The sequence below is a fragment of the Dermacentor andersoni genome, chromosome 8 (genome assembly GCF_023375885.2).
Source record: "Dermacentor andersoni chromosome 8, qqDerAnde1_hic_scaffold, whole genome shotgun sequence".
Taxonomy (NCBI): domain Eukaryota; kingdom Metazoa; phylum Arthropoda; class Arachnida; order Ixodida; family Ixodidae; genus Dermacentor; species Dermacentor andersoni.
In genome coordinates, this window is record NC_092821.1 from 126,723,044 (window position 1) to 126,795,132 (window position 72,089).

General features: G+C 45.2%; 3 protein-coding genes and 1 long non-coding RNA gene across 4 annotated transcripts in view; 2 read left to right on the forward strand and 2 right to left on the reverse strand.

Moving 5' to 3' along the window:
- The first annotated feature begins 459 nt into the window (after nt 1-459).
- Hpd (4-hydroxyphenylpyruvate dioxygenase) lies at nt 460-27,877 on the forward strand. Its single transcript, XM_050173499.3, has 13 exons — nt 460-684; nt 4,760-4,786; nt 13,635-13,697; nt 15,205-15,352; nt 16,495-16,577; nt 17,457-17,546; nt 18,903-19,006; nt 19,711-19,788; nt 21,406-21,568; nt 22,495-22,566; nt 24,717-24,833; nt 26,471-26,593; nt 27,602-27,877. The coding sequence occupies exons 1-13, from the start codon at nt 682-684 to the stop codon at nt 27,677-27,679; spliced, it is 1,149 nt and encodes a 382-aa protein (XP_050029456.2). The 5' UTR covers nt 460-681; the 3' UTR covers nt 27,680-27,877.
- Nucleotides 27,878-36,799: 8,922 nt separating this feature from the next.
- LOC126526066 (uncharacterized) lies at nt 36,800-40,639 on the reverse strand. Its single transcript, XR_008611197.1, has 2 exons — nt 38,849-40,639; nt 36,800-37,103 (listed from the first exon to the last, which is right to left on the reverse strand). It is a non-coding gene; the product is annotated as an uncharacterized lncRNA (long non-coding RNA).
- A 9,693-nt stretch (nt 40,640-50,332) lies between these two features.
- Nucleotides 50,333-61,247, forward strand: LOC126525573 (uncharacterized). The gene is made up of 6 exons (XM_050173500.2): nt 50,333-50,476; nt 51,249-51,332; nt 52,446-52,565; nt 55,014-55,147; nt 57,105-58,600; nt 59,536-61,247. The coding sequence occupies exons 1-6, from the start codon at nt 50,333-50,335 to the stop codon at nt 59,856-59,858; spliced, it is 2,301 nt and encodes a 766-aa protein (XP_050029457.1). The 3' UTR covers nt 59,859-61,247.
- Nucleotides 61,248-62,329: 1,082 nt separating this feature from the next.
- Nucleotides 62,330-72,089, reverse strand: part of pths (probable ATP-dependent RNA helicase DDX47) — a 16,438-nt gene continuing 6,678 nt past the window's right edge. Inside the window, exons 7-11 of the mRNA XM_050173501.2 lie at nt 71,800-71,946; nt 71,478-71,554; nt 70,128-70,259; nt 64,487-64,616; nt 62,330-62,519 (exon numbers count right to left, since the gene is read on the reverse strand). Coding sequence (XP_050029458.1) covers nt 62,361-62,519; nt 64,487-64,616; nt 70,128-70,259; nt 71,478-71,554; nt 71,800-71,946 — 645 coding nt within the window. The 3' untranslated portion in view covers nt 62,330-62,360. The remainder of the gene's footprint in view (nt 62,520-64,486; nt 64,617-70,127; nt 70,260-71,477; nt 71,555-71,799; nt 71,947-72,089) is intronic.

The following is a 72,089-nucleotide window of genomic DNA, read 5'->3' on the forward strand; positions in this document are numbered from 1 at the left end:
CAAACCCCGACAGATCAGCTAACCAGCGACAACCAAACAGGCATGTGCACCCTCCTCCCCTCTGCCGACAAACAGGGGACATGGCGTGAGAAGGGAAACTTGGTATGTTCTAGAAAAGTTTATGTGTACAAGGGATAAAAAAAGATAAAGAAGAACACGCTCCTCCCAAAGGCGTCGCGATGAGCCTCAGGCTACAGAGGGTGCCGAACGAGGGAGCTGATAACGCTGTCTGCGAGACTTTGGCAGCAGCAGACGACAGCGACGCCAAGAAGCCGACGACGGCAAAGGCCCCTACCGTCTCTCCCCTCCCCTCATCTCCCCTTTAGGCGGTCGGATGACACTTGTTTTTCCGTGACGTCGCTTCGAAACCGACCTCGACTCACCAGACTAGTGGACCCTCTCCCGAGTGGTGAACAGTGACGTCTGCTATAACTCTCTACTCGCTCGAGAAAGCCCCGGAATTCCGGTCAGGCTAGCCTCCTCGCACTCAACTGCTGTAATCGGCGCCCCGTACGCGCCGCGATTCTGGCCTGACCTTCGGAGGCTACCAGTGCGAGTTTCTGCTCTGTCGGGTTCGAAAGAAACTTTGTCGAATCGTATCTTCACGGCTCGGATCTTCGCAGACAGCTGGACATACCCGTTCAGAATAGACTTCTGACAGCGACTTCTTCAGTGCAAGAAATGGTGAGCAGTGGAGTGCCCTTACCCCTTCCTTTAGCTTACGCCATGTGACTATAGCAAATACCTGACCCTCTACTTATTTAATGCATTGCATAGTAATAACGATGACCACTGTCACCCGTCAAGGCATTTAAAAAAATTATGTCCTTGTCCTATGATGCACCTGACACAAAGGCTGGAACCAAGTATCTGTGATTGCACGTGTTCAAAGAGAAGAAAAGACTCGTTTAGCGCACGTTTGTTATAAGTCTTATGAGTGTTTAGCGACCGAGCTGTCAAGTAAGCTTTGCGCAGCTGACATAAGACATGAGTTTAATGCAAACGTTTTAACATCTGAATCTATGCGGCTATGCATGTGGCTTGTTCGGCTCATGGTCATCATAAGTCCTTTAGGAAAAATATCCTAATGATATCAGTCTGGTTACACAGGCTGGTGTTCCTAAGCATCGCGTTACTATCTAATCCGTTAACGAGTGCTGTGAAGACGTTTTCGATCATTGAACTAATCTGTCCCATCCGCTCTGCTTTACACTGCCATGGTGTTTTGAACTAGCATCTTTCATGACCCCAGTGTACTTAAGTATTATCTTGTCGTCCGCATAAAAAACGTTCCTCCGAAACCGACTGTCTAGGAGATCTTTATCTACGCTCGCATTATAATACCGCCTCCAAATAATAAAAAAAAAATCATCATGCTGCAGGAGGTATTAATGATTGTATCAATCGTTACGTATTTATAGAGCAAGTGGCATAAGCAAAGGCAAAAGTCGCGGATTAAACTCTATATTTGAGGACATCTTTCAGGGCAGTTTTCGTCTCCAACATATATTTAATCATGTTTGTTAGTCTATGCTTGTCTTTGAACGGTAGTGCTTGGTATATTCAACTGTATAACTTGTTCAGTTTCGTTCACTATGTTCACTTTATCACCCCTCCTGCTTTGTCTTCGGACTGCAGTATGTACTAAATAAAAAAAAAATAATAAACACATCTCATTTGTCTTTCACAAGGGGCATGGGCGCTGCATATACTTGAGGTGTTGTGTTCACGCCCTGTGACGGGCGTGACCAACTGATACAGGCGGCAAAACCAAAATGCCTCTTCATTCAAAGCAATCCACGTTATATGCAAGACCAAGGACACAATTAAGGTTGGCAACTGTATACCAGGAATAAGCCAAAGACGATACGAGACATAACGAGAAGCGTGCAATGGCAGATCCACTCTGAGAACTCTGGCGAACACACGTGTGCGCGCATTTGCCACTGCCTAAATATTGACGAGACTTTCACAGAAATTACTCTGAATAGCCTTGGTCGAATGGCCAGCTGGAAGGCTGGCCATTCCTCATTTGTAAGTCGCTTCTAGTGCCTACGCGACACTTGACCGGAGACACGTGGTAATCGCCGACAAGTAGGCAATTCGGTAATTTGCGCACTCTGAAGATGAGCCGACAGAGCCCCATAGAGTCCACAGCCACGGGTGAATAATAAGAGAGCATCCCTACGCCGACAACCTCAAGAGGCAGAGAGCAGCGGGAGAGCAAAAAGTCGTCGGTCCAGGGCCTGAGATGCGACAAAAGACTGCACGAAAACAGGAGCGTTAGTCGGCAGAATAGGTCAATGCTCACTCCCCAACATTTTGGCAAGCTTTGTATGCACTCACACTCGTCGGTACTCACGCGCATTCTTTAATCGCGCCCGGTCACACTCACCGACACTCACTTGCATCACTTCCATGCACACTTACCGGCACCCAGACTATCGCCTCCAGAACCTGTGAGACGCGCAGACAGTGCGAAATGTGTTTGCGCGATAACTTTTTGTGTGGATAAGATTACTCTTGCGCGTATTGTGTGTACAGTGCGCATTGGCATATTGGACAACGTTATGCAGTAGCTCATTGTACCATATAACATAATTACCTGTCACCTACATTTCCCTGTATTTCCCACTTTCCCTTTCCACAGTGAGGAGTAACAGGCTAGAGACACGCTCTCCAGGCCGACCTCTCCTCCTTTCTCTTCATTAAAATCTACTCCTCCTCCTCCTACTTGCACCCATTCACTTTCGTCCACTTTCACTCACTGGAACTCACTAGCATACACTCTAAAACTGGAGATAAAGAGTGTCTCGGGAGTGAACGGGCAGATTTACTTTCCATGGCATGTTGTTTCACTCTCGAGAAATGTCGGATGGAACTAAATGCGTTCCCTCTTTAAGAAGCGGGAGAGTGAAATGTTTTTTATATTCTGTCCTTCTGACAGGGAGCAGAATGCCCGTTTATAGTTTTGTGGCAATAGAGAGCAAGACCAGAGTCCTTCCATGTTGACCCTGGCAAGACGTATCGAATACTCCTTGTTCAGCTGCGTGAGGCGGGTCCAAATCACGGCGATCTCACACTCGCCGGCAGTCGCCCACGTTCGTGCTCACGTTCACTAAAAATCAGCATCACCGACTTTCGTTCGTACTCACGTTAACCGGCTCTTACTCCTTTTCAGAAGGACGTTTACTCATAATCACTGGCACTCTCACCCGTTCACAAAGGAGTCCACTGACACCCTTGGTCATTCACTAACGCTCTATCTCCCGCCTGTTAGAGATACAGTTAGAGATACCGGTCACGTGCCTTTGATAAAGTGCGCCTGTTACGACCATATTCTAATACAGCTTAAGGTCATGCTCATTGTAAGAGTGTGAACGTGTCTGAGTGATACATTCAAAATGGGACAGAAAAGATAGTCGGACCGTATGCAGAACACAGTGAAGCTTCAATGCACTCCAAAGTTTAGGGTTAGCTCAATGTTCTCGGTTGTTAGAGGAAATTACGGCGTTTGCAACCGTATTCTGCACCAAGCTGTAATATTGTTTGAAGATGATCTCGAGGTGAAATTGTTTGATTGGCTAATGCTCGAAAGCGCGAGTACCTATGATTCCTCTGACACGAAAGTAGCCGAATCAGTTGTTTTCCTTAGCAGCTGACATTCGTACAACGTCAAGCGAGACAGGTCCTTGAACTCTATGGCAATCGGTCCGAGATGCGACGTTCCATGGTCTCGCGGCACAAGCAAACAAAACAACGCCTGTGACTCAGCCAGCCGTCCTTGAAAAAGGAGAGCGGGAAAAGTTGAGATGAACGAATATCGCGTATAGGGGCACGAGATATGGCTTCTTTCCTGCCTGCTTTAAGGGTATGCCAAGGAATCAGGTTTTGCTTTCTAAAGAAACGTCGAGGAAACAAACTTTATTTCTGTAGTTTCTGAGCAAAGTCAAGAGTAAAATATGATGTACAAGGATCAATGGCTGACAGGCGATACTAAAATGACTAAATAAGCCTCACAAACACCATGTTTTTGTTTAGCTTTGTAGGGCTGTTCAAATCAATTTAACGTCTTTTTACAATTATGAGTCCTCAGAGGCGAGGTTTTGAAGTCCCAACCAATCAGTAAAATATCGTTATCCATTATGAACAGCCTCCCAGTTCTTTTTTTTTTTTTTTTACATGCGCGTCAACGCCTTACGACGGGGCACGCGTAGTCGCATTAAAGCGCATGCATACCACAGCGTCGTCTGCTAGGCTGTTTAATTCACCGCGACCAGGTCGACAAGGCCACAAGGCGCTGACGCAATAATGTTATTAATGCCGCTGATATTTTAAAATTTGCGCGGTTGTGTGTACAATTGTGAATACAGGCGTTGTACAGTAACACCAATTACAAAATAAGATCCTGATTACAGCGCTGTCACCACATATCTATGTCGTAGGGAAGGTCGAAGGCCTGCGGTGATCTTGAATTGGCTTATGACAGCTGTGCAGTTCTCTGGAATAGCCATATCGCATATATACGTGTAATATGTTATGGCAGTGATCCTACCTTACATGTATACACAGTGTGCTAAGTTGCCTCATAATTTAACGTGGCGGTAATACTTTCGTCTAGTTCACGCTTTTCTATATACTAGATACACTTCCACGTATACGAAATACAACTGCAGAATAGTCAGTGGAAATTTCGATTCGGCAGTCGAGCTGCTGAAGAGTATATGACAACTGATCTTTTTTTGTACTGCCTTTTCAGACAACTTACACAGACAAGGGACCCAAGGTGAGCGCTGCTTTTCTTAAATTCTCTCAACAACATTAGCACTTTGTGTTCGTGAATAAACCTTTATTCACTAAAAGAAACAGGAAAATGCAGACTCCCGAATAACCCGCACTGGAGTCACAAAGACGTCCGATCCAATTCCATTTAGCTAAATTTTGTGAGCCTGCGACTCATTGCAGAGCTTGACATTTCGCTGAAAATTTGAAATATTTCTCGCAATTGGAAAGTCGATTATGGCATTTGTCAGATTTGTTTGCTAAGAAAAAAAAAGGATGACGCGGGTTACACGTATGTATAAAAGGACGCATATAGTTTGCTACAAAATTCACGAGAAGCAGCTCCGGCACTGAGATCGCTCAACTAGCGCAGGATCTTATTGGTAGTAAATGTATTTGTGTAATCTTGTTACTTGTGGCTACAGACGTTGTTGTGGCTTTACTTATTATGCTTCGTTCTTCTGCATTTCTAAGCACTCATAATTTTTCCTAAGCACTAAATTTAAGGCAACAACTATCTGCAGACATTCGCAATCGTTGCAAGTTGTCGCAATTATAGCACGACACTTGGTTGAAAGTTATCATCCGGTCATGTCGCAACGTCATCTGGAGCCAGAAGGACAAAGCTGAGGCAAATACACGTACCACCCATGATTCTAATGCTGGAAAAACAGGCGTACACTTGCAACTCCCGTAGACACCAGAAACTGATTTCCTGCTTTCTGTAGGAAGCTGCATGCCCCTACCGGACGTCGCTATGTTTAAAAAAAAGAAAACATAAACGAAAAATACGTGAATATATGTAGGAGTAATGCAAAAGGGACAATATGTGTGATTCGGAGCATAATAAAATGTGAAGCTGTTTCTCTTTTGCACATATTTCTCTAGGCAGACTCTTGCGTGATAGCGAATCAAGGGTATCTTCATTTATATACTATGCTGTCTTGGGGTCTCCTCGTTCTCGCATGGGTCGCCCGTTGGTTGAAAAAAAAAAAGACACATGCATATCGCAGCTTCTGCTCGGAGTGCTCACTGACACGGGACACCGTAGGTCGAGCAGACGACGCTGCGTCGATAAGGGATGCAGACGACGGCACGTTCTCACTCTCCCGAATCCGGTCTGTTGCCGGGGTCCCGCCCCTGTCGCGCGATGGGTTCGGCGCAGCAGTTTCGTAAGGAGCGAAATTAAAGAAGCCACGCGCCTTACTCGCTGTAGCGTGTCAAGCGAATGCTCGCCTGCATAGAGCTCCTTATATAGTTTACTTGTAGAGGTAACTCCCGTGCTAGCATCTACGAGCCTAAATTTCGTCTGCAAACGGCCTGGTGTCTTCGCAAACTCATCATTCTCAATGAAATTTTTTGTTATGAATGTAGAAATAGAATGTCCAAATCAAAACACCGACGAAAGCTCCCTTGGCGTAACAGAAGCGAACCTCGAAGATAATGACTTAATGTGGATGTGGATTCACAATACTTTGCTCACCACGTGCTCTTCAGGCATCACGTTTTCCTTTTTTTTTCTTCTTTAACGAAGCACTACTGTTATATCACTTCAATTCGAAGGTTATGTCCTATATAGAGGCATGTGTGAATTTTGAAGTATAAAATAAATGAAGTTTTATTCATTCATTCAATATAATGCAACAGCCTCGGTTACTTTCGGGTGGAAAAGTAAGGTAAGCGATTTAAAAGTTAAATTAAATTTTGAGATTTTTTACCAGCCGATATCACGGTCTTACTATGAGGCGCGCCAGAGCGGGGGACTCCAAAATAATTTTGAGCACCTGGGGTTCATTAACGTGACAATAAACCTAAGTGCCCCCACGAACGTTTCTGCATTTCGCCCCTATCGAAAAACAGTCGCCGCGGTTGAGATCGAACCCGCGACCTCGAGCTTAGCAGCGCAACACCAAAGCCACCACACGGCGGTAAAGATAAGCGATGCAGTGCCAACAGTTTATCTCTGCCACGGCCGCTAGCGGTCGTGTCTCGGTAACCAGAAACGCGCCATCCTGCATGCACATTTGCGAAAAGTGTATGGATGTGGAGGTGTTTACATTCGAGCGTTGTTCGTGTTTATGCGCAGTTACGGAGGGCGGCTTGGCACACATCCATGTTTAATATCCGTGATATGTCCTTCGCCTTGCTCTCCACCCGATTTATGCAGAAAGCATCTTGTGATTGTGTCCGGCGTCAAAGACCATTATCGGCAGTTGCGCTACGCCAGGAATACACCTGGATCGCTGAAGAGAATATATATATCTGGTGTTTCAGCGAACACTTTCAAAATTTTTTAAAGGTTGCCTGTAGCAGATAGCACAATCATCAGCTAGTCCGCTCGAAGAGGCGGGCACTACTTGCACAATAAGTTGAAGTGCATAATCTGCTAATTACCTTATGGCCCATATTGCAATTTACAAATTCTAACCACGGAGTTCGCAAGGCAGATCTACTTGGAACAAATTCTCAGGATGACAGCAGTTCTGAGATAATAATTTCCGAGCTTTGCGGAGAAATGGATTGGGATTCCAGTTACTTCCTTAACAAAACGTCGTTTATGTATTCTAGCACAAAAGCAGCTAGAACGCCAATGTATTTCTCCTCAAATTTCAGGAATTAATATCTCGAAACTGGTGTCATCCTGAGAATTCGTTCCAAGTGGATCCGCCTTGCGAACTCCGTGGTTAGAATTTGTAAATTGCAATATGGGCCATAAGGTAATTAGTTAAAACTCCAGTAGTGAACTTTCGTTAATAAGTAGGTTATGTATTTCAATTTCTTCTACAACTAATAAGCGCCTCTTCAAGTACACCAGCTCACGCAATAGACTTGTGCCATCTGCCACAGGCAACGTTTCAAAATTTGTTTATGTGTTTGCTGAAACACCCTGTATATATATATATATATAGGGTATTAAAAGGAGGGCTTGCTCATCCTTAGCCCCGAATAGCGCAACTTGAGGCGAGGACGGAGAGAGGGCTCTCGCTCCTGCCCTTAATTGCCTCAAGCTGCACTGTTCAATGCTAAACATGTTAGCATTGTGTTAGAAGAATAGTTTTGTTTGTCCTCAAACGAAACAAACGGTCAATATTCAGTCATCTGTTTCAGCTTTCGTGTGATATGATTGTCTTCGAATTATTTCTTGTACAACTAAATAAATACTGAGATGACATTTTAGAGTTATCATTGTATTGCGTTAAACGAAGACCTAAGCTAGCCTTCTAAACAATGGAAAACACGCAGGCAAGCGCTGTAGCGACCTCATGAACTTACTATATAATACTACTTTGACAACCGGTCGCTTTCAGAGCACAGTCCTGGAACGCCGGCCTACACGGTCGTCACATCATACGTCGGTCAAGGCATTCTTGAAGTTCTTGCGTTCGAGTTGCCTATTAGAGAGACTACTATTCACTGTTGCTCCCCACCTGCCTTATTAAATTTTTTTCGTGCATTTGCTTTATCTTTCCGCTATTCTTTTAGTCTTTCACTTGTCCTTCCCATTACCCCAGTAAAAAGTATCAAACCAGAGGTTCTTCCGGTTAACCTCCCTGTCTTTTTCACCCCGTTTAGCTCTCTCTCTCTCTCTCTCTCTCTATATATATATATATATATATATATATATATATATATATATATTTATCACTCTCTTTTGTTTCTGCGAAGCAGGGGCCAAATTCACAAAGCTTCTCCTTCGTAAGTGGTGTTTTCTACTGGCCGGTCGCGACAGTATATGTAGGCATGCGATTATTCTGTTCTCCCAGCCGCTTTTTCAATCTCCGTCGTCAATCGTCCATCTCATTCATAATGGTTCTGGCTTCTTTTGCTTTCGTCTTTTCTAGCGCGACTTTCTTTCCGAATTACTCAGATTACAGTTACAAATACTTTTATGCAAGGTAAGAACATCCAAAATTACTTTCGCTCTGTTTGCTACCCTGGCTAAGATTTGCAGACTCCCTTAAAGAACATTAAAAAACGGGAATCTAGCACAAAACATCTCTTTATATTCGAAAGTACTCGCACTGAACAAACTCGGACGTGGCAGGTGAATCGTCCGGAATTTTATGGCAGTCTGTAAAACAGTCGGTACTGCAGAGACGGTGACTTCACTTCATGCACTTGAATTGATGGGGCCGCACGAGTTTCTTGGAGTGTTCACCCTCGTTGGGCGGCCGACCTCTCTGCCTTTAAGTCTCTCTCTCTCTCTTTCTATATATATGTATGTGCGTGTGTGTGTGTGTGTGTGTGTGTGTGTGTGTGTGTGTGTGTGTGTGTGTGTGTGTGTGTGTGTGTGTGTGTGTGTGTGTGTGTGTGTGTGTGTGTGTGTGTGTGTGTGTGTGTGTGCGTGTGCGTGTGCGTGTGCGTGTGTGTGTGGGGGGGGCTATCTATCCCTATCTCTATCCCACCCTCGTCGGAAGGACCGCGCCCAAAGCGTTGTTTTCTGAGACAGAGAAGGCGACACGCTGACGCGTCTTTTGCTGAATGACCACATTTAACGTCAAAATCGGGATTACTCTCGCTTAAGCGTCCTGTTCGGATTTGTGAGCTCACATTTGGACTGTCGCGAAATCGCGACAAGCTTGAAGAAGTTAAGAGGATGTTTTAGGTCTGGAGCATCTAAGTCTATGTGAACGGATTGTTTTTCTCGGCAACCACTGCACCGAATTTGTTATGGTTTGTCGCATTTAAAAGGAAAAGGTAATATCTATAGTGACTGCAAGAAGCGAATTTTAGATTTTGGCCGGCAAATTCTCTACACAAATTGTTCAAAATTGCAAAATGAAAAATAAATTTATAATTGTGTATCGAGATTACAGCTCTCTTATTTAGCAATAAAAGCTGTATCGAAATTCTGTAAGCTGAACCAGTTAATGCATCTCAAGCGGAACCACCGCGAAATATGCCACTAACTTGTAAGTACGACTTTTGCAAAGTCCTCTTAAACATTCGAACAAATTCATCTGAGACGTAAATTTATATATCTGATTCATTCGCTTGATATTCTCTAACAGGTACAATTTACGATACAGCGCAATACCTGTTTTAGTGTCGAAATACAGATTTGCGAACTTCATGCTTCAATTTTTTTAACCTTACCACTTTTAGATAATTTTGTGACCAATTCCAGATACTAGATCAAAATCCTTTCTACGATCCTTAGAATTCAACTTTCTCGCTCTAATGCAACAAATTTTGTTAGAGTCGGTTCAACGGTTGTTTAACAATAAAATTCCCGTGTCTTCATACATATTTGAATAACGACATCAGAGTTGCCCCCGAGCTAAAGCTCCTCGTTAAGAACAACCTAAATAAGAGGACATTTTTGTGAATATGGTCCTATAGTTTCGGTTTCGGCACACAGGAGTTCGGTGTGTCATTACGCCATGATACACTGTGCGCGCTTCGTTCCAGCGATCCCTGAGGCTGCCACACACGATCACATCGAGATTAAAACGCGCAGCACTACTCTCTCTCTCTCTCTCTCTCTCTCTCTCTCTCTCTCTCTCTCTCTCTCTCTCTCTCTCATAAGCAACATCATACGTAGCCTTATCGCTACACGACGTCAGCAAAATTTGCACTGTGTCATGACATCAGGATGATGTCGATGACGATGTACATTGTCAATTTGAAAGTGTCACCGAGACCAACTTAGTATGAAACAAAATATAAACATTTCCCATGATGAGCCATCAACTGAAAGAAGAGTGTGCCATATGAACAATCTGACAAAGTTGACTGAATCTGCGTTGGGATTCCACTTATATGAGATACCTGCCGCGGTAGCCCAATGGCTATGGCGTTAACTCGAGGTCGAGGTGGTGGGTTCAACCCCAGCTGCTGCATTTCTATGGGGGCGAAATACAAGAACGCTCGTGTACTTAGATTTAGGAGCAGATTAAAGCACCCCAGACGTTAAAAGTTAATCCGGAGACTCACGCTACGGCGTTCTGGCGCATCAGACCATGGAATTTAGTTCCAATTTTTGTCGCTAAGGCTGTGACAAGTATATCTGTAAGACAAAGAAATGCTTCAACGATGGAGAGCGCCAACTTATGGTAAGTATTAAGAATGATTAGAGCAGGCAGCCCCCTGGCTTTACATTGCAAAGGATGTGGTTGCTATCTGTTGCTTCGTCAAACTCGTTTCATTGTAATATCTAAGGACAAGATGTAGAGTGAGATGTCATCGAAGCATATCAAGTTAGTGCATTGGCGTGCCTTCGTTGTTCCTGCTTGAGAAGCAGTTGTGTTTCGGATGAATATTTATATTTATATTCATCGCATCATTCCTGTTTGCGCGACAGTCATCCTAAACACAATTCTTCTTTTTTATCGTTCTTTTCGTTTATTATAGTTAAAAACTTTATTACTGACGTCTTTTCGTACTTATTCAATTATGCATATCAATTTCTACTGCAAGTACCGTCCACCTTTTCGGGTAATCCGGCTCAAGTGCTAGAATTGTGTTATCTGCCACAGGCGATGAAAATAAAATTACGTGTGGTCAACAAAGAACACCCGAAATATTACTGTCGTAATAGTTATTCGGACAGGCTAAATAAGCCCTTCGCATACGTACGCTCGTGTGCTGGCATCCCTGGGCACTGGCACGTTCGAAAAAAGTCGATTCTGCTCGGACGCAATGCGGCCTTGGGCAGGCGCCTTGCTTTCTTGCCCCGGGGGCTCTGTCTAACCTTCCTCGTCAGCATTCCTACGAAGATGCGCGCTCCTGAGCGAAATACAAAATAAAATGCGCATAGTAAAGAACCTCAGGTTGGGAAAGATAATTGGGGGGAAGGGGGAGGGAAGAGAGCGACACTCTCCTCCTCATCCGCTTTCGCGGTTCTTCGTCCTGGCCCGAGGCTGGCATTGCGCGAACAAATTTTAATACCTGTGCCCGTCGGCAAACATCCCTTTTATTCCCACTAACGGGCAGTGTCGACGGAAGTGGAGTTCGCACGTGGAATCTTGTTGCGAAGTCTACGCTCGCCTCACGCAACTTGTTGCCGAGGCTTATAAAAAAGCCCTGACGGAAAATACAAAGAAAAAGAGCAGTGTACCACAAGCAGCCGACGTAAAATGTGAAGGATATAGCAGAATGCCACGAAAATACGGCAAAAATATACCTGCGCGGCTACCACAGACGACAAGAGATGCGAAGCAAAAAAAGAAAACATAGAATACCACTGAAGGACGATGAAAAACGTGATGAATATAGCAGCAGACTAACACAAATAGCGAACAAGAAATCCGAAGCAATAGAACAGAATACCGGAAACAGACGACAGATAACTTAAAGCAGACTACCGCAAACAGATGCAACAAAGGCGAAGCAATAGAACAAAATATCCTAAACACGACAAAAATTATGAACAATAAAGCAGAATGCTAAAACCAAACGACGAAAAATATAGCGAACTACCACCAACGCTTGACAACATGTGCAGATTAACAGAACAGAGTGCCACAAACAGACGACGAGAAATATGAAGGGTTAATTTAAACCGCCTGAGAGTTCCGTAACATGCACCTAACTCCTAACGCCATCCCCCCCCCCCCCCTCCTACCCCGGCAACGCTGCTACAAGCAATCAACCCAGCGACCGCGTACTCAGTATCAGAACGTCATGCACAATTACAGAGTCACCGAGGCGGGTGATACCGCCGGATAATGGTCGGCCAATGACAAGCAGTTCTTACGAACGAAAATGTTTCTGAATTCGGGTCCCAGATTTTCCTTTTCTTTTTTCGCATGCGCATGTTACGCAAGCTACGCAGTTCACGGGTATCAAGGCCTATAAACCTGCTCTGAATTACCAAGTAGAGGCTTTCCAAAAAGAAGATCTTCCGGAATGCCATTAGAGGGTTCTCCTCCGTCGTTCGTCGTAAAACACTCAGAGGAGCTGGTCTATGCTGCCGAGAGGCGAGACGTAATAAAGCGCCGGAGGTAAAAAAAAAATGAAGAAAACGTCATTTTCTATGCCTGCACCGAAAGCAGCTTTCTATGCGGAAGATAAGCGCCACGATCGCCTTGAGTACAACAGATACATAGAAGCCAGAAGCCATCGAATTATCGTGCCTTTTACTCGGCGTCGGTAGCTCTCCCTTCTTTTAACTGCATACGTGTTTCAGTTCGCTATCATATGTCAGTTTATCAAGTTTCATGAAATAATCCAGTGAGTCAATTGCGTAAGCTAGACCTTTATTGCGACCGTGCTACTCGCTGTCGTTTTTAATGCGGTTAGCCTTTTTAGCCTACTTCGCCGCTTTGCTGTTTGTATCTTGTTTCTAGCCTGGCTGCTCCGGCGGTCACGCTATTAATAATAAACAAAGACTTGACGGCAACAACGGCACTGCTTGTTATCGAACATAGGCCTCCGAGCACAGCAGCCCGAAACTGTATCCGCTTGGCCACGATCAAGCACGCACCGATGCGTCACCTGTGCAATCTCGGAGGCCACGCATATGGGAGGGGACTCCGCGCGCGCACCGCTAGGTGGCGCAGCATGTCCAGACGGAAGCGCAAGAGAGAAGTCCGGCTGCAATACACTTGTGAATATATACCACATGACTCTTACACCTCTCGCCATTCTTACAATACACACGAGTTTCATAAACACTTGGCATTAAACGAATATTTACTAATGCTCCCATAATGATCCTATATCCCACCACCAAATTGCATGTGCAGCGTCACTTGAATGCTAATTGCATCAACGACGACTAACATTTCTAAATGCTTGGTTCCACCTGAATTTATTTGCTATCTTTCACATTATTTTGCAGATGAATATACAGTGCAAAAATGGCTGGAGCTCTAGACACTCTTTCTTTTTTTTCCTTTTCCTCACAGCCCGATGGCGGTCGCTTCCTGGCCTTCGATCATGTCACCTTCTGGGTTGGAAACGCGAAGCAGGTAAGTGAAGCGCGTTTTCAATAAGGGCAAATTCGTGAAACGAATGTCTAGAAATAGAAATCCCATCTCAGAGGCGGACGGTAGGTAAAAAACATATGCGCGTGCTCGTATCACACTGCGTGCTACGCGTCCGCCTCACCGCCAGCAGAAACTCCGGCAGTGTCGAGTTAAATCGCTTCAGTACGGCTCACACAATCCTTTCCAGCGTAGAATGTACGCCGTCACACTAAGAAGACCGACGCCAGCCCGAAAACAACCGCCAGCAACTGCCGCCAAGCATTTCCCCCAAGCAAGCATGGCAGCGAAACCAGCCTGGTCCGAAACTAGCCTGCTCTGAAACCAGCCTGCATAATTAAACCATTGCGTACGCAGTGTGGCAGCAAGATGTAAAAAACAGTCTATACAATTGAGTCAGATATTTCACGCAAAGGACATTAACACAAACACAAAATATCATAAATTATTTTGCTTCGCATCGCTAATAGCCGCTCGCCAATAAAGTCGTCACGATATATTATCTCTAGTGTACATTCGTCTCGGAAGATTAGTTTCGGAAGACTTATTGGTGGTTATAATTAATTAGTGCGTGTAATCAGTGCTGAAATGCCGGAGAGAGAAATATAGGGGCAAGGAAGATGCGCATGCAACCTCTCCAAACACGTGGTTACAGTTGACGCGCAATTTCAGGAAATTTGACACGATTAAGAAATTCCTTGCCTGGTCACCTTTCGCATTGTTTCTTTCTTTCTTCCTGTCTTTAACACCTTCCTTTATTTGTTTATTTCATAAATATTTTATGAAGCTAGAAGAGGCACATCGTGCAGAAGAGCCACACGACGGACTTGAAGGGGCCCGGCCAGTCCGGCTTGGCTTGGCTCGTGATCGTTTAAATTCCTACTTTACAAGTCATTAGTGCATGCTAAGTTAGAGTATGCTGCAGTTGTGCAGGACCCACACCATGGAAACCTTGTTTTTTTTTCCCTCGACCTTGTTCAGAATAATTCAGCCCGATTCATATTTTGTAATTATAACCATATCGATAGCATAAAATCAATGAAAGACAATATATCCTTTGCATCACTTGCGTCTCGTAGAACAATAGCATGCTTGACCCTGTTTCACAGATTTTATTACAATTCCTCCCTTCACGGTAACTTCATTTCTCAGCCTCATTACCTGACGAGCCGCATCGATCATCGCCATAAAGTCAGAATTCAAACAAGCAACACTAACACTTTCAGAGTCTTTTTTTTCCCCAGATCAATAGAGCAACGGAACCTTCTTGCCGGTGGCATTTCCCCCTTTGTCGATAATGACAAACTATTTCGTAAGGCATTAACTAACATTGTATAATCATGACTTATTATTACCTTATTTCGTTTATCTGCCGCACTATATATATATATATATATATATTATTGCATTGTAAAGCTTCCCGTTTTACCACTCCCCTCTGTAACCCCCTCGGGTCTTGAATGGTAACATAAATAAATCAAACAAAATGCAGGCGGCGTCCTACTACTGCACCAAGATGGGCTTCGAGTACTTCTGCTACCGAGGCCTGGAGACCGGATCCCGTAAGGTGGTGTCCCATGCGGTCCGCCAAAACAAGATCATCTTCGTCTTCTCCTCGGCGCTCAACCCGGACGACGAAGGTGCTAGTGCTGCGCGTTCTTAGGCTACTACTGTGCATAGCCTCCGAGATCTGGCACGCCCTCGCTGTCCGACCTCAAAAGCCTAATGTCCTGCGCGTAGTTTAGCAGATATATTACTAGAAGGAAATATCGTCAAAGGCCTTTGACGAAGATAGGTCCTCCTATCGAAACGTCAGCCAGCGTTTCTGAGGCACCTTATCCCTGTTCATAACCTATATACCACAGTGTGAGTGTCCCGTCTTCAATAGGACCAGCAACCAACTTTCAAGAGCGTTACACAGTCTTCACAAACTCCCTTTGTCGGAGGAAAGGGTCCTGGGACACTGGCCGTGACCGTCCCCAGAACATAAGGCTTTGAAAGCGTTGTTGCGCTTCTTGCGGAGAACTGGCCTTAGAGACAGACGTTAAGTAGTGCCGTATTGTCCTTTCCTTCTTTACTTTTCTTTTTTGCACTTCTTTCCTTTTTTTTTGTAACATCTCTTTTCTATTACCTTTTATTCCCTTTACCCCCTTTCCTCAGCACAGGGTACCCAGCCGGTCTGAGAACTGGCTAACCTCCCTGTCTTTCCGTCTATTCCTGTTTCCTTTTTCTTCTTATACCGCAGTGTGCTACCCCATCTGTCAGCCCCCTTCTTGATTTTAGGAGGAAAAATGTCATTAATTTCAGACTCAGCCTCCATTATGGCGTATGAACATTTATGGTAATGACCGGTAGCAGCTAGCTCTATATATCTAAACAATGTTAACTGTGGTTTTGAACCACCTTACACTGTGTTTCCAATGTCCTCGTGGCTTTATATGTTAGCCTTCTTGAACCTACTTTTGTCACAGAAACTTCACGTAAAAGAAGTAGTTTTTATTTTCCCCCTGAGTGCTACCATCTGACTGCTCTCAGTACATCAGGGAAAACATGTATGTTTATAATGTTAAAGTAAGTTTCCTACAACGCACAACGTTTTCCCAAACGCAAAGGTGCTGGCGAGAACGTTGATGTCGGTCAGCCAGTGGCCTGCCGTTTCTGGGTAATTAAATTTATCATCTGCCCAAAAGGGGACGTACAGCGCCACCTTTTTCCTTCACGAAACGACTGCGTTGTTAAATACATTGGCTCACAATCAAATTCGTCGTGCCTCTATCCTCAGTGATGGGACCGCACCTAGTCAAGCACGGAGACGGAGTTAAGGACATCGCCTTCAGCGTCGAGGACCTCGACACCATTGTGAAGGTACGCTACCAAGAGCATATATAGTGATTGAGTGTAGTGCAATGAGGCAATTGTGGTTAGGGTCACTCTACGTCACCGATGGCGAAACGAACAGCAGAACACAGTGACCTCTCGAGCGCTACATCTCAATACGTGGCACTCCTTGGGGTGCAAAGGCGTTAGAGTACATGTCCTTTGAATAGCGTAAAATTTGTCTCTAGCTCTCTGCACAGGAATTTACACCCCCTGAGGGTCACATGTCATGTAACGTCACGGGCTTAACACCCTTTGAGCGTGTTTATTAGCTTTCTCAGGTGCTCTGTTACAGGCGGCCTCGGATGTTGAGCTTATTAGGCGCCCATGATGCTCGAAAAAGAAAACACTTTTTGACGCCTATGAAGCTTGACCCACAGCCTTCTGAGTTTAGAAGGCAGTGCCGCAGTCAGTCGAAGTCAACCCCGACCTGGCACCAGCAATTTTTTTTTTCATGTTTATGTTACTACTCGCAATGGGGACAGTACACCGTGTAATTTGACGGGTAAATGCAAAGGCTCACAGGCTCACTTCTTACTTCAATATCAGGTATCTTGCTTCGAAAAAAAGAGAAAAAGGCTTTAATTTTCACTGACTTCCCGGCAAATAGCAAAATTTGTAACCACTTTCAATACAGCGTGCCCGAGTGTTGACTTGGAGCCCTAAGCAATATTAAAAACACTGCAAAAAGATCATATACGCGTTCTTTTGCTGCGGCTTCTGGTTGCCAAGTTACTAAAGGAAAAGCAGTTACTGTGAGAAAAAAATTAACACTACCATTCTGTACTGACGCTTACTATAATGCAGAAGATTGCGATGGTTTTAGGCAATGCTTTCGTGTGAAATTAAGAGCGTATTTCGACACAGCGTGCCAAGGAGCGTGGTGCCACGATCGTCCGCGACATCTGGGAGGAGTCTGATGAGTGCGGAACCGTGCGCTTTGCAACGGTGCAGACGGTGAGTGTGGACACATTTCATTGCATTCACGGTATTTCTCACTCTGCAGCACAATTTAGTGGATGAGTAATTGTCATTCATTCATTCATTCATTCATTCATTCATTCATTCATTCATTCATTCATACCCCTTGTTGTGCATGCTCAAAATTGCATACAACATTATTTATTTATTTATTTATTTATTTATTTATTTATTTATTTATTTATTTATTTATTTATTTATTTATTACTGTATGCATCCATTTCGAGTTCAGTGAGGGCAAACTCTAGACGCAAAGTTCTTCTGAATTAGTTCTCGCAGCGTCTGTTTCTGTCAAATCCGCACTTCATTCCTTCATTTATTGCTGCACACTCGGATATTCGGCACTGCATTTCTACGGCGTTTGCCTCCTTTGCAGTTACGCGAGAAGAAATACTATACCCAAAATTTAACTAAACTCCTTCTTGTGCCACGTGTTGTTACTGAATTTTCAGTTCGATATCTCGTTTTCCGCTACCAAGCGTAAGCAACGCACATATTGTTCTGGCATTCTTTTGTTCAGGCTGGCAAATTAGTAATGTTTTTAATGTTCTGCATGCTATTATTGTTATTTTTCTTTCAAATGCTTTCAAACACGGTTTCACACTCGCCTGACACATGTAAAGGGAAAGAAACGAGATAAAGAAATATTCCCGCCAGAGAGTGATTTATTTAAATAAAGTGAGCTATGTTAGCAAGCTATCGTTCGCTATAACGGAAATTCGGGTTAGCTGCTCTTGCATAAATGTAGGTAAATCACAGCGAATTATAGACAATGGACCGGAGAAAGGAGACACACAGGGCGCTGTGTGTCGCGTCCTCGCAGTTCCTTCTCTACCGTGTGTCGCAGCTAACATTAGCCAAACTGTTCAACGAAAAAAGACTACTTCAAAAACGTGTTGCAAGACACCATTATAAGACCCGATTCATGGCCAATCCTCCACTGTCAGTATGCGCCACAGCCACTCAGGAGAACAACAACAACAACAACAACAACAACAACCTACGGGGTTAAGTCCTCAAAGTTCTGACAAGCGAACAGAGTAGGTATTAAAATCATATCTAGCACCGTCTTCTTTCTTCCTTTTCTTCTGAATAGCTCTGTTAACGTTAGCTGGGACACCCTATATAATGCTCTGCGATTTACCTACATTTGCGCAACCATTGCGTCGCGGGTGTCCTTCGCAGTGCAATAAATTGGTCGATGATAAAAAATGTGACAACGTGAGGTTACATCAACAACGCATTTGTTGCCAGTAAACGCAGTCCAGCCCTCACATCGCGCACGTGAGTGCTTCCTTTCACACCTGCGCCTCGTTTCCCTTCGAACCGCAGTGCGGCGACACGACGCACACGTTCGCCGAGCGGGGAACGTACAACGGCCTTTTCTTGCCGGGATTCAAGAAGCATCCGTCCCGGGACCGCAGTTACGAGAAGCTGTGAGTGATCTTCAACCACTGATATATACCTGCACATATGTGGGAAGTATACATATATATATATATATATATATATATATATATATGACTCTAAGCGTTAAGGTTGATAAACACACATGCGGTGCTTTTATTGGACAATGACGGCGGTATCAAAATGACAGACCAGGCGTCATCGACGTTATTACACATAGCTACAGTTGCTGACGTTGTGTAGCAATAAGCCTATAGGTATGATGACGTTGCTCATAAAAAGAAAAGGCCAACAAGAGCACGCGTCATGAGTTTCTTGCAGTTGCGCTCACGTGCGGCAGCAGCAGCGCGTGCATCGCCGCAACAAAGCGAGCCAGCGCACCGTGACGTCACGATGCATACGAGTAGACCTCCTGCGTAACGAAACAGGGGCTGGATCAATAAAAAATCAGCATTATAGTAAAATATGTATGGCGCGCTTGCACACCTGCAAATATGTTTTGGGGGTTCTACGGCATTCAGACCTCCATTTAATGGGGGCAAGGGGGGGGAGGGGGGGAGAAAATAGTTACAAGTAGGAAATGTCTCGGTATACTACCTAAGCCAGGGTCCTTTTAACGAGACCAGTAACAGATACCATCAAAAAATGACACCTTTCGGAATGGTGCTCATTAGGCTCGATTTTATTACGACCAAGCTGATCACTCGTGCACTGTTTCTTTCCTTGCCTGCAGGCCAGACGCCGGTCTCCAGTTTATTGACCACTGCGTCCTCAACCAGCCCGACCTGGAGATGGTGCCCACCGCCATGTGGTAAAAATGACAGCGATGCCCACGAATGACCACGTTGATGCGCGCATTAGGCACACTCGTGCAACAGCCATGCCGCCTAAAGGAAATAATTTCAGTGAACGTGCGCCTAAGCAATGCCTGCCTGTAGGAAGTACCGCTGAGTTTGGCGAGGTACAATTAAGCGTCGTGAGCTTTTCGAAGTCATACTTTTAGCGACAAAGTACACCGGTACACTTTGCCAAAACTGAAAATGCAGAACAAATACCGTGCACTTTTTATTGCAATCATTCATGTCTTGTTTGTTAGCTTTATCTTCCAAGAAAGAGAAAACTGCTCCTTCGAAAGGCAACTTCACATGGTAGTGATGCAGTGTTACTAACAAAAATAAACGGCTGAAAAACATTTGCGCAGGGTGCATACATGAGTATGCGAACAGCTCAGCACGTGAGCAATCGCTGAATAATTAGGTCGAAGAGGTTTAACGCGTAAGCGATCAAGATCTAATTTGTGGCTTGAGAAATATGTAGGTATATGCCAGTCGTCTGGGAGATGACGGTGGGGAAAAAACAAAGCATGCGGGCCCCTAGGAAGACTTAATTGGCGATTACTTTTGTTAACTCGAATTGAAAGCGAACGGGTGGGAAATTCCTTATCGGTGAATCAGAAAGAAGGTAACGTTCAGAACGAAACGCACGCGAACACAAAGTCGTCTGACACCCGCAGGAAAGTGTCTCTCAGGAAGCACTCATGAAGGATAGAAGAGCCCTCGTTGTGCGAAGCGCACAGGCAATGCTAGTCTGTAGGGTCAATAAGTGGTGTGCAAATCCACGCCACAGCGAGGGTTCCCTCCGATTAACAGACACAAATCCCTATGGTTAAGTTATTGCAAGTTATATGCGCCGGAATTGATTGCGGAGTCAGAAACACGTCGCGGCCGACATCATTTAGACATTCCCTATTGCGCGGCGTAGCTCAAGGCACGAGTATTTAACGCATATTCACTGCGGACATTATGGACATTCTTTCTGCTGTGCATAAGCCTGCAATAGCAGGTCAAATGGCTCACGTCTTCCGCGCTTAAAGGGACACTAAAGCGAAACAATAAATCAGTTTAGACTAATGAATCGTTGTTTGAGAACCCTGCAGGCAGTCATTTAAAAAAAAGATAGGTTGATTATTAGATGAGAAAATGAAGGTCCAAGTATCAGTATTTGAATTTCGCGCTGAAACCCCAGCGCCGGTGCGTCAGCGTGACGTCAGGGATTCTAAAGTATGTTTTCGCATTTGGGCGCGTTGGCTGAATAAAGGTTCCCGAAACTTGCCATGCTTAATATCTGGTTCCTTTAGAACACAATGTAGTCAATCTGTACCGCTATATATATTTAGTAGGCCCTAGAAGATGCCATCAACATCCAAGACGTCACAGCCACCAGGTGCGGGAACTTAAGTAGGCGTCGCCACCTAAATTTTGTTCTTGCGCTTTTTCTAGCTTACCAAACGTCTTATCATTGTAAGAGTGGTGTTTTTGGTGTTGTAGAACGGTAATTTACTGATGCAGAAGAAATCATTTTTCACTTTAGTGTCCCTTTAAGTGCATATCGCGTGCTTACCTGTCGCGGCTTCGCCCGCGGGCTCCAGGTACGAGAAGAACCTGATGTTCCACCGGTTCTGGTCGGTGGACGACAAGCAAATCCACACCAAGTACTCGGCGCTGCGCTCCATCGTGGTCACAAACTACGAAGAGACCATCAAGATGCCAATCAACGAACCCGCCAACGGGCTGCGACGATCGCAGATACAGGTATGCACGCACACTCGCCCACGCGACGGCCGTATACAGACAGCACCACTCTCTGAGCCTGTGTCACGCATACAAACACGCATAAATTACCGAACGCGCGTGTTACGGGATTTCGCCGCGGTTAGCGCGCCCGGCTCCCGACTGCGCACGGCCGCAGGGTCGTGGGTTCGATCCTCAGTGGCGGTGACGGGCAAAGTTTCGTTTTCCTTCATATGGAGAGAGGGATGTCGAGGGTGAGGCGGTGCCCTGACGCTGACGGCGTGACAGACGGTAGGGCAGGCAGACCAACATAGCGAATTCAGTTTCACGCTTACAACCATACTGTCACAGGAAAGTGCGAAACGAGAAACGGCTGTCACAACACAGAGCAACAGCGATGTACACTTACAGAAATACACGACGAGCTATCCCCCACTATGAGGCACGCCGTAGTGGGGGACTCCGAAAATAAGAAAACCCCAGGTGGTGCGAATTTGCGGAGTCCCCCACTTCGGCGTGCCTCATAATCAGATCGTGGTTTTGGCACGGAAAAGCCCGTTATAAAAATATTTACTCTTCAAAACGGCTGGCGTAGGACTTGATATTCGGCACAACAATAAATGTGATTTTCTTTAGGTATAACTGGTAGACGGCCAAGTCTGTAGACACAATATGACGAGTTCCTGTTCCTGAAGGCATGACTAGTCATTTTAAGGCAAGGTGCATTTATTGCGCGTGTTGTACATAAGGTCCCGGAAGTGGCGGGCTCGCGAGCTCTGGTGACGGGCGCGAACCAAACAATAAACCTCGCTGAAAGTGCCATTAGAGTCGTTTGTACTAAGTTGGTTTATTTCAGACGTGATATACGTCGACCTCGCTTTAACTAAGCGCTGCTTACTGACTTGTGTGGCATTAACATTTGCGCCTTGGTATCCTTCACCTCGCAGGAGTACGTGGACTACTACGGAGGCGCCGGCGTCCAGCACATCGCCTTGAACACGAGCGATATCATCGCATCGGTGAGCCCGAAAAAAAATTACACACACACACACACACATATATATATATATATATATATATATATATATATATATATATATACTGCAGCCCGATTTGGCTATCGCAGGAGTGGGTTTGTACATTGCATTAAACAAAACATTCTTCTGCACAAATCAACTTCGACACCGTAGGAAGCATGATAACTTCAAAATAAAAGATACAATGAGTAGTAATAAATAGAGCATGAATCAAGTTAACTTATACGAAAATTCCTCTGAAAGCAGTGACCTAATTTCACCTGGTAGTAAGTTCCAATTTTGTATTGTACGAGGAAAGAAGCTAAACTTAAATAGGTTAGTACGCGGTTGAAATAGTGCAAGGTTAACTTTGTGGCTATTCCTAGTAGGTTTCAATTTATCAGGAGACAGCTAGTTGTTCTTTAATGAGTAGCGTGGGGTGTTAATGAGATTATGCAACAATTTAGGGCATTCACGATCGCGCCGCTCGGACAGAGTTTGTAGACCTATTGCAACAAGGTGAGATGAGGGTGAGAAGTCCCAGTCATAATGGCGGTATATGAAACCGACTGCTTTGTTTTGAACTGATTCGAGGGTCAGATACTTTATAAGGGTTCCAGATGGGGCAAACATACCCGAGAGTGGGTCGGATGAGCGACTTATGTGATAGCAATTTTGCTTCACGCGGAGCTATTCGCAATGTACGAATTAGATAGCCTATTTTCATTAGTGCTTTATTGCATGTGTATTCAGTATGTCTAGGCCATGACATGTTAGGTGTGAAGATGACACCAAGGTACATGTATTCAGACACCCGTTCAAGGGAAGAGTCATTAAACGAATAGTTAAACAAAGAAACAGAAGTACGCTGACTAAAATAAAGTGACTGTTTTTACAAAGTTTATATTCATTTGCCATTTGTCGCACCACCTGCAAAATTGTGTAAAAGAATCGTCAAGTAAAAGGTGGTCAACACTAGTGTTAATAACGTTATACAGAACACAGTCGTCAGCATAAAGACGGATTTTTGCGGACATATGATTCGGCAAATCATTGATATACAATAAGAACAAAAGTGGTCCCAGTACTGAACCCTGGAGAACTCCGGACGTCACATTTACTACAGACGAGTTTGAGGAATTAAACGAAACATACTGAGAAGGGTTACGTAAAAAGCTAGCGATTCAGTCAACTAAGGAAGAGTTAAGTATAGCGCGAAGCTTATGGAGAAGTCTTGAGTGTGTAACAGTGTCGAATGCCTTTAGTATCGATATATATATATAGTCATATCATAAGAAGCCAACAAACACTGACACCAAGGACAACATAGGGGAAATTACTTGTGCTTAATAAATGAAATAAAGAAACTATAAATTGATGGAAATTAAAGTGGATGAAAAAACAACTTGCCGCAGGTGGGAACCGAAGCCACAACCTTCGCATTTCGCATTATATATATATATATATATATATATATATATATATATATATATATATATATATTATATATATATATTATATATATATATATATATATATATATATATATATATATATATATATATATATATATATATATATATATATATATATATATATATATATATTATGTACCATTATTCGTTTTTTCGACAAGTATCCTGCCTTTGAAATTTCTAGTGCCAGCAAACGTATTTCGCATATCCAAACACGGTGGACACAGACATGCTAGGTATCAGTGCCGTTGGCGCCATCGTGTGACGCTGATCTCAATTACATTAATTGCGACAACTGTATTGTACCCGTCTGCAGATGTAAGAGCGTAGGCAGCTACAATTATTAGTGCATAGTGGATTTCTCCCATCTTTTTCTCCTTCTGCGAGAACAATGACACAGCACAAGAACACTTTTCTAACACGTAGTGGTTGAAGAAAGTGTCACAAGATGTCGATACCAGAGCTATTACAGCCATCGACGTCATCGGTGTTTCGGCACCGTACAGATTTAAACTCTCTATTATCTCAATAATTCATGTGCGCAGTAAGAGACGTCAGTCTTTCCTTCCACAGTTGGCAGTCACTGTAGAATTCTTCCCATTTACGCATACGTACCATACGCATACAGACGCATTTGGCGAGACGAACGCTGACACGATCACATGACTTGTGACGCAGATCACGGCATTGCGCGAGCGCGGCATGGAGTTCCTGGATACGCCGGACACATACTACACGCAGCTGCGGGAGAAGCTCAAGACAGCCAAGATCACCGTCTCCGAGGACCTCAACACGGTGAGCATAGACAACACCCTGGTTTTTGAGTAGGCTATACATTAAGTCGTCGAGGCAGTAGTCTTCTTTTCCTACAAGGCCTTCACTGGCTCTAGAGACCCTCGGTATAGTGAACCTGACGGCAGCGCCACCACATCCTCGTCACGTCACACTCTGCGCCCTGTCTATACATGGCCTCCGAGATTGTGTGCACATGTGCTCTGCTTAATATCCCGGGTCATGACCTGTATAAGAGAGCACGTTCGTAAACAAAGCGGAATGCTGCGATGCAAAGTATATGGGCAATATGTGTAGACGATTGAAATGGTTCTTGGTTTTTTGTTCGCTGCCCGCCTCTTTTGTCTGGCGCTGCGTGATAAGGGATTTTCGGAAATTGATACCCGGGATATAAATCGATTTTATCACTGATCTCGGGGGGCGCCCGCCTCATAACTGGTGCAACGGTCACAGTATTGCTATAAGCTCATGCTAAATGGACACGCGTTGAACATTGGCCGGCTTCACTTTCAACATTGCACAACGTGCGCAGATTTTATTAACTAAAGAAAAGTTCTTGTTGTCATTGTAATCATTGCCATTGTAGCATTTCAATCAAAGCGCTTATTGCCAGTTATCGCATACTTCCCAACGCCTACTGTGGCGACGTGAGACCAAAATAATTTGGAATCGGTACATGTGCAACTGTGATCCATGTAACAACGGCCTGCTTGAACTTTATACGAATAAGTTCTAGACCATGTGCGCTATGCGCTCATTACAGAGCCAGAACTAACGTTATTTCCAAATAACTAGTTCGATTTCTTCAAACATCTATATGTTCTATGCACTTGCACGTTAAAGGGCACATGTTGCAGTCGATCGCGCTTGCTAAGCGTTATCAAAATCTTAAAGCTGTATCACTGAATGATTTACCATTCAATCACTGAAACAACAAAATATTCTGTCCAATACTTCTCGGCCTTAAAGGAGTACTAACATATTCTCCAAGTCACAAAGCCCTACCACACGCTTTCCATACGTTAAAGGATGACACTTAGCAAATGTAAATCTTGGGAAACATAACATACTTTAATTTCATACTATAGTTGGTCTCGAAGTACCAGTTCTGGCATCATCGACAATATCGCGATGACATCACGCAGGACAGGATTAGCTGACGTCGTGTAACAATAATGCTACATATGATGACGCTGCCCATAAATAAATAAACAAGAATATACTGCGCACGTTTCTTCAGACCTTAGCCCGCGCATGTTAGCCGCAGCGATTGCGGAAACGGAGCTAGCCGGTGTGTCGTGATGTCATGATGCATCCAGTAACATCCAGCTCCTGGGTATCAAAACCGAAACTATAGCTCGTAGAAACAAGTGATAGTAATTTTTGTAGAGCACTCTGATGATTGCCAGCATTTTTTCTAGGGCTGGGAGGCTTCTTACCTTCATTTTGTGAAAAAAAAAAGAAATTGACAAGATGAAAATGTGATGTCAGTACCTTTATAGCGAAGGCTATAGTGCTTTGTAATTGTTTTGTTGTTCCTATTTATTTATTCTTCTTATTGTTTCTTTGTATTACACATCTATATACATTTTGCATCGCATATCCGATGTTCATTTGATTCCCTCCTTGGCCGCCAACAGCTGCAGAAGCTGAAGATCCTGATCGACTACGACGACAACGGCTACCTGCTGCAGATATTCACCAAGAACATGCAGGACCGCCCGACGCTTTTCCTCGAGGTCATCCAGAGGCACAACCACCATGTGAGTCCTCCCCTTGTCCCGCAACTATAATGTTTCACGTTGGCCCTGTTGGTGTGTAACATTAATTCTATTGGCATAGCGCACATAAGACGGGACGAAGAGGCACAAAAACATACACATTGTGCATGTGCGTGTCTCGGTGCCTCTTCGTCCCATCTTATGTGCACTACGCCAATGATATTTAATATTCTACTACAAACCGCCTTTGGAGTGACTCCGACTTCAGGACGCATGGAAATTGCTCCTGGGATACTCGATATGGGGTGCGTGTTGGTATCATGTGAACGCTAACGGACTGAGTATGCAGAACTAGAATGCAGTATGGAACATCATTATAGTAGTTTAGTCTAATATAGCTCCATTATAAAGATAATAATAATCGTTAAGTAAAAGCCAAATGAGAAAATCGACGGCGTCGCGATCCGTCTGCGACAGCCGGCACTCTGATTCCTGTTGCATTTCCACGACGTGTCGCTTGTATGAAATGAAACAGGTTCCGGTTCTGCGAAGGTTAATGGCCTCTTTCGAGAGGAAAAGATTTCTGTGTACACGCGGGCAGCTTTATGGGGCAACGATGGCAAAGCTGAGTGAGCGTTGCTTATTTCGTATTTCGGCAGGGCTTAGTAGCGCTTTCTCAAATACTGAATCAGCATAGTTTGCTAATTGCGATCGTTTCGCCTTTACCAAAACACAGAAGCTTAAAGCACACACACAAAAAAAAATGTAACACTGAATGGCTTGTTTTACGTGTAATATAAATGCGAGTGATGTAGTAAACAAGGTATTTACGTTTTCTATTCTCCCGCCCAGACCATGAAACTTTTCGATTATCTTCTGGAGCGGTGCCACGTGTGCCCGGTTTGCTTCGGTAGTTTTTCCCTGCATTACCACAAAAAAATTGTGCGCGGCTACAGCGAATGAACCTTTCTTGGCGCGAAATATTTTTGTTTTCTTGGCCCATTGTCTAATTCGTTCGTGCTTCTTTTTCTCTCTACGTCATTCTCGCAGGGATTCGGCGCCGGCAATTTCAAGTCCCTGTTCGAAGCCATCGAGGCCGAACAGGAGGCCAGGGGAAACCTCTACTGAAATTCGAACGACCACAAAAGGCGCGTCCGTCTCCGAGACTCTCAATTCACGGAATCTCTGCGACTCACTCCGAGACCATTACGTGACCGGAGAAACGAAGAATCTGACCCCCGAGCCTTTTGCTTTTCGTTCGTCACTGACTCGCACCGCTTTGTCTGTTTACCTCTCGAGCGTCTGAATAAAAACACTTTGACTTCATATTGTCATTATTAACGCTTTGTTTACTTTTTGTTATTGTGTTTGAAAAGTAGTGCGACCCTCTTTTTATTATTTACAAAAGAATAGTTAAACGGCTCAGATGGTAATGTCTCTTTATGCTAACGGCAGCGCAATACAAATAAGTAGGTGTGCGCGAATATTCGAATAACGAATCCAAATAGTCACTGTTTGTAAACACGAGTATTCTTTTTTACAGTTAGCGAATATTTTACAGCTCTGAACTGTGCTCAACGAAAAATGAAATCGGAGCAAAAGTAGGACAAATTTCGTATCCGCCGCCATAGCATGCCCAAAGTGAGGCCACGTCGCTCGGAAAGCAAGGCTTTACCAAGCTCAAAAGCGATCATTCGCGCTCTTTAAAGAGTTCTGGGATTGGGAACAAACTACAACTTTGTTCCTAATGCTTCATTTGTGCTCTTAATAGGCCAGCCTTCATTACGTGCAATGTAGTGAAAGGAACTTGCTGACGCTATTGTTACTAGAATGTGAACACTCTTTTGTAATAATGGTGGAAACAGATGTTCATTATTCGAAAACTATTTGAAACGCACACTCGCGTTGATTCGATTCTGGCATTATTCGATTGACATGCCATTCGGCCTCGAAATTCACGCTTCGCACACATACAAACAAGGACAATACAGGAAACGGAACAATCGAGCGCCTAATCTCAAGTGTGCTCTGCTACACATGCACGTATACGCACGTGTACACATGTTTACACATCTTTACGCATGTTAGAGGACCGATCTACAGCATAGCAGATCTAAAAGCTTATTTTATTTATTTATCATATACATGCGACGCCTATCGGCACTACAGTTAGGAGGCGGGTTACAGACATAGGAAAATAAAGCAAGTAAGCATGACATGACACGGCGATTTGCATATAGCCATTTAGAGCACACTCACTCAGCGACGCACACAGAGCGTACGCACAGATGTCAACCTATAAGAATAGAAAAGCAAACAAGCTTTACATGTTCAGAATCATCTGCGTAAAAACAACGTGAGCACAAGTAAACACAGTGTAAACAAAGTGTAAAGAGAGGTGTACGGTTTCACGGTTAAAGCTTCTGACGTAAAATGAAACTCGTCTGCTATCACGAGATAAGAAGAAAAAAAGCAGAACAAACGAAAATTAAATTATGGGGTTTTACGTGCCAAAACCACTTTCTGATTATGAGGCACGCCGTAGTGGAGGGCTCCGGGAATTTCGACCACCTGGGGTTCTTTAACGTGCACCTAAATCTAAGTACACGAGTGTTTTCGCATTTCGCCCCCATCGAAATGCGGCCGCCGTGACCGGGATTCGATCCCGCTACCTCGGGCTTAGCAGGGCAACACCAAAGGGCCATCACCATGTCTGAAAGTCACTTATTTCACAGCTGTTGTTCGCAGAAAAAAACGAGTTGGCAAAGGTGGCCGCCCTACATTTGAATTAGTGTTCATCCCGTTTCTTTCACTGTCCTTGCATCTGTTGCACTATCTTTATTACAATAAATGATTTTCTCATAGTTTTGTCTTTCTTTATCTATAAATTGTTCCTTGACCTCTTCCTCAATATTTTAAAGCTATACCTTCAAGTTATCTCCCACTGTTGCGAGCCAACTGTCGCGATGTGGAAAGTGAGAACGACCCCCGATTTTCTAAAACTGTATCACATCTCAAGACTGTGCTTTGCCTAGAACAGCCGCTTTTATGTACCCAGTGTTAGGATCGGCCTGCAGGGGTACTGCTCTGCAAAGCTATTTCAGCCCGCTGCAGGTGCGTCGATCGATCCGCGGTGGTGGCGCCCTTCAGAGAACCAGCGAGAACGACAGCGCTAACCAACCATGAACTACCTTTGGAGAACTTGACTACAGCGGCGTTAATCCACCATGCGCCTCGTTCGGGGAGTCGGCGACTACAGGAGAAAGGCAGCTCTGGAATTTAGAGGCGCCGGACAAGGGACAACCGGCGGCCACGCGGCTGGGGTCGGGCGTGACCACCTGGCTACGGGGACGCAAGACAACGGACACCACGACGGCCGCGTTGCGAAGGTCAGCTCCGAGTGCTGCGAGGGTCGTCTGCCCTCGGAGGGGGGCAGTGGAAGTGCGTACGTGTGTGTGTGAGCCCTCCTCGTCCAAAAAGGCGGGTAGTCTACGATGACGTCGAACGATCACGTCGAACGGAGTGTTTATAAGCAGCTGTTTGTCGCTGCTACAGTGTGCTCGTCGCCATGCTCTGTGCTCGTCATCGTACTCGAGAGCTGTGTGCTCGTGAGCTCTGTGCTCGTCAATGTCCTCGTAAGCTGTGTGCTGTATGCTCGTTTTGCGGGCTCCATTTGGGAGTCACGCTAGACTGTGTATATGTATCACTTGTTTAAAATGTAAATACAGTAAATAAATCCTGCACGCCTAAGTCCCGACGAAGAGTCAAGGTGCTCCTTAGAACTACGACCGCCAAATCTTACACCAGATGGCACGCTAATAGGCTCGTGACTGTGTCTTTAAGTGGCGACAACTGGAAGCGCATAGATGCCTATTGAGCTAAACTGGGGACGAGGCATTCAACTAAGTCCAGTTAAGTACCCCGAGAAGCTTTACCAGGTAAATTTACTGGCTATTCACGTCACTAAGACGTCACTAAGACTCCAAAAAGGCAAAAGTGACACAATGCCCTCTATTTTACTGTGAATTTATTAAGATTGACCTCAGACGAATAATGATCTTTCTTTTCACAAACTTTCTTCACCTTGCAGCTCTAAATGAGCTGCTTTTTTACGGCTATAGCTGTTATAGTTTCACTGTCCTAGTTATATTTATGTCCCCCGCCACCGCCGGCCTGTGTCCGTCGCGAAGTGCTGCAGTGGAAGGTCATAATACCCTATGATGATAGAAATTGTGGAGCTACAGATTGCTATATATAGAACAAGAAAATGGTGGTAGCCGTGGCTGGTGGTGGGTATCATGATATAAACGAAGTGGCACATACCCACCCTGGGGGATGCACCATATTGCGTAAGCTCACTTATGCAATGAGCTGACTTATACATTCACTTATGTTCATCATCATCATCAGCAGCAGCAGCCTGGTTACGCCCACTTCAGGGCAAAGGCCTCTCCCATACTTCTCCAACCACCCCGGTCATGTACTAATTGCGGCCATGCTGTCCCTGCAAACTTCTTAATCTCATCCGCCCACCTAACTTTCTGCCGCCCCCTGCTACGCTTCCATTCCCTTGGGATCCAGTCCGTAACCCTTAATGACCATCGGTTATCATCCCTCCTCATTACATGTCCTGCCCATGCCCATTTCTTTTTCTTGATTTCAACTAAGATGTCATTAACTCGCGTTTGTTCCCTCACCCAATCTGCTCTTTTCTTATCCCTTAACGTTACACCTATCATTCTTCTTTCCATAGCTCGTTGCGTCGTCCTCAATTTGAGTAGAACCCTTTTCGTAAGCCTCCAGGTTTCTGCCCCGTAGGTGAGTACTGGTAAGACACAGCTATTATACACTTTTCTCTTGAGGGATAATGGCAACCTGCTGTTCATGATCTGAGAATGCCTGCCAAACGCCCCCCAGCCCATTCTTATTCTTCTGATTATTTCCGTCTCATGATCCGGATCCGCCGTCACTACCTGCCCTAAGTAGATGTATTCCCTTACGACTTCCAGTGCCTCGCTGCCTATTGTAAATTGCTGTTCTCTTCCGAGACTGTGAAACATTACTTTAGTTTTCTGCAGATTAATTTTTAGACCCACTCTTCTGCTTTGCCTCTCCAGGTCAGTGAGCATGCATTGCAATTGGTCCCCTGAGTTACTAAGCAAGGCAATATCATCAGCGAATCACAAGTTACTAAGGTATTTTCCATTAATTTTTATCCCCAATTCTTCCCAATCCAGGTCTCTGAATACCTCCTGTAAATACGCTGTGAATAGCATTGGAGAGATCGTATCTCCCTGCCTGACGCCTTTCTTTATTGGGATTTTGTTGCTTTCTTTATGGAGGACTACGGTGGCTGTGGAGCCGCTATAGATATCTTTCAGTATTTTTACATACGGCTCGTCTACACCCTGATTCCGTAATGCCTCCATGACTGCTGAGGTTTCGACAGAATCAAACGCTTTCTCGTAATCAATGAAAGCTATATATAAGGGTTGGTTATATTCCGCACATTTCTCTATCACCTGATTGATAGTGTGAATATGATCTATTGTTGAGTAGCCTTTACGGAATCCTGCCTGGTCCTTTGCTTGACAGAAGTCTAAGGTGTTCCTGATTCTATTTGCGATTACCTTAGTAAATATTTTGTAGGCAACGGACAGTAAGCTGATCAGTCTATAATTTTTCAAGTCTTTGGCGTCCCCTTTCTTATGGATTAGGATTATGTTAGCGTTCTTCCAAGATTCCGGTACGCTCGACGTCATGAGGCATTGCGTATACAGGGTGGCCAGTTTCTCTAGAACAATCTGCCCACCATACTTCAACAAATCTGCTGTTACCTGATCCTCCCCAGCTGCCTTCCCCCTTTGCATATCTCCCAAGGCTTTCTTTACTTCTTCCGGCGTTACCTTTGGGACTTCGAATTCCTCTAGACTATTTTCTCTTCCATTATCGTCGTGGGTGCCACTGGTACTGTATAAATCTCTATAGAACTCCTCAGCCACTTGAACTATCTCATCCATATTAGTAATGATATTGCCGGCTTTGTCTCTTAACGCATACATCTGATTCTTGCCAATTCCTAGTTTCTTCTTCACTGTTTTTAGGCTTCCGCCGTTCCTGAGAGCATGTTCAATTCTATCCATATTATACTTCCTTATGTCAGCTGTCTTACGCTTGTTGATTAACTTCGAAAGTTCTGCCAGTTCTATTCTAGCTGTAGGGTTAGAGGCTTTCATACATTCGCGTTTCTTGATCAGATCTTTCGTCTCCTGCGATAGTTTACTGGTATCCTGCCTAACCGAGTTACCACAGACTTCCATTGCACACTTCTTAATGATGCCCACAAGATTGTCGTTCATTGCTTCAACACTAAGGTCCTCTTCCTGAGTTAAAGCCGAATACCTGTTCTGTAGTTTGATGTGGAATTCCTCTATTTTCCCTCTTACCGCTAACTCATTGATCGGCTTCTTATGTTCATAAGTGAGCTCAAGCTCATATTGCATAACTGAGCTCGAGGTATCACTTTAAAATAATGTTTAAAGAGGTCATGACACGGTGGTCCTACTATTCTCAGCTTACCCCTCGTAACTCAAAGTATAATGCTCATTATGAGTAAGCACAGACAGACACAAAAAGCTGGGCTCTGGCACAGGTCCTCACTCGAAATTTCAATTTATTATCGCTGCCCCTAAGTCCCTCCAACCGACGGCGACCACCATTTTGGCATGTCCTGTGTGAGGTAAGGAACATCCGGGAACACCGCTGTGTCTTTTTCTCCGAAACAATTCTAGACCAACAGAACATTCTGCTACGTACGCTCTCGCACCCAGCGGTGCAGCAAGGGAGTCACCGTTGAAGTTCAACTCGCGAAGCTTCATTCTTTCACTCGACATAAGCAGCAGCAGGCAGTCGAGACGCCATTGCAAGGAAACGCTTGGCGGCCGTGACGTATTTCCGGCCCCTGCATTCGCTTGTGGTGCTTGCAGTGCACACAGGCGTAGACTGCGCGATCGGCTTGTGTTACTCAGAGGGTGCCGCTACCGCGGGGTTTTATTTCATTTTGCCACCGCTTAGCGTTGCCAGACTTCTGTACAGTTCAGCTGCGATATAAAAATATTCAAGTACGAATTTTATACCGCAACGAATGCACTCAAATTTTGGCAGCTTGCTGTGGGGCGCGTGTACGGTTTAATATGCAACACACAATTCAGACTCGTAAGTTTCGTGTCATGGCCTCTTTAAAAAATGAACGTATAAGCAGAATATAAGTACCTTTTAAAGGATCAGTTACCCTGCATTCCGCCTCTTAGCCACTGCGATTTTTTTCTTTTATTTATTTATTTATTTATTTATTTATTTATTTGGTTAGTTGGTTAGTTTTTATTTGGAATACCCACTGCGGACTCGAATGCTAAGCAGGAAGGGCACAAAATGACCACAAGTTTAAACGAAACTATGTACTATAATGAATAGAATCCCCAAAATAAACAAAAAAGGCGAAGTTCTCGCGTTAATTTGTAGATGTGACGAGTCATTTATTACAATAAGTAAAAATGGTGTGTGAAAACGAATTATGTACAGCACTTCGAGCAACATACGGTCATATCCCACGACATTCCGGAAAGCGAGCAGTGCATACATTCAACCATTCTACCAGTCAATGCCCCCCCCCCCCCCCGCCCCATGCCACCATAAACTAGAGAGAAGATAAGTGGCTACCACTCAGGCTGACAATAATCTTAGTCATAATGTCTTTGACACATAATCATCTCACTGAAATGTACTTCTGCATTTCGGTTTTGCATACGAGTTCTTGACAAGCTATGCACGTGTGCTGACGTAGCCCTTGACGGGTTTTTACTGATACGGCGATCTCAGCTACTTCAATTATGAAGGCATTTCGGTGTAGGGCAAATATTACATGGACCCATGTGTGTGCTGTCTTTCCTGTGCGTCCATGTACTATAGTTGCGTTACACCGAAAAGTTTACATGATGACGTGCTCACAAGCCCAAATCTTAACACTGATCAACTTAAATGATGATACAGCAAAGAATACTGCGCCACGCACATTATAGTGTGCCTGGCCTCTTCGGCGGATTGGCTTGGCCACGCTCTACAGTTCATCCAAAGACCAGCAGCGCCGAATTGAATTTCGAACGAAGCCGACGAGTAAAGAGCGAAAGGCAGGATAGGAAAGAGAAGGATGAATAAACCGTGCACGGAATTAACTCATTGAATCTATTTGATTACTATACTAAAGAGTGATCGTTTCCCCCCAACCGCCGTGTTCCCTTTTTTCCCCTTTATTCATCGTTTTGCGTTGTGTTCTTACTTTACGTTTTTCGGCGGTCTAGGATTTTCATTTGGATATTTCAACTTCCAGACTCTTAATTCCCTTCATCCTTATGCATGGCCAATCAGCGGCCAACCCTACTTCCCCCCCTCCTGTGGGTATGCTCCCACGAGCGTTCAAACCGACTTCTTCCCCAACTAGGGGAGCGCCATTTATACACACAAAGACAACTTGAACGCTGTTGTCGCAAGTTTACTTTTAGAAAGAAAACAGTTCGCGCGCATCTGCGAATGTTTAGTCCAACCGCACGAAATAATTCAATACTTCTTGCACTTGCAGCATTCCTACAAGACACATGCCTCAATGAGACTTTCGTAAACAACTTCTGTGGTAGCGCCTTTTTCGCGCGTGTATATGCATTAATATGCATTCATTTCTTTAATTCCTTTTTCATGGTCTCTCACCCCTTTCTTTGATCCCTCATTAAGTATATAAGCAAGCCAAGCCTGTCGCTGTAGGTTGACCTCTCCAGATACCACTAAACTTTTTTTTTTTTCAATGGACATAATGTGCACTGCATCGAAAAGTGCGTTTTTGACGTGAAACGTCTTTCAGTTCGGTCAGAATTGGCCGTCGCTAGCTAAAACTGCATGTAACGAAAACATGTAATAGTATTATCGCTTATACCCTTGTAAACGTACCATGACTGTACTGTAGCCACGCTCACTACTTTGGCATCGTTGTGTACAGAAACGAAGCCATTACCCGACCCTGTATGGACATACAGGGCGCACAGGTGTTGCCGTTGTCGCGCAACGGATGACGCAATCGGAGTTAAATTTAGCTTCTCGATCGGCGTTCATAGGCGAGCTCAGCAGTACCCTTATCGATGCGAGCGGGAGTGGTAACGTACGTTTGAGAGAGTTCACTCAGGGGCCACAGTAGGTATAATCCCATTAAAGTGCAAACCTGTGCTAATCAGGACTGATAAGGCTATACAAGTGCGCAACTTGTCGCAGAAATTTCACGCTTGCTCGGCTATGGCGCCCCCGCGTCCGACACGTAGGATCCACAAATAGCGTAGACAAACTCTGGCATCGAGACAGAGGGATGGCAATTTGCGCCCGTCACCTTTGAGTGCACGACGGACTAACAAAGAATAGAGAATGATAAAGATTGCAAGATTAGACGCACCACGCACCCCAACTACAGCTGTTATCACAAAGATGTAAGCCTTGTAATAAGTGAATAAATGCCACTTGCGTATTTCGTTGCGTGATTTCTGTACCCATAGTGCCCATACATCATGACCAGCAAGCACGAGATGCTTCACGCATACCTAACTGCGGCTACGTCCCCAATACAACCTACCCAACATTTATTCTTTAATAAAGAGATTTAGTTTAGGGGACGCAAGCGGCTTGCGTATGCAAGGCGCTTGCGTGCCCTAAACTAAAACTCTCTAATGAGGCCTGAAGTGAGGCGAGAAAGGAACATAGAGTGCATGGCGTATTGCAAAGAATGCTTTGCATTAATTAACACAGGTAGCGCTGTTAATTCCATACAGTTCCGAAAACTCATCGCGGTAGCTTTAGTGTCTATGGCGGTGCGCAGCTGAGCTCGCGGTCGTGCGTTCGATGTCCAGCCTCGGCGGTCGTGCTTAGATGGGAGCGAAATGCACAAAAAAAAAAACGGTAGGTTCCTTAGATTTAGATACACGTTAAAGAACACCGGGTGCTCAAAATTAATCCGGAGTACGACCGCTACGGCGTGCCTTATCACACCGCGGTTCCGACACCTAAAACCCCAGAATTTAGTTACACTTGCGGGACCTAGCTCACCCATCTACACCAATTCTCATTCCAAGCACGCGGCAAGAGCGTGTGGTTCAAAACGGTAAAATACCACGAATTCGCACGAGCGCTGCTCGTGGCGGTAAAAAACATTGGGCATCACGCATTCAATGCATTTATTACCGTACCGGTAGTAACTTCATTTAGAAGTGCCAATAAAAATACGTCCGCGATAACGGCACATTCGTACGAAAGCGTTTTCGGCCGAATGCGACTCGTCTCCCAGCCGGTACTCCACCGCGGCAGTCGGCTTTGTCTCGGCGTTCGGTCGAAGCCGGTCGAACGCCTTGAAAGGCGCACCCTCATCCAGGCTTCCACGTCGGCGTCTAGTCTTCAACACAAGTGAAGCCCTGCGACGTGGTTGCGCCGAGACTGCGCCCGCGTCATTTCCTCCACACCGCACCTGCATTAAAGGACGGGCTGCATTGAGTGAAGAGGGAGTAATACTGATCAAATAAAGAACACGAGCATATACAGGGTGTTTCTTTCTGTGCGGAACAATTAAAAAGCGCTTTTATTAGGCCCCAGCCGTTCGTGCTCAAATGCTACGTGGCTTGGCAAACATCAGAAGCAAGAAAATGTAAAAAAATAATTTCTGTAACTTTTTAATTACTGACTCTAGGACGCATATTGTCGGCGAGTATAGTGAACGCATGTCTTGCTAGCAGAAATCCTAATGCTTGCAAAACTTTTCCGAGTATTCCGTCCCTAAAATCTGCCAAAAGGATGCCTCGGCGTTCCAGTCAAGACCGTCCCAAAGTGTCAGGTGCACGCCCTCAAGAAACTGTTAAGTGTTGATTGATTGATTGATTGATTGATTGATTGATTGATTGATTGATTGATTGATTGATTGATTGATTGATTGATTGATTGATTGATTGATTGATTGATTGATTGATATTAATGAGGCAAGGGCCAGTTTTCGCCAAAGAGCGCCAAATTTTTTAGTCTTAACTGGAAAACCATGTGTATGCATCTTAAGTAGCGCATTTTAAGGTTGCATATCCGGAAGGTTGTGCCCTAGAATTCGTACTAAGCAAACACGACTTCACTACACTTCAGCTTCAATTTCGCAATTACATGTGCCCTAACGTTAAGCAATTAAAATTAGTTTGCATATTTTAGTTAATTAGTGAAATTACAGTTGCAATTCTTTTTTGGCTGCTAATGTTCGTCTATCCACGTAGATAATTAGCGAGAACGGCGGTGGCCTAGATATATTTTTTTTTAGATGTCCCGCATAAAAAACATACACTTAGCATATTAGCACTCCACTGAAATTAAAGCGAGTGCACTACGCACCAATACTGCGAGGAGTGCATATTGTTGGTGACCTCGCTTACAAGTATGTGCAAAAGATAAACGAAAACGCAGCGTATGTGACTTACATTCTTGTAGCTGTAGAATTGCGCTATACGTTTTGTCATTTGCGCCGGTCAGAGGGTGCATCATCCCCAGTGTTTCTAGAAAAAATTCCTAGAGGTAACTCTGGCGCTAGTGGGCGTGTTCAATTTGTCGTCCCGGACTGCCCGAGTAGATGTATTCGTCAACCCTCATTGGCTCAAGGCGGCGCCACAGGCAGTCCTGGACAGTCCGGGGCGACAAATCGACATGTCGGGGCACTCAGCATGTGGAATGATAATCTGTGACGTTGTGATGCATGGACTTGCCCAAACTTCGTCCTTCTGGCTTCAAACGACTGTGCGATATTGCAAATTGATCATTTTCTGCGATATCGTGAGTTAAACTGCGAACATTCGCAGTGATTACATGTGCGCGCAAAGTCTAATTCTTTTGCAACGTCTAAAAAACTCGGTGCTTGGAATTTTTCAAACATAAAGCGTAATAAATAACGTAACAATACTATCCGAAGTCACAAGCACGACGATTAGGCAAATCCATGCAACCGTCAGGCATGTGGTGGCTGAATGATTTATCATGCGCCAGATTTAATTCCCTCCAGTGATTTTCGTAGGAAACGCTACTAGGTAACCGACCTCTCCAGAGGAAATCGGAGAAGGCACAGTTCGATGCATGCCTGGCGCACATTAAACTCTGCGTGACGGTCCAAATTCGTATCCTCGCTACGGCTCACGCCTCATAGCCCAATTGCCTCTTTGATAAGTGTAACAATTAAGTTTATCGTACCTGCTCGACATGCTCGCCCTTGGGAGTCGTGCCACTTCCGGAGCTGCGGCGTCGTCTTGCGTTGTATCCAGGCGCCGCCGACACCCAGTTTGGAGCGTGCCCGTCCGCTTCGTCGCCTTCGGTCCCGACATCGGTCTCCCAGGGGCCCAGAGAGTCCGAGTCGAGGCTCGGTTTCCGCGACCGAAACTTGCAGCCTGACGGGAGCGAGGATGCACCTGGTTAGACTTGCCACCCCACCGGAACGTAGCTGCCGAAGAAGTTTTCAGCGCTGTCCTCCTCGCGAGTTTGCCCTGTAGGTGGTGGGTCCGGCTGCTCGGGAAGTCGCTAGAGCCGTCCATGGACATAGCGAGTCCTCCAAACTCTGTCGCAGCAATTGACGTCGGAGCGCAGCTTTTGAAGAACATGACACGTCAGCACGGCCGCTCACCAGCTGGTTCGAACCTTTGATGCCGATGCTGATGCGGCCGCTGCGTCTCATAAGGAGAGCACGTGCTGCAACGTCTTTTTTCTTCTTCGCACTGGTGGAACGCCTGGTTCGCTACTTCTACGCGCTCTTACCCGTAATATCAGATGAGTTAATCACCAGGAAAACGAAGGTCTTTCCATCACATACAGCGTGCTTAAAACCAACATGCACATTTGCATATTGCTGCAGCGACTTAGCTGCATTTGTGTAATGTGTTTATTTATTTTTTTTTTATTTTTTTGACACCGCAAGAGTATCCCTGAGACACCGCTAAACACCAGCTGACACCGCCCGCCACCCGAAATATGCCTCGGGTTACGACGTCCTTAAAACATTAAAGTATGCGCTGGGACACGCCTTAAATAAGGTTCGCGAAACTGCCATAACAGTCAACTCCCTTTAATAAGATCTTGGTGAGTACTAGTTTCTTATCTTCAGAACTATACTCAAATAGCGCGGCTGATACAAGGACACACCGAAACATAAATACTTGTTATATGATATTTATTTCCATGTGTGTCCTGGTATCAGTCGCGCTGTTTGTGCAACTCTGGAGTCAACTCCCGCTAAACTGACCTCGGTTAATTCGACTTTTCGCTTAATACGAACGTCGTGATGAAACACTGCGCTATGAAGCAATACTTTCTACACCGACGTAAAGAACAGACTTCAGACGTACACAAAGCGCATTGGAAGGTGTCGGCGAGAATCTATACATCGCTATGGAAGAAAAACATGTTTAGTTCGAACACGAAAGCACGCCACTTCGATTAATTCTATCCCCACCGGCGCTCCCTCATGCACACAGGGGTTACTAAACGCTCGAAAACACAATTAATTCAGGAGACGGCGCTACTGCTTCCCAAGGCGACGACAGCAACTTGTACTGTCGTGATGATGACGACTTGCGCTGTTCCATGGGCGATACCTGTTTTGAGGATTTTATCAGCGCCCATGACATGGTTGAGGTATGCCATGGCATATAGTTATTCTAATACCGCATTGAAGCAGCCCGTCGAAAATAAAATACTACTTCCCGACCATTATTGGTTAATTCGACTTTTGGATAATTCGACGAAATCTAGCGGTTCCACAAGGGTCGAATTAATGGGAGTCAACTGTATATGCATGGTTATAACACATCCTTTTCAAGCATCGATCGGTAGAGGTGCATACTAAAGGAGATCCTAAATACACCTGTATTGAGCCTGCTCGACGTTGCCTATAGTTATTTCTTGCTTAAAAAAAACATAGCTGAGAAGTGTTGGTAATTTAGCGAGAAAGTAACTAAATTTAAATATTTTAGTCACCTTAACGACATGGGAGGCCCCACAAACCTCAACGAGCTGGCCCACTCCAAGGCGCGAGGTCTCGCTTTCCGCGACCATGGAGAACTCCAACGCCGGCCCGCAGTGGTGGAGAACAGAGATCAACCGACCACATACAACGAAATTGCGCAGCACTTCTATCTCGGCAGGAGAGACTTTCCCCTTCCACACAAGAAGTTAAATAGAGCGCAGGCATTGACCCTCAGATTATTGCAAACAGGCTCATATCCCAACCCGGCTTTATTCCACAAAATTTATCCCGACACCTATGCCACTAGTTCTTGCAGGCACTGCAATGACATCGCTAGCCTAGACCATATGCTCTGGCGTTGCCCCTCGTTACGAGGCACAGAACAAAGCAATGAGGACAAGTGGTTCTCCGCTATCAAGAGCCCCGATGCCGGGGCGCAACTATGGGCTGTCCAGAGGGCCCACGATGCGGCGGTCGGGCAAGGCCTGACTGTCCCAACGTGGGAGCGGCCCGCAGCGCGCTGAGTCGCGTACCTCAGGACCTTATTAAAGTTTTGCATCCATCCATCCATCCAACCTTAACGACAACTTTGCACTTTGGAGTCTTAGCAAATTTTTAGTGACATAAATAACCAGTAAATATAAACTAATTACGGTAACAGCTCGTGAGACAGGACGAAATGGAAGTAGGACAAACGAAGCGTTCTTCTTTTCTTTCGTCTTGTATTGCTACTCTGCTTAGCTTCAACATGCACCAACATGCCTCAGTAAGCACCCTTTTCAAGTAAGTTGTCATCGTAATATTGCTCAAGATAGTTTGGCGAAGTTCAATTCATTTTATTCCAAGGGGTGTTCACATACCACTTGTCACTAGATTTAGAGGCATGTCGAAGAGCTTATTAAAAACCCCGATGTCTGCAAACAACACTTCATTCTTCCCTGAAGGCTATTCCAACCCACTGGAATAGCCTCTCTGAAAACATAGTTTCATGCACTGGCCGTAAATCATTCCGGTAAATGCTAAATAACCACCTTGCACAATTTCCGGATCATACTCATCCCCTACTCCAACCTTACCCTACCTACACAATGCAGCCCTTCTTGCAATTTTTTTTTTCCTGTCTCTTTCAATTCTTCGTGTTCATTTGCTCTGGCATTATCATATGAAATGAAGCCCCCGCCCCCCTCTTATATGATGCCTCCAGCCCTCTAAAACAAAAATAAATGAAATGAAATGAGCCATGTGGGTGCATCGAAGCTACTTTCCTATGAAAATCAAAATCTGCAGCAGAGTGCTAAAATGGGCTGGTTGGTACACCTTTAAGTTAAAAATGTGGCCATATGTTAAAGTGACTATCAATAGCCGGCGTTGATAGCCAATATTTGATAGTGAGCGCTTCGTCCGTTTCCTTCTGTTTGCATCCTGTCCCCCGCGTTGTTTGCACTTTTAACCTGAAATCTGGCACCATTTTAGGTTGACTTTTAGGTTGACGTTTAGGTTTAGGATGACTTTTCGCATTCCGACCGCCAAGCCGCCATGCGCAGACGGTAATAAAAGCTGCAGTTTAAAAAAATACTGCGACGTCTACGAACAATTAAAACAAAAGCACGCACGGCGGCAGCTCAGTGCTTATGGCACTGCGTTGCCAAGCGCTAGGTCGAGGCCTCGATTACCTACCGCGACGGCCGCATTCCGATAGGGGCGGTACAGAAAAAAAAAAAAACGCTCGTGTACCGTGCATTGAGTCTACGTTAAAGAACCTGATATGGTCAAAATTAATCTGTAGTATTTCAATATGGCTACTCCCGTAACCCAGTGTACAGTTTCGGGACGTTAAACTACACAGTTTTAAAACATACAATAAAAGAAGCTTTACGAAAAAGTAATCATCATCAACTAGCGACATTTTGGAAGTAAATGTGCCGTGACCTGGCTGCCGACATTGTGCCTACCTCGAAAAAAAGAAGGTAACGACAGAAAATGACCGTGCTGTTCTTTTCGGTCTGTACTGGATTCAATCTGTATTGTGTCATGCACAATCAAAAGTACCAGGGTGACAGCGATATTACCCGTAACCCACCTGACAAAAGGTCAAAAGCACCGTGTTACGTAGCTTATCGGCGTGTATACCATATTTGGCTCGGCTGCTTTGCAGACGACGCAGTGCGAATCCCCACGTCGTTTCGCGGCCAAACGGGCCTAACTGCGCACCACCGACGACGCATCGAGAGCGCCGTCTGTTTTGCGCACGTCGTCTGCTTCATTCAAAATATCTCTCGGTCGTGAGTCTAGCGAAAAAGTCAAATAATGATGAAAGCAAGACAGGAGAACAAACAGAGGTCGCTGCTTTCAAAGAGCATATGCGCGCGACATCGTTAAGCGAAAGGCAATAGAACGGTCGTGCCCAGTTGACCATCCTTTTCCAAGCGCCCAGTAAAACCAAGGATGGATTTTTCAGAGAGAGAAACCCTGTGTATGCTGAGCGTGGAGCGCTGTGCCTTTTTGATGTCGACAAAGGACGTTGCTTTCGGTCGACCAAGCGTGTTGGAGGTCGAGAGCGGAAGTTGAGGAGAGGACTGCGCGGATGCTACTGCGATCGCGACTTCCGGTTTCTCTTCCTGCGGGCCGCGGAAACTGGAGAGGAAAGGAGAACAAAGGGGGAAACGAAAAGCTAAACGACCAAAAGGAAAACGCGCTCCCAAGAGCGCGTCCGCTCGAATACTTTTGTTCCGTCTAGCGACTGCGCACGGCGTCCCCGCGCCGCGACAGACATATGGCGGTGGCGTGCGAGCGGGATACTGAAATGACAGTGCTCCACACGCGACGCCTTCACACCACCCGCTAGTGCGATTTCACTTCGAGTTCGATTGAACCAACGGTTTCGATTCCGTGGTTGGTGACCAACGGATAGGAGCGTGAACACGGCGTCACGGCTGGATACAGGATGGATTAGACCGAACAGAAATGTGAGTACGATGACGTATGCATACTTTGCAGCTCCACGAAATATCTATGTATGTCTATGAAACTGCATATGAAGGGCGCTGTCCGACCACGTACGGCCATAAAAACCATAAAAACATGCCATCATCCACAAAGCTAATTGCATCCTGGTGCATCCGAAGTATATAGCACTCCCCATCTCCAACGCTGGCGATTTCGAACCTGGCTGTCAAAAAAAAAAAAAAAAAAAAGTGAGAAAACGAGGTTGTTTTTTCTACTCCTTCAATCATGTCATGTCACTTCGAGGATTTTTAAAAATTGGCAATTCCATCTGTTGACTAGAACTCCCACCTTCCCGTGTTTCGGGCTTCTCGTGCTTTCTTATCCCCCTTCCGCCCCTAATGCAAAGTGCGCAGAAAAGCACACTCCAAGCACCGAGTATTGCACCACTGGCTGTTCTTTGAATGACATTGGATACCGATCGCGCCATGGCTTTCACCGCCGCTGGCCTTCATCGATGCCGCACGAATACCGTTGAGAAACTGAACTTCGCTTTAAACAAAATACACATTGCAGCACAGACAGCTCTTCACAAGACGTCGGCCACGGCATAGCTGTACATAGGGTATAACCGTAAGTACAGGGAAAGTAAACACATCAGCGCGTCGCTCGTCACGTCACGTGGTGAGACTGAAGACCACCTGCCGAGTGGTGGACCAGTGCATTCCCATATGTCCGTACGTCACAGAACCTACACGTCTGACAGTATTACGTAGCTAACAAAGAGGTGTATCTGCAGCAGCGTATCTCGGCATATCTAGCGGGAAGCTATCGCTTGACTTTTGACAATCATCCCCCCACGATTTCTCCTCTCTCGATCTCTCTCTGTTTGTCGGCGTCGCAATATTGGAAAACGATTATTTGCACCGGAAGACATGACACGTAACGTGGTAACTCCAAATAAAACAATGAACGGGGCTAGTTGCTGTACGTTCACGATTACTCAGCGCAGCGAAATCATGAATGACATAACTTCTGATTGACTGATCGGCGATAAACAATTAACGCATCACTTTATTGTTATTTTCGTGAAACCACGTATTAAAATTCTGGAATCGATGTCGGTCAGTGCTCGAGGCATGTTCATTTAGTGGGAATACAGAGAATAGCACAGCTTTAGAGATAAGTGGGCTCGGTATCTGCTCTCGAAATACAATAGTGTTCTGCGTGGCTTTGTCCCATAGTCAGCAAAGAAGGCTTTGCTATGAAATAATACGTGGAACGCCAATACACTTCCTTTAAAATTTGTGGGTGGGTATATCTCGGAACTGTAGTGCGAGTCCCAGGATTCCAACTAAGTCGGCAGGCCTTGACTACTGACAGGCTTCACATCCGCAGTTGCAACTCATGACTTCTACGCTTTAATTTTATAATATTATAGTTAGTTAATTACTGCTCATGACTGGTTGTCTAAGTAAAACTGGGTCTTCAAGTTAACCTAAATTCGACGGAAGAACTCGAATCTTCCTATCTACCACTGGCAATATCCTAAATGAGAGTTACAATTACAAAATAACGATGTTAAAGAGGCAGCATAGCATAACATTGACGCACGCTCTTGTTCTTAAAGAAAAAAAAAAGATCTACAACAGAATTCCAAGCAAAGTCGATTTGCCTTCGTTTCAAACCGCACAAGGACAAGCTCTGTGCACTGTAGAGTACACGGCGCTATGGTTGCGCCGTAATCGATCAAAATTATCGTACAGGACACACCATCAATAGTGGGCAATCAGTTTCTGCGGAACCCGCGCGGGTTTCATTTGTAGCTTCGTTCTGCACTCGAGTGAATGACAGTTTCTCCCCTCTCACGAGCTTTCCTGCACCTGGCGATCTACTAGCCTCCTGGTTACTGCTCAGATAGTACAGCGACGGTCCCGCGGAAAGGCATTGGTCCCGGGTTCGATGCCCGGATAGGACGAGTTTTTCTCCAACCGCGAAGCTTTCTTTCTGAGAAACCCGTGCGAGCTTGTTTGGTAGTTTCGATCGTTCTGCACTAGGGTGGATGACAATTCTCCAGCATCTGTTTCGCGACTGCGTTCTCCAAGCGTCGCAGCGGAAGCCGCTGGCTTCTGCGCGAGCCGGCATTGGCAGACAAACATTGTCTGAAAGTACGATTTTGTCGGCAATGTGTGCCCGCACAGCAGCAACAACAGCTACAAGGACTGTTCTGGGCTATTTGGAGATCACCTGACTAGACTCAAGGCTTTAAGGAAGCGACCGTGTTTATTGTATTATACGCAGCTCCTCTTCCTGTCCTCATCATCATCTTTCGTCACTCCTTTTTTGTCTCCTTTCCTTTTTTCCCCTGTGTAGAGTACCAGGCCAGAACATACTAGCTCAGGCCAACATCTCTACCTTTGTAATAAATTATTTCTCTCTTTTTCCTGTTGATTTCACCATCAACTGTTTCATGTGCCGAGCAGCGTGTAATTCTTCCCATAGGCGCCTGTTATGACATCATGGTCTCAGGAAGCACTGCAGTAGCCATTTAGGTGCGGTGTGAAAAAGTGCTGATGCGTCTTGGTTTTAGTTCAGTCCAGTAGAAAGAAAATCGAAAGCCACGGACATTAAACGTCGGGTGAATTGAACGACTTGCATACTCAATGAGTGACCCAGCACCTTCAATATGCTGCGTATCGCTACAGATGACAGCTTTGCTGAAGGCGCTACCATGTTCGAAAGACGTTCGACTTACCGCGTTCCAACAGCAATGGCGAAATAATGATTATTTTCTTTCTCGTGCTACTTGCAGTCAGAAATTAACTTGTGCACGTACTTCGGGCTGATCCAATTCATTTTATGGAAAAAACGCAACGTGACTGGCTGTCAAATAAATAGATATTAAATACTGTCAAATTATACGATGACTCATTGGAAAATGTACAAAGCAAAATCCCATCACATTGTCTTACTTGCAATGTAGTGCCTAGCGCCACATCTATCGACGGTCCATCACATAATTCGCGCCTGAACAGGGTAGTAAGCCAGGTACTCGTACTGAGGAGCTCAATACCTTTCACTGCTACATGCGCACAGAGTTCGTGTGTTTGACCTGTGCTCGCCTGTACTCCTATCGTCACACTAATAATATTCCCTCCTTATACGGTAATTAAGTAATAGATTAATGTTATGGAGAGTGCTCAATGGTTTGAATATTAGAGCTAAGCATAGCATTACTACCCTAACATCACTGAACCGCTGAGCTATATACGTTCTCGGTGTAAGCGATGTCCTTAATTGGCGTCGCACGCACAGTGTTCACCTTGAGAGGCGGTTCTGCTATCCCGAGTTATTCCTGTCGGGGTTCTTCCTGACACACACTCCGCCTACCCCTATAGCTCATCTTACTTTCACTCATTATTCTTGTAATGAAGAAGGTGCGGAATCGTAGTAGGGATCAGAGCAGTAATATTTACACCGCACTTGCGCTAGGGAAAAGAAACTGCCTCATATGATAACAAAGACGCATCGGCTAACCTGAAAGCACAATAATAAACAGAACGCAGGTAATCACTGAGCGTCATGCTCCCTCGTGCTTACATTGAAAACATGATGATAATGATACTTTCGTGAGCAGTGTGTTTCATGAGAGGTTTGTCACAGAGACTCTATAGAATCAAATGCCATTGCGTTGCTCTTTAAGGTGAAATAAGCAACGATGTGTGCTCGGATAGGAAAGCATCCTGGTCGCCATCAATTTACAGAAACATTGGTGCCCCTTTACGGGCTGCAACGGGAAGGCCGCGGTCACGCTACGTTGCGTCAAAACCACAACTAACTTCCGAAGCAATAGTGAAGCCCAATAGAAGCCTGCAGGGTACGTTCGCGTGAGTCGTACGGCTTGGCCGTCTGCTGGCCGTCTGCTGGCCGTCTGCTGGCTGTCTGCTGGCCATCTGGTAGTCGTCTGGTAGTCGTCTGGTAGTCGTCTGCTGGCCGGATACCTTCGCAATTTTCGTTTACGTTCGGCACACCGATCAAAGGCAGAAAGTCCGCACGCTGTCAGTGACGGTTTTCGCAAGAGCGAAACGGATGCGGCACTGTGCGGATCAGCAGCCGCTAAGTATGACCTGTCGAGTTCAAGGTTCTCGTGAGTCAACGCCACCCGTGGTTGCGATATGCCGCGGTTCTTCGAACTCTCAAAGCGCGTCGTTTTGGGCCAGGCAACGTCGATTCGTTGATTTGCGTCACGAGCCGGTGAACAGAGCTTGTTCGTACGTGAGCAGTGGGTGCAGCGTACGTGTATACATGACTGCTACCTTCTGCAGGACTCATTGTTCTTTATTTTCTTTCTATGGTTGCAAGTTAACGCTGACTAGACTGGCGCTCTTCATCCACGTACAACTGAGATACAGGGGAGTTTTGTATATTATATTCCCTGTGAACACTGAGCTGCAAACAGCACTAGGGAGTTTTGTAGATTCTATTCCCTCTGAATTGCGTGATGTTTCCTGTTTACAATCAAGTCATCGTAGCATACATGGTATATGTACGATTTATTTTGCCTTTGTGTATATCATGTTATTGTTGCGCCATCAACCGATGAATACTGGTGAGAAGCATTAAGCAGCATTTATTATTTAAACAATTTCAACTGCTCAATGAACAATGCCGTAATTTTTTTATATGGAAGTAAGGGCTTACCGGATGCTTCAAAAGTTTTGTGAGTTGGAAGCACGTCGTTAGCAGCAAGGCTGTCGTCCAAGACGGGAGGAGAATGCGGAAGGAGACTGGGTAGTGTTCGTGGCAAGCCGGAAAATTAGTAAAGGAAAATACAGCGGTCAAGAAAACAAAGACGAGCGCAAGTCAGTGTCCACTTTCTTTCACAGCATTTCTATGCGCTAAGTGTATCAACGAGGCATTGTAGCAGGTCCTGATTTCAATTAACGATTTGAATCTGAAGGCCCGCATACCACCTCATACGAAAAAAGCGAGGATCACTGGTAGTGCATTCTTCTTAATTATTATTATATATGTGTTTAGTAGAGATTGGCATCATGAATGAAGTCGGCTACTCCTTCTTCCTTAGTCAAACAATACGTAAACAATGCTACCAGCTCAAATAAATAACACAGACGTATTAAAATAATGTGTAAATAAAAGTCAGAAGGCGCTACAGGACAATTCACGTCGAGTTAAACATTACGAAATTGTATGTCACAACTCACAACACATGGAATCAGCACAGCAAGTAATAACAGGTCCTAAAAGATGAAGTAAAAAAGTTGAAGATCGTTTGAGGCACACTTCGCAGAAACCTTAAGAGGAAGCTTTAGCTCGGGGCCAACTCTGAGACGGCCTATACAAATGCATGTATAACACGAAAACATTTTTCTGACATAACCCCTGGGAAGATTTTAATGAAATGTGTTGCATTTGAGAGAGAAAGTTCTAGTGACTGTTGGAAGCGGAATCTCGATTTAGGGCCTGAATTTCGCTAAAAAGATTTTCAAAAATTCGCAATTAAAGAAAATAGAAGCACCAAGTTTGCAACTTAATATCTCTGCATCAAGAAGAGATATCGCGGTTCTGTAAACGGCACCCATTAGATCATTGAAAGCGGACAAATACAATATGTGATTTTCTATCTTACGTGAATTTGTTAGTTGTGTACAAGGGTTCTGCAAAAGCTGCATTTCCATATTATTAAGTCTTCCTTTTAGGATTTATCTGTAACATATCAATTTTGTCCGCTTTAACTGCACTATTCGATGCAATTCACAGAATTCTTATATCATTTTTTCATTGCTGAATGACAGAGTTGTAAACTTGATAGTTTCGTTTTCTGAAAGTGAGCGATTTTTGCCAATTTTTAATAAAGAAATTGACAACCTAAATAAAAAATTCGAAACCAACAGTCACTATATATAAAGTTTTCTTTTCTTTTAAATGCAATAAACCTCGCCAGTGTTGGTGCAGTGGTTGCGAGAAAAACTAATTCTATTTTTACGTGTACTTAGATAGGAGCACCCGAGCTAAAGCTTCCTCGTAACCTACAGCACAGGAATACTCCCGTAAACATAGTTCACGCAGAACATATTACGTGGCTATAATGATTCTCCGCAATTCTGGACGCATCCAGAAATTCCTTTCAAGAGCCAGCCGATTTGCGTGTGCGTGTTTGAAACGCGGATATTGATTCCGACCGCAGCAGCCGCATTTCGACGGGGGCGAAATAAAAAAACGTTCGTGCACTTAGATTTAGGGACGCGTTAAAGAACACCACGGTGTCAAAATTAATCCGGAGTCCGCCACTACAGCGTGCCTCATCCGATTGTGGTTTTGGCACGTAAAGCCCCATAATTCAAAGTTTAATAATTCTGCCACGATGCGATATGCCATGTGAGGCAATGAATATGCTCAAATCTCTCAGCGGTTATGAAATATGGCGCACAACAACGCCTCAAGCAAACACCTCTCCCCGTGTGTTCTGTGTACTACGCAGACAAACAGCGGTGGTGCGCGCAAGGTAACGTTCAACATCAACTCACCACTCCTAAACGTTGAAGAAATTAAACATTCGCCGTTAACATCACCGCTAATTATCGTCAACCAAAGCAAAGAGCACAGAGGGCTTCGATTACATCAATTTTCGTCCCCTTCTAGACACCCCGAGTTCGCAAAGCATTAGTTCAAGACCCACGCCAATCCCTCAAATTTGCTTCGTCACGCAGCGAAGCGCACGTACGTGTGGCGCGTAGTCGCCACCGCCCACCAATATGGCGGCGAGTCAGCCGGGCAGTGCAGTCCAGATGAGGAGCCGGGAAGAGTCCGAGAGCTTCCGCGCCCGGGTCCAGTTCCGCAAGTCCCATTCAGGGCCTCCCAAGATGGAGGGCTACCTGCGCAAGAGGACTGCGAAGCTGGTAAGAACTCCGGACTGTAAGACACGGTAGCACAAGCTACATATGTCCCGGCCACGTTTGTTAGCAAATATGGATGCGGTGTGTATTTCTTTATTTGCTTATAGACAATATTACGACCTTTCTGCAGGTCCAAGCAGGGTGGTTGCAAGAAAAAAAAATTCAGACAAGTATTAAATACAAACAACTGATAATCTCGTAAGAGGATACGGTGCATGCGGCAAGGAATTTCATTCGTGTATACATATACGTATATGCATACATGAAAGTATTTGTGTTGGCTTCCCTGCTGCGTGCGACGGTTGACCATCACAGGTACCGGACCGTGCGCCCGGTTCTGGTTCTCGTAATGACAGCATCTGTGTGCTTGTGACAGGTGTTCGTGTGTGCAGTACTTATTTGTTAATACTTTCATCTCGGTTTCATTTCATTTCTTTCTTATTCTTGCCTTATTTATTCTTGTTTGTCTCTGTGTGCGTGTGTGCGTGTGCGTGTGTGTGCGTGTTTGTGTCTATCTGACAGTGTTTGTAGTGAAGCTGTAGTTATTGGCAAAAATAGAGAATGTAAACACTGAATTTCAATTTCCCAGCTTTTAAAAGGACGCCTTAGGTCCTTGTCTGGTTGGATACGTGCGAAATACACACGTGATAACGTGATACGTGATTTCCTTGTAGACAACTTCTGATCCGATTTCAACCAAATGCATCGCATTTGTTGCCTGACTTGTGTCACCGACGCAATGCGCGATGATTTATTGCAACTTAATATATTGCAGAACCTCAAGTGGTTCTGGCGCAAGTACTGGTTTGTGCTGGACGGCCGCTCTTTGCTCTACTTCAAGTCAGAGTCAAACTACAACGTGAGTATCCGTTTGTGCAACGAGTTCACAGCTTTGCATGGTGCCTAAGCACTCACTGGAATCAGCGACAGTACTTAGCAGCAGACTTAACGTCATAGGTGACTTCGATTTTCCAGTACGTGCTCAGGGGCCGCTTGCTGCAAGTATTTCGCCCACTTACAAAACAAACCTCAAACACTAACATGCAGTCGCCAAAAGTAACGAGAGGTCGCTACGCTTAATTTATTGTACTTGCAATTAACACATCTATCTGGAGGCAAGTTCTGTTGTCTTTACCTCTCTCAGCAAGAATCTCAAATGCGCTTAAAGTTCAGGAGGCACTGCCTATTTACAATACATGGGAACGGAGAAATCGTTTTGCGGCATCCACTGAACCGGTTTTCGTTAACCAATCTACCGATGGTTGGTATTCCTACCTTTGCTTTTATCTCCCTCTCTCTTTCTACTGACTGTTGTGAGATATTTATTTAGACCCTAAATTTTATGAGAAAATTCGAATTAACGAAGCAAGTTGTAACTGCGCTATTCCGGAACAGAAACAGCGTGTCACAGATAGCACCGCGAATTGCACCGATTAGGACGCCCGAAGCTTACAAAATTGACGTGTTATCCGCCAAACTAAAATATACCACTGATAAGTCAATAAATGTTTTGCAAATTTCACGTAACCGCGGTGCACCAATTTCATGTAAGCCATTTGTCCAGTTTAGGGGTACTGACGCGGCATACAGAATGGCGGTATACCTGTTCTGCGCGGAGCTACAAAAATTATGAAATTCACCTATTTGCCGCAATTCCGTTTGAGAAAATTTGACACCTTTAGTCAATATTTTGCTTCAAACAGAAGGTAGAACCTATATTAAATGCGACAGATTTTAATCAGGTCAGCTCGAGTATTACCAGAGAAGAGCGTGTCAGCGCTTCAGATGTATTTGAATTGGGAAGTTGAAGTTGTCCACGAGTTAAAGCTTTCTTTTTTCTCACATGTTATCCATGCTAAGTGCCCGCATTTCACGCCGAGGTTGTATTTTGCAGACTACTTCGTTAACTAAAAGCATTTAGCGTTGGTATTTGCTTAATCACTGAGATAAAGAAGCCTCCAATCCTTTGCAGTCTCTCGGCACCTGCAAGGGTCTGGTGGACTTCGGCTTGGTACAGGCAGTCAGGCCGTCGCATGGTTCCAAGAATATCTACGCTATGGAAGTCATCACCCGGTCTGACGTCATACACCTCGTGAGTACCCGCTTGATCGCCTGCACTCCTTCAGTCGAGATGGCCAATTGGACACCCTTGCAGTGTGAATCAACACCTATAGGTTGCTTTAGGCGCGACTACATTGAGCAAATATTTTCATTCTGTTTTACTGTTACACGTATGATACGTGTATATATATTATATATATTGTGATTATTCTCAAAGTGATTTGTAATCGAGGAGCTCTTGCGAATACATTTTTTAAATCGACTTCGTTCCATCTTCCCTCGCTCTGTCGAAGATCTATACCACTCCGACGCAATGCCATGTCTCACTTGTGCAAATATAACGTTGTTTAACCTCCTTACTGTGATGCCTTTGGACGAAACGTATTAAATAAATGTCGTAATTAAATAATTGAACAAATAATTCAATAAATAACTGTTTGTCACTTTTAAATTCAACCCCTCGCGGCTGGATATGTACAGTATCTTTCCCCGCACTAACATTTCATTTCTTAGAGCACGTTTATGTTCGTGGTTGACGTCAAGGAGCTGCAGACTCCTGAACGTAGTCGAATTTTCCCCCTCTCGTATCGCTAGCTCACGGACGTTACGAATGGTCAATTACATATTGAAGTGGTGCGGGCTGGTTCAGCCGAGATTCGGCGTGGTTAGACAGCTGTGAGCAGCGTCTCAATCAGCGTCTCTGTGAGCAGTCATGTATGCTTGCAACACTCACCCATACACCAAGGCAATGTCCAACGTAATTTTTATTTTCTTTTTTTCCTGTCTTCCTTTTTTTTTTTTTTTTTTTGGCTCCAGCTAATCGACGCCCATTCGTGACACGTTAGAGACCGGGACCGCACCGGTTACTTTTTTTGGACGGTGACCGTTTTCACTAAATTATCACTGACGTGTCAAGCCCTCGCTCGGCGAAAGGCGCGCTTTCTATTTCGGAAACTTCACGAACGTCGTCGTGACTTCCATATCAGGACAAGCCGATCATTATCAAATAGTGCACACATCGCGAACACTGCACCACACTCTTGGACCGACGCGAGCACCACCGACTGCCCTGGAATATACAGCGCGGTACACTGGTAAAGGAAACACGTGACAGTAAACAAAGCGCAAGCTCTTTGCTCTGGCAAGTGTGGAATAGTTCGACTTCGCAGCAGATGACTTGTGGTTTGTTGCACTGACACCTTTGTACACATCTGTGCAGTGCATTGACCTATGGGCACCGGACGCACAAGCTTTCCGTGCTAACAGCAGTACCGGATCACATAGCCTATAGCGATCGGAGAAATCATATCTTGGTGGAAACGTTGCGCGTTCACGATGCTCTCAAGCTAGCGTTGATATCGAAACAAGCCGTGTATGTATGTATGTATATATATATATATATATATATATATATATATATATATATATATATATATATATATCAAGCTCGCTTATCAACTACAAGCACTTCATGAAACGGGCGTGCGTCTGTTGCTGTCTAGAATGGCGTTTCATTTCTGTTGTAAGCCAAGCGGCTGACATCAGATCTTTGAGGAAGCTGAAGTAGCCGGAGCGCCATCTGGCCAGTGTCCGGTGCATATGGCTTGAGCCGGTGCTTGCAGCTGGAGTGTCATCAAAGTGAGAGCCGCGATTTCGTGCGTTTCCTCTCACAGTGGGCAACGCTGTACGATGACGGATGTACGGATAGCAGCGGCGCTTGAGCAATGTGATCCGATTCGCCGGCCATACGTTCAGCCATCGTCCTCACTTGGGCTCATTTCTCTGCCTCAAGTTGACCCCGTAAAGCGTCACCACACCGTCCCAATACTGTATAATCCTTCACACTGCCGCAAGTATTCGTCAGAGAGGTATACTCACACCTTGATGAACTCACCGCCGCGGTGGCTCACTCGGTGTCTGTGCCGTTCTGCTGAAGAGCACGAGGTCGCGGGTCCGATTCCCGGCAACGACGGCCGCATTTCGAAGGAGGCGGGGTGCAAGAATGCTCACGCATACATCGACGAGTGTGCACGTCAAAGACCCTCGATGTAGTCAAACTAATGCGCAGCCCTCCACTAAACTCGGACGACAAGCCTAGAATTCCGCGCAAGCTCAACCAACAAAGCCGCAGCGCACTTGTACTCCGCTACAAAACGTAGTTCCCGAGAGGCAACGTTCATCTCACTGAATCAAGACGCATCATTTCCGTGACGTCACGGAAACGAGCGAACGTAATTCGATGGCCCATCTACACGATGCCCGTTGTCACCGGCTACACGACGTCGATCATAGTCCCTAGTGCCGTGTTGGATTGTTAAACACCACGAATTAATCGATCTCGATGACTTGACATTACGCTAAGACGAACGTAACTACACTTCGATGTGTCGGAGTTGCTTACAACTGGGCGCACCCCCCCCCCCCCCCTTACTGCTGCCTTCTGCACTTCCTCCCGCACCGGTTGCGTGCGTGAATGCAGGCGGCCGATGACTGGCAGACGCGGCAGGTGTGGGTGGCGGCGCTGCAGGCAGCCATCCAGATCAGCGAGGTCTCGTGGCCCTTCAAGGTGCAGTTGGACAACGCGCCCAAACTGGTGCAGATGCAGCGAGGAGAGTGAGTACTACAGTCTCAACTCGCAGGGCGCGTGGCTTATTAGGCCGGAGGTTTCTTTGGCTCCCCGCCGCTAACCTTGCGTGGAAGGCCGTGTGGTCGAATACACGATGGGCCCACAAACAGTGCTTAATCAGAAGTTCGACTTGTAACGCGTCGAATACAACTGAGAAAGCTAATAACCACGACAGGACACACCTGACAAGATGGGTTTGGTCCTTAGCTGGTGTCCTATCGGGACTACAGTAGGTTTAATAAGTTGTACTCAACGCACTGCAAGGTGAACGAACATCACAGCTCACCCAATTTTTCGCTTTAATCAAATGTAGGCTGATCCTGGTGCACGTTGTGTGTCCTCGCGGGGACTTTAATCTGGTTTGTAACGCGGATTGATCCTGCAGAGGCAGTGGAGCATGACATTATCTATGCGCTTCAGAACATTAACCAATAGGGCTAATTAATAGGTGACCACAGTGACAGACCTCAGCAGGCCATACTGGGAGGCTATCGCTAGACTACGAGAATCATACTCCGATGTTCTCTGTTAGTTTCTTTTTTTTTTTTTTTCTGCTGAGGACAGATCAATTTGACCCTAAGGCTAAATATTTAACCACGCCGCTGGACTTTTATTATTCTCTCTAAAAATCTATCCGCACTCTTCTGGGATAAATAAACCTTATTAGCGACGAAAATGAACGAAAAATCCGTGTTAGAACCTCGCGTACAAAACATGGCGCCATTGACGTCGATGTTAAGTCAGATATTTCAAGGAATTGTCGCGTGTAAGTCGCAGAACCCTGCATCCGCCAATTTCAAGTTGGAAAATTCGGCAGAGACACTCAAGAGTGCTTGCGTGTGGGCATGCGAAAGCATCATAGTCACGTTGGTGAAATGTTTTTTTCTGCACGTTCCTTGTCGGCGCAAGCTCTCGCCTGCGTTTTAAATGCGCCTCGGCAAGGCCTATATTCTAGTTCACTATAGTAAGGCCACATGAAAAGGCGCCAAGCGTCTCAACGCGCTCGCTGGCCTGCGAGGAGTTCATAACTCGAAGGACCGCTCAGTGGCCTTCATTTGGCCATTAATGCGTTTTACTTTACAATCATTTTATGCGCTTATGACGTGGCGCCACCTCCTACCCATTGGCTGCACCGTCACGTGCCCAACGACGCGCGCTCTAGGCGACACGTTCGGTTAGCTATAAAAAAAGATAAATAGATGGCTGCGATGTGATGTGCGCAATGACGCACGCGCTACATTTAGCCCACCGGAACCTGCAGCCGCCGTGGCGTCGGGGAAGCGTGCTCGATTCCCAGCCGGACCGAAATTTACGTAATATTCCTTTCAGAGGGCATTCATTTACAGAAAACACCTTGAGAAATATGACAATTCGAGTATTCTTTATGTGATTTTACTCTTTGCCGTCGGCCATCTTAGGTATCATCACTCGCTCACGCCACCGACTACAACGCCGGATTTTCGCCTAATGCGGCATCTATAATGCTTTCGCATTAATATCAACCCAGCAGAGCTCTATGGACTATTCTCAAGAGGGCCAAAGTACGCGACGGTGCACCGTTAGGGCCTCGAGCTGCGGTTCCTCGCAGCCTATTTCACGTGCCGTTATATTCGCCAGCCTTTCGCAACGCGGAATCTCACAGATCCTCTGTGGGTTCATGGAAGCTCGGCTCAAATTACATCATTGTCCTGCGCTCCGTTGCCATTACTACTATTTTCCTTTCGCTCATCGAAGTAATCCTTCCATTCCGCATGTGCATACTTTTCCAGACGACATTTAGAACGTCTTTAAAAGCTTTTGAATCGAGCCTTATCCCACCTGGGGGTGGGCAGCCACTTCTATGCTGCGGCACGTAGTTCAGGAATGAAAGAATGAATGCCCAATCGCTGGCTGCTTCTTATAATTTCGTTCTAAACAGTGGCACCCATTTTGCGCGTCTCGCAGGATTTGTAATTCTTCGCCAGCCTCCGACTGCGAAGGACGGCGTTCCAGGCACAACGATCGCGACCAGAAGACGTCCAGCCTGATCATCTACGAGAACGTCAGCATCGAGACCGCGACGCAAGACAACGAAGGCTCCTCCGATCGTCGGCCCTCCAGCGAAGGTGCCATCTACCAGCAGATATCGGAAGCAAAATCCAACGCACACGACTCGGAACAAAGGGCATCGGACGGCAGCGGCAACGTTTTAGGCAAGGACCGTCCTCGTTCACACACGAAGAAGGACAAGGGATACGGCGGTATGCTAAGGAGGGCTCGGTCCTTCAGCTGCGGTCTGATGTCAGCAAAGGGCCGTCTGACAGGCTTCCACCGACACCGCGACAAGTCTGCGAAAACCGGAAGCAAAGTTTCGCCAAGCCGGAAGCACAACTCTTCTTCTGCTAGCCTGGCTCAAACCCCAGACTCGAGCCGCGTGTCCAAGGAAGCGGAAACAGCGTCGCACAAGAAGCAAGACTCGGTCGGTTCCGTCCGATCGGGAGAACTGCCTTCTAGACAGACTAGCAGCTGTTCGAACAGGCCCTCGCACCAGAAGCAGGGCTCCACGGGATCGGCGAGCTTGAGACACGACCCGACGATGCCGGCGGCGCGAAATCAAATCGCCTCCTTCTCCTCGCCTGGTCGCGCCGACGAGCGTCGCATCACGGCGTGCCTGGACGTGAACCCGACTTACCAGACGGCCGAAGAATCGAGGGGCGACGGCTTCGCGACCGAGCCCACCACGCGGAAACGGTACAACTCCTCGTCGTGCCAGGACGAAGACTTTGTCCCGGAGTGTCCGTCCAGGCCGCATCCCCCGAGTCCGATGCCGCGAATTGACGTGTGCGCTGCGATGCCCAGCCGCGACTACGGGGAAGTGTACGAAAACCACGTTCCGCCACCTTTGGTCGACAAGGTTGGCGACGACGAAAGACAGCGAAAGAAGAGAAAGCCTCCGAATCTCAGACTGGATCAAATCGACGCGATGATTCCGAACTGCGACTACGCCGAAGTGCGCGACGACCACGTCCTTCCGTCTCCCCGGCGGCGGTCGGTGGACGACGCCAGCCAGGAAGGAACGTGCGCTGCGGAACAGTCGATAATGAAGGCACCGAGCTGGGAATACGCCGAAATCGACGACGGTCCGTCGCTGTCCAGAACATTCTCGAGTCCTCCGTGCGGCGGCAGCGTCAAAATGCCCTTGGCGAGGAGGCCCTCGAACCCCGAGTGTTCAGTATCGAGGAAAACGAGCAAGGACTCGGCGGACGACTCCTCCCTGCACATCTACCAGGAAGTTCGCGGTTCGTCTCGCAGTCCGTCGCCGCAGCCTTCGCCGCGCACCGTGTTCATGGCGTCGACAGCGTCGAGCACGAGGCCCGCAGACATGGAGGACGAGGAGGAGAGCTACTACTCCAGCATCTCGGAGGAAGATCTCAGGCGGTACCAGTGGTCCAGCGATCTCGGCAAGTGAGATATATGCCACAGAATGCCGCTAGACCTGCCTTCAATAGACTCGGGCGACTGACGTATATTTATACAGGAAGACGCGCACTCCAACAGAACGTTTACACCCTTTGGGGTGTGTGTTGCCCCCCCCCCCCCCCCTACAGTAATCGTCATCCGTCTTGCTTCTGTTAAATTTCCTTTCTTGAAAGCTCTGCCCATGCTACTTTTTTAAGTCAAGAATGCGATGTCACACTGATAGTGCACATATTCGTGACCTGGAAGTGCCGGACGCGCAGTGTTATAGAAGGGAACACACGCATGAGCGATGACGATTCTTGTTGTTCGGTGTAAGCCCATAAGGATGCGAACTCTTTAGAGTGCAGGGCTGAAGCAGCATTCGTGGTGCTATCTTGTGTAATTGTGCTTAATGAAAATGCGCAGAACTTTCCTTACCACGAAGTAATGTAACATTCGTTACAATGACGCATTGTTGCGGAAGTGCACGTGGCGAGGGAAGAACGGGTGGGCGGGAAGAGGGCCGGTACGGAGCTGCCTAGCTGAGTATCTGCAGCGTCAGTTTTTTTTTAATCCTATGCATTCCGAAACCTGTCTTCGAAGCGCTAACATATGCCGGTTGGTCCATACTTTATAGGTTAACGAACGCAGACAGTACTTTTCGACAGGATACATCGGACGACAGACACAAGCCCTGTGTGAGTCATCTGGCATAAAGCACTGTTTCCTTTCGTGGTTATCTGCTTTTTTGTGGTTCAGGCAACTTGCTCACGCATTTAATCATTCAGGGCTGCGTGAGCAATGATAATTCTGCAGAGCTAAAGCTCCTCCATCTGCCACCACTCGGTGGAGACGTCTATGAAGGAGCTTTATGCAGAGCTATAACTCTTCGAAGGCCAAATGCGGCCTACGTATTCATAAAACCCTCCTGCTGCAGCCCGTGTAGGCGAGACCTCCGAGACCGGCACCGAGTCATCCACGTACAACACGGCCGACGCGAGCGGCAGCAGCGAGGCGCTGGCCGAGACCGGCTACATGGAGGACAACCCGCACATCACCGTCACGGCCACCGACAGCAGCCACAGCAGCAGCGGCGGCAGCCGCATCGGCACGGCCCCACCGAGCGAGGCGATGCGCGAGCTTCGCGAACTGCTCGACTGCTTGGGAACCGAGAACGACGGCAGCCTGCTCACGGGACAGAGGAGCATTGCCAGGGCCCGGCAGCTCCTGGTGCGGGAGATGGCTGCCAATGAGGCCTGACGGATAGACGAGAACATTCGCAGTGCAAATAAAGACGAGGTCAAAGACGCAGTGCGTGTGACAGCCACTAAACTTCCAACTGAGGTTCGTTTAGAGAACGGCGCACACTGAAGGTACTCCAAAGATAACGAGCTGCATTAGTAAATTACGCTTCTGCAGCACCAAATAAGCCACACTGACCGTGAGAGGAGGCTTGGTAGGTCAGTAAGGGCGCAACAGCTTAAGATAGCTGGCGATACCGCCTTGAAATTCCTGCATCAGCCCGCCATGACGTCACCAGTTTTCATGGCATCTGCTTGGGCCGGGTCAGTTCAATAACTTTTACTGCTCCCCAACCGCTTAAACACGAGATATTTTGAAATCCGTGACATCACAGATAGTGGCACTGGACTTCAAGTGCAAAATTGAAAAAAGAAGTGCACCTTTGGCATTCCCTTTCCTTTCTAACAATCGACCTTATTAATGCGAAATTAACAAAAAAAAAAACTACTTTATCAGTCGACACTGATTTGGTGCTTCCCTTTAGTGTCTCTAAATACAAACACGTGACTACTGGGTAATCTTGCATTGACACTGTGATTCCCTATGCCGGTCACGTGCTTGGATTTACATTGAGGCATTACATTTTTTCAATAAACCTCAGTTGGGAGTTTAGCGCCTGTCCTGTGCACTGCACCTGTGTACTGGTCTTTAGTGCACTATGATGTTTCGTTCTTTATTATGAATCAACTCGGCCAAGAAAAGATATAGCTAAAAGACAAATTTCCTCTGTCCATGGTGCCCCAATACACTTTGTTGTTCACTTCAGAAGCACGCTAAACAAGACTCACTTCCTTTCAGGCATGCAGCGCACAGAAACAACACTGGATCCCTACAGATTGCTAAACCGCACTTTAGCCACTAATCCCCTAATTCTACACTCTAGAAAAAATTTACACCATTTGGAGATGAACTTGTCCCCGAACGATAAATATCATCAAGCTTGCATAAGCGTTCCTTTAACGCCCTGTGCTCGTTACTTTTCCATCGGGGATGCTGCATCACGCTGATAAGCATGTGCCATTCAGTACCCGACAGGACTGGGAGTGCATCACTAAAGAAAAGAAATTCAAGCAAGATAGATAATGATTAATGTGCTGGGATGAGATATGCCTCCTTTTATAGCATACAACATTCTTCAATACACACAACACTCCAGACCAAATAAGTAGATAGCAGAAAGGTCACAACTTGACTGAAGTCATCACTACAATTCAATGATTCTGAAAGGCAATTTCCAAGTAAAATTTTTCGTTACCAGGGCTAACGGGGTGCTCAATGTATGCTCGAATGTAGAGTCCTCGCAGATGTTGCAAATATAGAGACACTACTGAGTGTTGCTGAAAAGCAGTTAGTGTCTTTTTTCAGTCAAGAGGTGGAGCTGTGCTTCACTCAGTGGAGTTGAGGAAGAGCTTTGAGGCAAGGCTTGTTAGCAAATATGATGGTAAGTCAATCACTACGAAGAAAATGAAGGAATACTTTTTACCACAATGCAAAACCAGAGGAAAAAGAAATTCAGTTCCCTTTGTATTGTATGTAGCATCCTATTTTCACTTTATTTACAGTCAGTAGGACCTGTTCATTCTGGTGTTGCTGGCAAAAGTGTTGCCCTGGTAAAAGACCTATAAGGAGACATGATTTCCTGCGTGCATTTAGAGAACCTTTGCCCTTTTGTATACTTTTTTTCTTTTTGCCAAGTACCATACTAGCATGACCATGATGCATCTTTTTCTGCAATGGTCAGCCTAAAAGTGTGCCTTGCACTATTTTTGGCACCATGCTACAAACAATGTTACATTCCTTCATAACATTTAAGTGATTTGCTCTTGTTTTTTTATATGAGATGCTCAAGCCAGTGAATATACTTATCCTGACATTCAATCAACTGTGGAACACAACCCCATCCAGCCATTCATGTTTACACAAATTGTCTTATCTTGCATGCTTCAATATTACGCCCTTTGACCCTGATGTATAGGGTAACGTAGGCATTTGTACAAATAAACAGATTTTGACAAAACAACCAATAATGACAGAGGTCATTTAAATGCCATTACCATTCAGCCTTTACAGTTCCAATCCAAGTATTATATAGCAACTAGACTGCATTTGATATGAATAAGCTGACTAGTTGTAAAGGTTTTGGGGTGTGTTCACAGAAACTTCGATTTAGCAAAACCTGTTTTAGCAAAGTTTACGAGACAACAAATATGATTTCATCAGAAGTAGATAAAGACATTCCTTTTTTACAGTAGCTTCTAATTCTACATATTAATATCTCAACCAGTCAGCATCACAACAAATAATCAGGCCTTACACTAGCACATTTTTTTATCTGATGGACAGAACACCCAGCCCTGTCTACACACTCCTATTCCTTGTAAACACAAAAAGACACTATGACCACCATTACTTAAGGCAAATTGAGAGACTTATTTTAGTTCTAGTTATTTATTATGCCAGTTATTTCTTTCGTTTCTTGAAGCCACCTGCGTTTTTCTTGTTCTTCTTGCCAATGCGATCATGAACACCAAGTGCCTGTTCTGTGTCATCTGCATCGTCATCATCATCTGCTCTCCTCTTTTTGCCACCTTTCTTCTTGTCTTCCTGCTCCTTGAGCTCCTATGAAAGTGCAAGATGTTCGTGGAATCAAAAGTCAATCCAATTGAAGCTAAGAGGTCTGTTAGCAACAAATATAACATATAATGTTGGCAACCTCCCTAGCAAGGAAGCTATCTATATTTAAAAAGAAAAGAGAAGGTCACCTTTAAAATAATAGCAAGCTATAACTTAAGCTCGACTGAAAGTGAATTCTCACAGTGAGAGAGACAATTGCACCATCCATTCCAGGAAGGTGAAGTGCCTGCTGCAGAGAAAGGATGCTAAGAGCAGCTTTAGGATCCTGGCAGTAGGTAGAGCCATAGATCTAAATACAGGGTTGGTATGATATACAGACTCCTCTTGCTCGATTCAATTGCTTTAGTATTATCAACTGTTTACAACCAGTCGATCACAGTGGTAATGTGAGCGGAGCACCACTTAGACCACCAATGAAGCACAAAAAGGAATAGGATTGAAATACCTTCATTATATCATATCAGCCCTGATTTCCTAACTGCCATAGTTGCAAGACAACATCTGTCTAGTCTAGATCCTTACTGACATAACCACATTAAGATGCTTGAATCTATGTAGAGCCACACAGTACGATTTACTTTTTGTGATTATACATACTTCTCTGGCTCACTGAAACTGAAATCACAAGCCAACCTCCCCTGCCTTGCATCATGCCGTCAAGTCACTCATCTTTCTTCCACAAATTATTTCACACATTGCCTCGAACAGATACCATTGTATACCAGTCCACCACCACTCAAGCTGCACCAACCACAACAGAATCGTATAGCCCCCTCAGGCCTGTGATGTTTTTTATGCTTTGTCATTGATAATCCACCCATCAAGGGACTAGAATAACCTTCCCACCAATGCCGTACTTCAATCAAACCCAACCCACTTCATATGCATCATTGAACTAATGTATGAAAACAGCCCACGCCTCGTGTAAAATCCTTCCTCGGGGGCGGGGCTTTTAAGACACTAGAAATATAAATAAATCAACGCAGTCAAACCTCATTATAATGAAGTCGTATCCGACAAAAAAATACTTTTGTTATAGCCGATATTCATTATAAGCATACATTCACTACATGCTGAAACATTTTGAATTTGGTATATCCAATATGTCACTATGGAGAGTTTCAATTGTGCTTCTGATATATTTTCGTTAAAGAAAACTAGTTCTGCATCTAAGCATAGTAATAAACAAAACACAGGGCAACACACTAAACTTCGAGCACCAGTGAGCCGGTGGTTTATTACTGGAAGAGACATTTGCACCAAAGTTTCTGTGATGCGACATTCACCACTGGTGATACGCTCAGTTTTGTTGCAGTAAAAGTACATTTCACAAAGACCTACTAACAGGCATTTCACAAAGATCTAATGGACTAGACTGGGCAAAGCTAGTAACAATGTTATTTTACACCATCAGTTGACAGGACAACGAAAGAAGCAAAAAGCAAAGAGGTAATGCTACCTTTTCTGAAATAACGTCATTCTGAGAGCCCTGTTATACGTATAGCACACTTTCCTTCTTTTCTTTTCACTAATAGTGGAATGTCCCATGCAAAAAATTTCGTGTGATTGTTTCACTTGCTTTAATGTTGAGATCAACGATATTCCACACAATAAGTAGAATTCCTACTAGGTAATGACAGGACATATCTATTTCAATTAATAGCGACCACAGTGATTGTGCTAGAACAGCCGATTCGGTTTGTTGGTTTTCCATCCTGGTGTTAACAGGGCAATGGGGACATGAGACGAGAAGACGACACCACGAGCACTGTGGTTGTGGTGTTTTCTCGTCTCATGTCCCCGTCTAATTGCGCTGTCAACACCAAGAGTGTTTGTGGGCGTACCTTCAACAGCCTTTCAATGCTACATTCAGCTTAAGTTACAAATTGTACTGTAATCTCTACATGTGAACCTTGCCAAATGAGGTCTCAACATGAACAGTTCTGACTTACCATCTTGGCAAATCGCTGTGCTTCAGTGACCCGCTCTACGAGCGCCATCACTTCTTCCTCAACTGTCTCATACAGCGGTAGCTTCTTGCCAATCAGGTGCTCAATGCGCTGGTACAGCTCCACGTCGTACCTTGACAATGCAACAACGGTCACGTGGCAAGATGTCACTCAAAACTCTCAACAAGCACTAATCATGCAGACTACTCTCATAATGCATTTTGATTGTGCTGTGGTGCAAATATTCACATCTTATTGACTAACTAGCCCTTGAACTGCCATCTCATAGCTCCCCAGTAACCTCAGCCAGTAAAACAACTGCCAGAGAAAAGCTGTGGTGGCCGATTCAATCCCCAGGCCGGGACAGATCTTCCTTAGAATGTGAAGCTTACTTTATCAGGAACCTGCATGGGTTTCTTTTGAAGCTTCATGCCATTTCAGAGTTCATGCCTGCCTTGCCTTCCTTAACTTAACGTTTCCGCAAGGCATACAGCAGGGTCGAAGGGAACACATCCAGTAATAAAGCCAATATGACTGGAACATTTTTTTCACCCTTATAAGAAAGAAATGGCTGATATGATCCATCAGACATATACTTACAAATAAAAACACCCGTCTGTAGGATTTTATGCTCTATGTCAGAGACATCGATGGCATAATATACTAAGTGCATGTTCCCTTTGACAGTGGACTGTACCGTACATATACAGTCGGCGTCACCCTTGTGTGGAGTGCGAGAACAGCAGCCTCCAGGGCTCTCCTGAGGTAGCCAGCAACATCTAATGGTAGCTGCTGAGCATGTTTGGGCTCAGCAACTACTGTTAGACATCGATGGCTGCCTTCTGAGTGCCCCGGCAGCAGCAGTTCCCATGCTCTACACAAGGGTTATGTCTGTACATCTGGCACGAGGTTTAACTCTAGACAGTCCAAAAGGTGTTACAATTTCAAATATCCTGACTCTAGTTTAGAACTACGAGGAAATTTCACTAGTAATCAGGTGTGAGCGGGTAGAGCAACAGAAGTGAATGGGGCCATTCTGTTACGCTAGCAGGTTTTTCTAATGTGATATGGAACATATACTAATCAACGTTTATAACTGTGACTTCAGACATTGCTCACAAATACTTGCTAAGCAGCTCTCCTGTATTGTGAACGAGCAATGAGAACTGAAATTCCATTATTGAATTCTAGTGTAGTTGCAGGAATGTTGTATCCTGAAGAAACTCCCCAAGTCAAACAACTGCATCAGAACCTTCTATGCAAAACAACCATGCGAGTTAATGAGTCGTGACAGCAAGAGTGAGGCTATAAAGCAGTATTGGAAATACAAAAAGCTAAGAATCGACCTTCGGAAAGTGCTTAAAAACAAAACGGCTAGACATATAAGGCATGACCTTGCAGCATACAGAAAACCACAGAATTTTTGTAACCTGCCCTGTTTCTTTAAATTTATCGATTTAAGTGCTACAGTTATGAAAGCAAATAAGGTGCTCCCTTTCTCACTGGTCACCACGTACACTGATTTTGCCTTCTCACCTTGCAAGCACAAAGTTTTTATTTTGCTGGAGCTCATGCAGATTACTATTTTATCAGTGTAAGAACATAAAGCACTCTACAACAGCATGTGAAGTCTCAATATTATTATCGGTTTTGCAGAAGGCTGCCATAAATAGAATGTGACAAGAGAAAATTCTGAAGGTTTTACATACACAAACTGTAGATAACATACACAACTGTGCTGACGATTGCACGGTAGCGTGCTGGCTTCTGGATATAGGGTTTGTCCATAACTTAATAAGGAGACTGCTTCTGGTAAAAGAATTAATTGATCCGATCAGTACATATTATTAATATTCTTTAAAATAGTCTCCTTGCGCATCAATACGCCGCTGCCAACGTGATTCCCATACTGCAAAGGCTCAATGGAAGTCAACTGCCTTAACCTCTTTCCGATACTCTGATAGCCCGCTGGATGGTGTGAACATCATTGAAATGGTGACCTTTGAGGTTTTTCTTGACTTTGGGAACAGGAAAAAGTCTGCTGGGCTCACATTGGGGCTGTACGGTTGCTGCGGCAAGGTTGCAATCCCTGTCCGGGCCACGTAGGCGGTCACAACAAAGGAGGTGTGGGCTGGAGCATTGTCGTGGTGGAGCTTCCAGCGATTGGCAATCTCCGGTCATTTCCGTTTGACAGCTCTGTTAAGGCGCTCAAGGACTTCTTTGTAGAACACAGCATTGACGGTTCGTCTCAGAGGTACAAATTCTTTGCGGACCACACCACGCTTGTGAAAAAAGACAATAAACATTGTCCTTACTTTGGACTTTAACATTCTCACTTTTTTGCAATGCGGGAAGTTCGTGGTGCGCCACTCCAAACTTTGGTGCTGTGGTTTCGGGGTCGTAATGGAACACCCATGATTCATCACCTGTTATTATGCAGTCTAAGACGTCCCATTCACTTTCTAACTGCACCAACATCTCACGGGAAACGTCAACTCGTCATCTTTTTGTTCATCACTCAACACTTTTGACATCAATTTCAAACAAACCTTCCGCATCTTTCAATTTTTAGAAATAACCTTGTGAACCGTTGTTTTGCACATGTTGAGGTCTTCAATGATCACTGTGATACTCAAACGAGTCGGAGTCCAGGAGATATTTTACTTCGGCCACATTTTCACCCAAACCACAGTTCAAGGGCGTCCAGATCGCTCCATGTCTTCAACAGCATTCTGTCCGTGCTTGAACTGCCTGAACCACGAGAAAACTTGGGCCTTTGACAGGGCGTTGTCCTTGTCAAGGGCCCAAGGCAAGCGTCTCGGAAGCAGTTTTGCCCAGGTGAAAGCAAAATTTAATCGTGCACTGCTACTCTAGCGAACGCTCCATTTTCTACATTTTCTGCCGTGACAAAACCTCGAAAACTGCTTTTGCGCCACTTAAATGAATTAAATTATGGGGTTTTACATGCCAAAGACGCTTTCTGATTATGAGGCACGCCGTAGTGGAGGACTCCGGAAATTTGGACCACCTGGGGCTCTTTAACGTGCAGCGCCACTTCAGATCCTCACTGCGTCAGAGCTCAGGCACAACTGCCGCCCGGTGCGTTACTTCGCTGAGAACCCTCAGCACAAATCCCGTCTCCGAGGAGCGCACTACTGGCGAATGCAGCGCCACGCAGCAGGCAGTCTCATTAATTTACGAACAAACCCTGTTAATGCAGAACTCATAATTGCATGAGCAAAGCATGGTACTCTGCTCATGCTTCAAGGACGAGCACCGATAACCACTTTATGACAGCTTCTCGACCTGAATGCTCCAATTTATGCTACTTGGTTGGCCATTAAGCACATTGAGGGAATTGCTCGCACATTATGCGTATAAACTAAAGCACAGATTAGGGACGACACTGCTGTAATATCCACAATGTGAAATCTATGCACTGCAGGGCCGACACCAGGTTTGAAGTCCGCAGATTCAGAAATATGCCAGCAGCTGTTTAGTCATCGATGGCCTTGCAAAGTCAGCTATAATGGGCAACCAGATGGCTGAAAGAAAGCAGACTATGCTGAAACTCAAATGTTCTTTTTTCCCAATTCACAAAAGACTGGCTTAAACCAGTTATCATTCACATAAAGGCCAAACTACATGTATATGTGCCTGCACGCGAAGCTCGCGCCCACGCACCTCATGCATGCGCAGACGGTGCAGCACAGATTGTACACGTCAAAGTGCAGCGCGAGCACAGATATCTAATATTTACGCACGCTAAAAGATACTGTTGTCCAACATGGCGGCATTCATGGCTCCTGCTTCAACGTGAATTTTCGTGATGGCTACGTTCTCACTCGTGTTGATCGCCAGGAACTATTCAAATGAGCTTTCACTTTCTCTAAACTCACCTGAAATGTTAGTTATGAGCGCATAGCGCATCCAATTTCTGAGATCGTTCTGCGATTCTGGCGCCCGTAGGCCTAACGAGACGCATACACATAGCAACAACAGGATTATGGTGGATAGAGGAGTAGGTGTGCCGACCGACCCATCAAGAAAATCATACATGACCAACTTGCCTGGAGTGTAGTTCACCACTTCTCCGCATGACGCAAAAGTGGTACAAGGGTTCTCAGCAGTGCATGTCATCTGGTACTTGTGGCAGACAGCACACAACAAATAAAGCATGCAAAGTGAATAACTGTCATCTCGTAGCCATCAGTTTGTTCAGTGAGGAGATACAGGTCTCTGTTATTACGTGCTTGCAAGTTGCTAAGGTATGTTGAAGCTTCCATGACGAAAAGGTGAGCAGCGTGGTTAGCGGAAGCTCATCTCCGATGGAGAATAAGCAGATTCAGCACCAAATAGTGGTGGTGTTTCTGCTTCAGAGAAGATTAACAAGCACACTTATTTCTTCGCTCTAAATTGTAGATCACAGATGCCTAAAGCAGCATTGTTCCAGCGCTGATAAGAGCAGCAGTGGACACCAGTTGCGGGTGAAGGACGCTTTTAGGAACAGTTCCTGAAGCGCAATTTCACTCATGTTGTTGACTAAGACATGTTTAGCAAAGATACAGTAATTTGGTGCTTCCACTCATGTCTAAAATATGATGCGCGAGAAAATAAGGAAGAACGTTTTTGGGGATTATGATCACACGTGATTATGACCGCAAAACCTTGGAGCGATCAGAGCAACAAGATGCGAATGAACTCTGCGCAAATTACGACATCAACATTTCTGTGCCGGCGCTTGCGGAACTTGTCATCGCGTAAGTGTTGCATCATGCTCAGTTACTGGATCTGGAAGTAGAAGGTTCCATGGTTGCTGCATTTCCTCTTTGAGCGGAATTCGTTTTTAACATCATGCTCAATAAAGCTTCTTTGTGTTTGCGTTCCTGTACGTTAAAGTCTTGAAGGGACGTACACCAAAACGTCCAACAAAGGTGCTTGCGTTTAATGTACCTAAGGCAACAAACGCAATTCTAAAACAGTCTTTTCTTCTCTAGACATGTATCGTTGCTCTGGCTGCCTCACAAAAATATGAACCTACATCTAACAAGGCGAGAATGTGAGCCAAGTGAATGCGCGCTAGCGCACATCTTGTAGGTTCAGACCACAATTACTCACAAGGCGCAGCAAACGCAAGGCACGCATACATGTGGTTTGGCCTTAAATGGTCAATAACAATTCATGAAATTTACCACATTCTAAATGTTTGCACTGGGCCTTTTGGGGCCCTTTAGCAAAGGAATACAGATTCCTTTTTACCATATCACTGCTGGGCTAATTTGTTGATACTTGTTATGGTGTAAAAGACGTGAAATGATTTGACAATTTCTTGTCTAGCCGTTTCTTCATATCTTTTTGTGCTTTCTACACCATATCACTTTTACCACCCATGGACCTTGAGCATGGGTCTAAATCTCGGCGCATGGGCATTTCTTTGGCCGAACAGTACCACCAACCAAGAATGACCAATTAACATAAATAACATAACTAAACCTAGCATCCGCTAAACACAGAAAAACAGGCAGTGAGAATTATATCTTCAAATGTGGCTGCCCGACTCTGAATGTGCCCCCTTTTTGCACTCACAATGAGCAAGCGCTGATAGCTGCACGCCACAGTTTACAGACACAGGTTGAGAACTCACTGAGTCACAAATGTGATGGCCTTCCCAGAACGGCCTGCCCGAGCCGTTCGTCCGACCCGATGGATGTAGTCCTTGGAGTGTGATGGGATGTCAAAGTTGACCACACAGTCCACGTGTGGAATGTCCAAGCCTCTGCAAATGTGTCACTGGGTCTCAATTCTCCCTCTGCCTAGGCACCCTATTTAACAAATGTACAAGCAACCCCAACTACTGCAGCAGCCACATATTTTCTTTCGCACCACCACAATGCCACGTAAATAAGGAAATTTGAACAGCAGTTAAAGTTATATAAAAAACAGTGAGGAAAGGAACTAGGAAGTTCCGTAGGGATTGTGACAGTACACAGAACAGAGTATCACGACAGGAACACACCACAAAGTGTTGATCTGTCTGCTTTGGTTTACCATCACAAGCCATGTTGAACCAACTAGCCCAGCATCACAAGCTTCTGTCATTTAGGGAACCTAATATGTAGTTAACAAATAAATAATTTTGCTCATCATTCACTGAACTGATTCTTATTAGTCTTTAGTAGCATTTGAAAGGAGAACATTCAAATGTACCAAATGTTGGGAGTGGATTTCTGGCTCAGGTCTTTCAACAGATTGCTAAAGATTAGAACATTTTAATTTTAAATGAAGGAGCATCAACTTTACAACTCTCTAGTATCAAAATAAATACAATTACGATATTGTGAACTACCTCATTTAATATGTTCAAGACAGACAATGTTAATATTAGTATATAACACTCTGATATATGCCACTAACTGCAAATAGGACCCTTTCAAAACTGATGCAAACAGCCTAACAATTTAACCTAATCTTTGAAGTAATACACATTTGTTCCCCCTTAGGAAACACTGGTAGATATATTTTACAGAATTGTGGTAGCTCTTTCAGTTGTGGAGTTATGAAGTTATAAACTTGGCGCTTTAACTTCTGTTTTTTATGTTTACTGATTCCACTTCCAAAGTTGGTAGAATTTAGCTCTCTCTTCCAAGCAAAACAAATTTCACAACTGCTTTAACAATCGTATAAATCACAGTGCATGTTTACACATGCTAAATCTCAACAAGAAATTTAGTTGGCCATGAGCTAAGCCTTTCTCTTCACATAATGTGCCTACCACGTAAATCTGATGAAAAGCTTGAATGAAGGGCTCAAACATAGGGCAAAGCACTCCTTAGCTTAAATCTGGTTCTTTCAAACCATTTTGCTCTCTCACAGTGTTACGCAGCACATTTCAGTAACACTGTAAGCCAGCCTCTCCCGTTATTTAGCACAGTTTAGTTTCTAATCACAGTGGAGTGTCTACAATGTGCAACTACAACAATCGAAAAGAACAAACCTGCTTGCAACGTCAGTAGCAATCAGTATAGACCTGTTTTTCGACTTGAACTTTGTAAGAGAACCCAGACGCTTGGCCTAGTTTGGAAGTAAACAAATGCAAAGAAATGTCAACACATATTTGAATTTTGCAAATACAAATCTGCAAGAGCAAAAAACAGCCCACTGCAGTGAATCAGAGTGGATATTTTGACAAGCAACAAGAACATTCCAATCTCTTCAACAATCAGTTGTACCCGCGTCTTGGTGGAAGGTCAAGAGAAAGTCATTGAACACAAAGAGTTAATCGAAAATGATCAGCAGAGACATGGGACACGACTGACCTGTCCCATTTGTCCGTGGAGTGGGATGGCGGTGAAGCCCAAGTTTCGCAGCAGCAGCGCCGTGCGCTGAGTGTTGCTACAGGTGCTGCAGAACACCATGAACGAGTTCCCGGCCAGTTCATTGAGGAGGTGGACAAGATACACGTCCTGCGTACATCGCACACCTCATGAGCATTTCCTTTATCAGCACGCATCTTATGTTGAATGCGCTAGCATTTATAACAGCAATATTCCAGCAAGTTTTCTTTCGGCCCACATTCGCAACAGTCAGCAACAGTAGCACAAGCAAG

What these genes read in the sequence shown, in the direction of transcription:
- Hpd (XM_050173499.3), top strand. An exon ending in GACCGCAGTTACGAGAAGCT is followed by an intron (nt 19,007 to 19,710) that starts GTGAGTGATCTT and finishes CCTTGCCTGCAG; the next exon opens with GCCAGACGCCGGTCTCCAGT. An exon ending in TCCAGAGGCACAACCACCAT is followed by an intron (nt 26,594 to 27,601) that starts GTGAGTCCTCCC and finishes TCATTCTCGCAG; the next exon opens with GGATTCGGCGCCGGCAATTT.
- LOC126525573 (XM_050173500.2), top strand. Translation starts at nt 50,333, where the DNA reads ATGGCGGCGAGTCAGCCGGGCAGTGCAGTCCAGATGAGGAGCCGGGAA. An exon ending in AGTCAGAGTCAAACTACAAC is followed by an intron (nt 51,333 to 52,445) that starts GTGAGTATCCGT and finishes AATCCTTTGCAG; the next exon opens with TCTCTCGGCACCTGCAAGGG. An exon ending in GTGCAGATGCAGCGAGGAGA is followed by an intron (nt 55,148 to 57,104) that starts GTGAGTACTACA and finishes CGCGTCTCGCAG; the next exon opens with GATTTGTAATTCTTCGCCAG.